This window comes from Kogia breviceps, chromosome 8 (assembly GCF_026419965.1).
Source record: "Kogia breviceps isolate mKogBre1 chromosome 8, mKogBre1 haplotype 1, whole genome shotgun sequence".
Taxonomy (NCBI): Eukaryota; Metazoa; Chordata; class Mammalia; order Artiodactyla; family Physeteridae; genus Kogia; species Kogia breviceps.
In genome coordinates this window covers 84,261,635-84,333,723 of record NC_081317.1, presented here as the reverse complement: position 1 = coordinate 84,333,723, position 72,089 = coordinate 84,261,635, and positions in this window count along the sequence as shown.

Below are 72,089 nucleotides of genomic sequence, written 5' to 3'. Positions count from 1 at the left end.
AAGACTGTAAAAAATACAAACACATGGAGGCTAAACAACATTACTAAATAACCAAGAGATCACTGAAGAAATCAAAAAACACCTAGAAACAAATGACAATGAAAACATGACCGCACAAAACCTATGGGATGCAGCAAAAGCAATTCTAAGAGGGAAGTTTATAGCAATACAATTCTATCTCAAGAAACAAGAAACATCTCAAATAAACAATCTAACCTTACATCTAAAGCAATTAGAGAAAGAAGAATAAAATACCCCTAAAGTTAGCAGAAGGAAAGAAATCATAAAGATCAGATCAGAAATAAATGAAAAAGAAATGAAGGAAACAATTGCAAAGATCAGTAAAACTAAAAGCTGGTTCTTTGAGAAGATAAACCAAATTGACAAACCATTAGTGAGACTCATTAAGAAAAAAAGGGAGAAGACTCAAATCAATAGAATTAAAAATGAAGAAGGAGAAGTAACAATGGACACTGTAGAAATACAAAGGATCATGAGAGATTACTACAAGCAACTATATGCCAATAAAATGGACAACCTGGAAGAAATGCACAAATTCTTAGAAAAGCACAACCTTCAGAGAATGAGCCAGGAAGAAATAGAAAATATAAACAGACCAATCACAAGCACTGAAATTGAGACTGTGATTAAAAATCTTCCAACAAACAAAATCCCAGGACCAGATGGCTTCATAGGTGAATTCTATCAAACATTTAGAGAAGCGCTAACACCTATCCTTCTCAAACTCTTCCAAAATACAGCAGAGGGAGGAATACTCCCAAACTCATTCTACGAGGCCACATTCACCCTGATGCCAAAACCAGACAAAGATGTCACAAAAAAAGAAAACTACAGGTCAATATCTCTGATGAACATAGATGCAAAAATCCTCAACAAAATACTAGCAACAGAATCCAACAGCACATTAAAAGGATAATACACCATGATCAAGTGGAGTTTATCCCAGGAATGCAAGGTTTCTTCAAAATATGCAAATCAATCAATGTGATACACCATATTAACAAATTGAAGGAAAAAAACCATATGATCTTCTCAATAGATGCAGAAAAAGCTTTTGACAAAATTCAACACCCATTTATGATAAAAACTCTCCAGAAAGTAGGCATAGAGGGAAACTATCTCAACATAATAAAGGCCATATGTGACAAACCTACAGTCAACATCATTCTCAATGGTGAAAAACTGAAACCATTTCCTCTAAGATCAGGAAAAACACAAGGTTGCCCACTCTCACCACTATTTTTCAACATAATTTTAGAAGTTTTAGCCACAGCAGTCAGAGGAGAAAAAGAAATAAAAGGAATCCAAATAGGAAAAGAAGTAAAACTGTCACTTTTTGCAGATGACATCAAAGTATACCTAGAGAGTTCTAAATTTGCTACCAGAGAACTACTAGAGCTATTCAATGAATTCGGTAGAGTAGCAGGATACAAAATTAATGCAAGGAAATCTCTTGCATTCCTATACACTAATGATGAAAAATCTGAAAGAGAAATTAAGGAAAACACTCCCATTTACTATGCAACAAAACAAATAAAATACCTAGGAATAAATCTACCTAAGGAAACAAAAGACCTGTATGCAGAAAACTATAAGACACTCCTGAAATAAATTAAAGATGATACAAACAGATGGAGAGATATACTATGTTCTTGGATTGGAAGAATCAACATTGTTAAGATGACTATATTACCCAAAGAAATCTACAGATTCAATGCAATCCCTATCAAACTACCAATGGCATTTTTCACAGAACTAAAACAAAAACTTTCACAATTTGTGTGGAAGCACAAAAGACCTCGAATAGCCAAAGCAATATTGAGAAAGAAAAACGGAGCTGGAGGAATCAGGCTCCCTGACTTCAGACTATACTACACAGCTATGGTAATCAAGACAGTATGGCAGTGGCACCAAAACAGAAATATAGATCAATGGAACAGGATAGAAAGCCCAGAGATAAACCCACGCATATATGGTCACCTTATCTTTGATAAAGGAGGCAAGAGTATACAATGGAGAAAAGAAAGCCTCTTTAATAAGTGGAGGTGGGAAAACTGGACAGCTACATGTGAAAGAATGAAATTAGAACACCCCCTAACACTATACACAAAAATAAACTCAAAATGGATTAAAGACCTGAATATAAGGCCAGACACTATAAAACTCTTAGAGGAAAACATAGGCAGAACACTCTGACATAAAGCACAGCAAGATCCTTTTTGACCCACCTCCTAAAGAAATGGAAATAAAAACAAAAATAAACCAATGGGACCGAATGAAACTTAAAAGTTTTTGCACAGCAAAGGAAACCATAAACAAGACGAAAAGACAACCCTCAGAATGGGAGAAAATAGTTGCTAATGAAGCAACTGACAAAGGATTAATCTCCAAAATATACAAGCAGCTCATGCAGCTCAATATCAAAAAACCAAACAACCCAATCCAAAAATGTGCAGAAGACCTAAATAGATATTTCTCCGAAGAAGATATACAGATTGCCAACAAACACATGAAAGGATGCTCAACATCACTAATCATTAGAGAAATGTAAATCAAAACTACAATGAGGTATCACGTCACACCGGTCAGAATAGCCATCATCAAAAAATCTACAAGCAATAAATGCTGGAGAGGGTGTGGAGAAAAGGGAACCCTCTTGCACTGTTGGTGGGAATGTAAATTGATACAGCCACTATGGAGAACAGTATGGAGGTTCCTTAAAAAACTAAAAATAGAACTACCATATGACCCAGCAATCCCACTACTGGGCATATACCCTGAGAAAACCATAATTCAAAAAGAGACACGTACCACAATGTTCATTGCTGCACTATTTACAATAGCCAGGACATGGAAGCAACCTAAGTGTCCATCATCAGATGAATGGATAAAGAAGATATGGCACATATATACAATGGAATATTACTCAGCCATAAAAAGAAACGAAATTGAGTTATTTGGAGTGAGGTGGATGGACCTGGAGTCTGTCATACAGAGTGAAGTAAGTCAGAAAGAGAAAAACAAATACCATATGCTAGCACATATATATGGAATCTAAAAAAAAAAAGGTTCTGAGGAACCTAGGGGCAGGACAGGAATAAAGACACAGACGTAGAGAATGGACTTGAGGACATGGGGAGGGGGAAGTGTAAGATGGGATGAAGTGAGAGAGTGGCAGGGACATATATACACTACCAAATGTAAAATGGATAGCTGGTGGGAAGCAGCTGCATGGCACAAGGAGATCAGCTTGGTGCTTTGCGACCACCTAGAGGGGTGGGATAAGGAGGATGGGAGGGAGATGCGAGAGGGAGGGGATATGGGGATATGTTATGTATATAGCTGACTCACTTTGTTATACAGCAGAAACTAACACAACACTGTAAAGCAATTATACTCCAATAAAGATGTTTAAAAAAAGTTCCCCTTAAAGTTCTGTAGTATAATTAAACTAAAAGCAAAATCATTTAGATTTTGTGTACTTTGTATTTTTTATTTTATTTTATTTTTATTTTTATTTTTTATTTTTTTGCGATTCGCGGGCCTCTCACTGTTTTGGCCTCTCCCATTGTGGAGCACAGGCTCTGGATGCGCAGGCTCAACGGCCATGGCTCACAGGCCCAGCTGCTCCACGGCATGTGGGATCTTCCTGGACCGGGGCACGAACCTGTGCCCCCTGCATTGGCAGGCGGACTCTCAACCACTGCACCACCAGGGAAGCCCGTATATTTTTTGAATTAATTTAATTTTATTTTATAAATTTTATTTATTTATTTATTTATTTTTGGCTGTGTTGGATCTTCACTATGGTGCATGGTGTTCTCATTATGGTGGCTTCTTTTGTTGCGGAGCACGGGCCCTAGGCATGCGGGCTTCAGTAGCTGTGGCATGTGGCCTCAGTAGTTGTGGCACACTGGCTTAGTTGCTCCGCAGCATGTGGGATCTTCCTGGACTGGGGCTTGAACCTGTGTCCCCTGCATTGGCAGGTAGATTTTTAACCACTGTGCCTCCAGGGAAGCCCTGAATTAATTTTATTTTAAATTATCCAATTGTTTTGAATAGTTTTTTGAACAGTTTTTGAAGAGACACCTATCCATTAAACACAGTTCAAAAGGCACTGAAAAGTAAATATACCTCTTACTCCTGTCTTCTGGCTACCTTTGTTCCCAGAAATAAATATCTTTATTTATTCTTAGTGTAGTCATTCAAAGACATTTTATGCACAAATATATACTCCTAAATTACAATATTAAATTGTATTTCACATCGTTTTTCACTTAAGACTTTAACTTGTAGACTATTTTAATGTATGTATAGAGTTACCTCATTCTTTTTAAAGCTGTATAGTGCATTGTAAAGAAATATCATAATTTATTTAACTAGTCCCCTATAGATACACCTCTAGTTATTTATAATCCTTTGACATTGCAAACAGTTCTCCAATAACCTTACAAATACATTATCTTGTCCACGTGACAGTATTTTAGTAAGAGAAATACCCAGATGTGTATTTGCTGGGATTAAAGATATTTGATTTTAAATTCTGATAGATCCTGACAAACTGCTCTTCAGAGAGATTGTATCAAGCTTTGATGTTTGGAGAATTCTGTTCCACATGCTCTTATCAGCACAGTTTTACCAAATTGTTTGATATTTGACCATACTGAAAAATTGCTTATTGGCATTTCTCTGTTTATGAGTGTGGTTAAGCATTGCTTTGTATCTTTGAGTAATTTGTATTTCTTTTTCTGGTGATCTGTCCTTTTATATCCTTTTCCCATGTTTCTATTGGATTGTTAGTCTTATTGATTTGCAGGTATTCTTTACATATTAAGGACATTAGACATTTGTGATATGAGTCAAAATATTTTTCTCACATTTTCATTTTTCACCTTTTGACTTTTTAATATTTGCTATTTTCTTTGAAGTCTTAAAAAACATTTTGCCATACAGAAACTTCTGAGTTTTATATAGTTAAATTTATCATTTTATTCTTTTACAGGTTGAGAATTTTGTGTATACTTAAAAATGTTGTTCACTTTAATAGTATTCAAAATAATTTTGCATGTTTATTTCTAGAAATTAAAAAATTTTTTCACTATAAATATTTAACACATATGAAATTTAAATTGGTATAGGCATAATAACAGCTTTTAGATAGTTCCATACCTGTAATTTTCTTTACAGTTTCCTTCATTTATTATTTATTTATTTATGACTGTGCCACGCAGCTTGCAGTTCGACCCCTGACCAGGGATCAAACCCAGGCCCCTGGCAGTGTACAGTTTCTTTTAATTCTTTGTTCATTTCTATATTATTTCATTTGCCTTTTTTCATATCTTTGACCCCACATTTCTTAGTGTGTTTTCAGAAATGTCTATTCTCATTTATATTCCTTCAAAGTTAGCTTTCTTTTATGTGATTATTTTGGTTTTCCTATTTCTTGGGCTCTGCCTGTCCATGTTTTATTTTTTTTCCTATCTAGCCATATGTTCCCTAATTTTTAGTATATATCATTTATGTTCTCATGTTGTATACAGCTTTTAAAAATTTCCTGTTGATCTGTTCCGTCAACATTGTCATATATTCACAGCAGTGTCTCTAGTGTGTTTTATTCATTTGCTATTTGTTTTTCCCTTTATTGTCTTCATTTTATCCTCACAGTGTATTTGTATAATTCTTATGCTTGCTCATTTTTGGTATTACTTATTTTTGAATCAGGTGTATTTACTGGAGGTTCATGTGGTGGGAAGAATAAAAGTACGTTCTAGGTCACAAGAAAACCATTTAAAGAAGTGGGGTATTGTGAGAATAAACAATTTCTTTTAGCCTTTACTTTTCCCAACCATGTTTGACACTGCAGAACTACTCACAACGCCAAATTTTCTTTCTCCTCTAGCCTCACAAACAGAATGTGTCCTGCAAATATAACTGGCCAGTGTGTTTCTTGAGACTTAGTGTTACTTTTGCTCCAGGAAAATTATTGTCATCTCATTGTTCCAGACAGGGGACCTTTGGTTTCACCTCTTTGTTTAGGCCAATAATTTTGGAGCTCTGTTTCTTGAGGTTGTCTCTGGGATCTGAAAACATAGGCATCCTCTTCCTGTAGTACCCTCTTGAACCTTCAGTTTATTCATTAGCCCTGTCTTGAATGTGTGATTTTGGGGTATAGATGCCCCCAAAATTTGGCAAGGATGAATTTGAGTTTTTGTTTCTCCAGTCTCTTGTTGCTGTTGGATAGTTTTGAAGAGAAGAAAGCTAAAATAACCATCTTTAATCAGCTATTTAAATATTGGATTCAAAGATTGTGTTCTTGGCTACAAGAAACTCTTTCAAAGATACATAGTTGTGAGTGTAATTGTGTTTAGCCTGTGGGTATTTTAAGGACATTATACATACACTGTATTCATCAAGGTTCTCTAGAGAAACAGAATCAAAAGATCTCACTCTCTCTCAATGGATGGATGGATGGAAAGACAGGTAGATAGATACATTTATTATAAGAAATTGGCTCATGTGATTATGGAAACTGAGAAGTCCCATGATCTGCTATCTATAAGCTGACAACCTAGGAGAACCAGTGGTTTAGTTCTAGTCCAAGACTGAAGGCCTGAGAACCAGGACAGCTGATGGTGTTAAGTTCCAGTCTGAGTGTAGGAGAATTCTAACGGCTCAGTTCAAAGTCAGTCAGAGAAAAAATTCTCCCTTTCTCTGCCTTTTTGTTTTATTCAACACTCACCAGGTGGGATGATGGCTACCCACATTGGGAATGGCAATCTGTTTCACTCAATCTACAAATTCAAATGATAAACTCATTCAGAAACACCCTCACAAACTCACCTAGAATAATGTTTAACCAAATATCTGGGCATCCTGTGGCCCTGTCAAGTTGACACATAAAATTAACCATTGCATGTGCCAACTTTTTTGTTATAACCCAAGGATTAGTATATAGGAAGCTTGCATCAAAGATGGTCTGAAAGTCATTGCCACTAAGTCCAGTTTTCTGACACTAGAGAGATTTCTCCTAATAATTTATTAGACTTATACCTGCCAATATTATCCTTATGGGCCAACACAGTATCTCTATTCTTGTTCATATGACATATATACCCACTCCTTATCTTCACCCTTATCTCCTCACCTTGCAAGGGAAGAGGAATCTACTATTTACAGATAACCTTTTATATTTTGTCTTAAGTTATTTTGGGGGTGAGTTAGTGTTTGGTCAACAAACCACTAATAATACCTTAAGGGTTTTGGTATTCCCCCCAAAATAGTGAAACCAGGTATACTGTTTTGACAAGACTGCCAAACCTTACTTTAAACAGTGATAAAAACCATATACATAAAGGAACCAAGAAAGATGCTTTCATAACTACAAGGCTGAAGGTATGACAGGAGTGGGTATAAGTAATTGAAGATAAATTCTTGATACTTGCATACAATGAAGCCAGTTTAGAAATAAGCTAACAACTCTTGTCTGTTCTTTCTGTCCTGGAAGATTCTTAAGATGCGATGGTGTGATGGCAGCTTTGTCAGAAGGAGGAAAAAATGGACGACTATAGATTCCTCACCAAGTGTCTAAAAAGAGTGCTCAGGTTTCCACCCATCAACCTGAGGAGATGAACAACTGAAATCACATTATCCCTGTATTTTCTGAAGTGAAAACTGTCAACATTACTGTCATTGACAATGTTCTGACTCAGCTGGAAGGAGAGTTTTGGCAGTTCACACTCTGTTAGCTTGTATGTCCACAGCTCTGGGGAAATGGCCTCTATACTTTAAGACCCAATATGTGGATCATCATGGAGAAATCAGGGTCAGAGGTAGAGCCACTGATCCAGTACTTTCAAAGTTCTAGAAGAAAGACACAGCACATGATGTCACCAGATCTGGTCAAGATAAAGGAACAGATCTGATTGAGATAAACTTGTAACTCACATTACATGCAGAGAGCATAGTTTTTACATGGACAACTGTTCAATGTTCATTTAATTGATGTCTCTTTATTAAACATGATTCCATGCACTATTCTAGATGTTGTAAATATAACAAGCACATACCCTATTCTTTATGAATGTACACTCATGTTTCGTGTAGTGTGGGGACAGGAATAGGAGAGATGACATGGACTCATAACACACAAGGGAAAGATAAACAAATTTCAGTTTGTAATAGGAGCTAAAAGCAATAAAATAGATTTAGCACAGAGAGTGATTAGTGAGATAATGGCTCTTTAGAAAGAAAATAGGAAAGTCCCCTCTGAAGAGCTGGCATCTGAACTCTGACATATGTCACTGGGCATGCACTTACACACGTATGTGTATAAGCCTTTAGGGATCTTATCATAATGACTCAACCAGTGATAAGCTCGATGTGCCAGGGAGCTGAAGCCTGATATTTTATTTGAGGAACTGAGGGCTGAAGCAATCATTTCTTTGATCTTACTTTTGGTTTTATGAATATGTTTTATATGTACCCAGGGAAGTATTTAATGACCGTCTTTTAAATATGAACACAGGGAATTTTGTGACATGTTTTTTTACATGTAGAGTTGATTTTTTTTTTACATGTAGGATTTAGAGACCAAGCTTTACACCTGTACATAAAGACCTATGCTTTTTACCTGTGTCTCTACATAATATAGAAAACATTCATAAAACTAAAAATATAGCTTTGAGTCGGCAAAGCAGACACATGCATTGTCTCAGAAAACACTTATAGCACGAGACCTCACAGTGCCCGTGGGTAGGCATTACTATCATCTTAGTTTCACAGAGAGAAAAGTAAAGCACATATGGATACGTTAAATCTGCTCCAGAGTTGGGAGAGGAGTCATCCAAAATGTTCGACTTTAAATTTTTCTTCCTTCCCACCAAACATGCTGCTTTGTGTGGGTACCACTTGAGCATATTAGGAGAAGAACCCTGCATTGAAACAGATTCAGGCTTATATATAAAGAGTTATACGATATAGATATGTAGTAGTAAGGTAACAAACAATATCTAAATTTCAGAAGTGCTTTGTTTCTCATTTGGCAATAAGTTTATTTCGTAGTGTGATGAGGCTTAAGCTCAGATAAACATTAGCAGAATATTGCTGAGATTTTCATTGTAAAGTTTGCAATCTAAATGAATAAATAATCTGCCTGAGTATTAATACTGAGCAAAAGATTAGTCACTAAATTGCCAACACATTAAAAATACAAACTATTTTTAATGGGAAAATCAATCAATCTATCTATCTATCACATTCTTTTCTTTCTCCAGGGACTCAAAATGCTTCAGGAACTTTCCCTCCGACATTCTCAAAATAATGCACGTTTAAACTGAGATTATGCATATCACATTTGTTAAAAAATACCAAAAGGATTTAATTTGCAAAATATACAAACAGCTCATGCAACTAAATAACAACAACAAAAACCCCAAACAACCCAGTCAAAAAATGGACAGAAGATGTAAATAGACATTACTCCAAAGAAAACACACAGATGGTCAATAGACAAGTGAAAATATGCTCAACATTGCTAACTATTAGAGAAATGTAAATCAAAACTACAATGAGGTATAACCTCACACCAGTCAGAATAGCCATCACTTAAAAGTCTACAAATAACAAATGCTGTAGAGGGTGTGGAGAAAAGGAAGCCCTCCTACTCTGTTGGTGGGAATGTAAATTGGTGCAGCCACTATGGAAAACAGTATGGAGTTTCCTTAAGAACCTAAAAATAAAGTTGTCATATGATCTAGCAATCCCACTCCTGGGAATATAACTAGAGAAAACTCTAATTTGAAAAGATACATACACCCCTATGTTCATAACAGCCCTATTTACAATAGCCAAGACACAGAAGCAACCTAAGTGTCCCTCAACAGAGGAATGGATAAAGAAGATGCAGTACACGTATATACAATGGAATATTACTCAGTCATGAAAAAGAATGAAATAATGCCATTTGTAGCAACATGGATGGACGTAGAGATTATCATACTAAGTGCACTAAGTCAGACAAAGACAATTATCCTATGATATCACTTATATGTGGAATCTAAAAATTGATACAAATGAAATTATATACAAAACAGAAACAGATCCACAGACATAGAAAACAAATTTGTGGTTACCAAAGATGGAAAGGGGTGGGGAAGGGATAAATTAGGAGTTTGGAATTAGCAGGTATAAACTACTATATATAAAGTAGATGAACAATAAGAACCGACAGTATAGCACAGGGAACTATATTCAATATCCTGTTTCCAAAACCATAATGGAAAAGAACATGAAAAAGAACACACACACACACGTGTATATATATGTGTGTATGCATATGCATAACTGAATCACTGTGCTGTACACCAGAAACTAACTCAACATTGTAAATCAGATATACTTCAATTTAAAAAAATACTCCATCTGTTGCCTCTAAGTAGGCCTGCTGCAAGGTATGGTGATGAAGTGCTCGAAGTAACCGTTTACTGCATTCAGATTCCTGGGTTAAAATTCCTTTTCCCTTGGGTAACTTTTTGTCCTCATAATTTCAGGAGTTTAGTGACCGGGTGCTTCCTCTTCTCTGCCTGACTTATCAAAACATATTCTCAGGACAGACTCTGACATTCACTAGTCCTAAGGTACAAATGACTGATAACAGCTTAAAGTATTTATTCCCTGATGGACATTTATATTTTAATAAGGACCATTTTTGGCCCTTGTTTTCACAAACTCAGTCAATAGAATTTCAGATACCGTGGGTAGGTTTATAATCTACTTTGTCCTGAGGTCAGCTGCTTCTGCACAACTGAAAACAAGACTCTGTAAAATGTCGGAGAAACTTAACTACCCTTATCTTTTAATGATGAACAAAATAAAATGTATATCTGCTAGATTTTCCACAGCATTAGCCTTCTTCTCTACCTCATGGGAATGCAAGTTCTGACATGCACAGAAGTAATTAAATGCCATGAAGCATCCTCAAATTTTCTTTATGCTCAGCCAAACTCATATCTTCTTCCACACCTCTTAGTAAGTGTGGAGCCAGAGCCTGAAGGAAGATTGCACACATTAGTATCTTCAGAAGCGATGAGCTAGCCACCATCGAAGTAATGTTCCTACCTGCATGGGGCAATCTCCACAGTCATAGCCTATGTGGGGACTTCTCCCTGTCCATTTTTTTTTTTTTTTTTTTTTTTTTTTTTTGGTGCTAGGTGGGCCTCTCACTGTTGTGGCCTCTCCCATTGCGGAGCACAGGCTCCGGACGAGCAGGCTCAGCGGCCATGGCTCACGGGCCCAGCCGCTCCGCGGCATGTGGGATCCTCCCGGACCGGGGCACGAACCCGTGTCCCCTGCATCGGCAGGCGGATTCTCAACCACTGCGCCACCAGGGAAGCCTTCCCTGTCCATTTTATCCTAGTGAGCTTTGGTTAAAACAAACGCCAAAGGAAACACAACAGGAGACACAGTGCTGAGCATTTCATTCTCCGTATCTCACAGAACCCTCACAGTGAACCTGTGAGGTAGGCGGTGTCATACAGGAAATGGAGACACAGGGCAGGGATGCCACTTGCCCCAGATCACGTAGGTAGACAGCAGACAAAGGGACTGTGGTCCAGGCGTGGCTGACTCCAAAGTCCTTTTCCTCAGCCTCTTCCTGGGTGCTGAAGAAGCGAGCATCGGCAGAGATAATATTTTTGCCAGGTGTTTCCAAATGGGTGCTTGCTCTCACAACCCCAGATATAGCTTTCTATTTTGATTGCTTCCTTAATTTCTTAATGAAGATCTTCTCAGCATCTTGCTCATATTTTTTGGTTAGCAGTTGTCATAATACATATTCCCTTATCATTAGACTATGAACTCACTGAGAGCAAGGACCAAAAATTTATTCCCTTTCTTCCTTCTTTCTTTCCTTTCTCTTGTTATTTCCATTTCCACTTACTTTTGTTCTTTCCTCTCATCCTTCCTTTCTTTCTTCTACTATGGAATATGAATATATGGTGGGAACAGAACTCCAGAGCCAATGGGTTTTTAGTGGTAATCTTGAACTGAAATTTTCCTATTTACACTGCACTCTTTTTGTTCTTGGAAAAGGTCGCTGAATTACTTCATGATGGTTAATATGCCACCCGCTGACCTCTCTTGCCTTTGGCCTTAAATATTTTATAGATTTATACTATGATTTGATAGAATTGGGATGCTTTGCTTTTCTTGTATTTGATATGTAAGATATATGTAATTTAATGAATATTAAGGGTTAATATTGTGGAAGAAGATGGCTCAGAATATTCCTGGGGCCAAGTTACTGGGATGGTTTTGACCCTGAAGGGAGCTTTCAGGTGTTGATTGGTTGGTGATGTACACCTATGCACAGGAAGGACCTATAGGAGAAGATGAGGTCACTAGACAAGTATTATGAGTTCGGACATCTCCAAGTTATCCCTCCAATTAATGGTCCCCATTGCTCATAATTGCTCATAATTGGAAAGATGTCATTATGCCGATGGGGGTAACAATATTGCAAAACAGAGGAGTTTGACCTATTAAAAACTTCTCTGAAAGCCTATTCTTATGAGATGTCTGAGAGCTGACTTGCTATCTAGTCCCATGACTCTAGTGGAAACCTTCACCACATTTTCCTGACAACCACAGGGAGGTCAAAAGCACTTGGGGTACAGATGTGATGAGAGAATGGTGTTATGGTTCCATCTGTACTTATACAGTCATTCACTTAAAGGAAGTAATCAGGAATTACAATACAGGATGATCTGTAAGGATAAGTAAAGGGTTCAACACACACACATAGGATGGACACATAATTCACTTGTGTTGAGTTAAGGAAGGCTTCTGGAAGAGATGACATTTAAGCTAAGTTCCGAGGATAATGTAGGAATTAAGCAGGTGAAGGAGGAGGAATAAGACTCAGAAAGGTGTACCAGGTTTTGAAAGGGAGTAACTGAGAGTTTAAAATAGTCCTGAGAGTCAACTGTAACAAAGAATGAAATGAGTCCTCTGAATTTGGCAACAAAGACTTTGCAATGATCTTGGGAAGGTATTTTCATTAGAAGTAAGGAGGTGGAAGACATAGGACAATGGTTAAAGACTAAATGGCAGATGAAAGAGTGGAGGCGAATTTCTGAAAGTTTACTTATGAAGTGAATGGTAGTGTTAAGAAGGTAATGCCTTCGAGGGAGTTAAAATTTTTTTTCAGCATACTTTCGTTTCATATGTATTTTGTTTCATGTGTATTGGGAGGACGTAAAGACTGGGGGATTTGGACTGTTTTGAAGGGTATCATGGAGGCAGTGGACCATGGGAGTTGGGCTGGAGAGAGATGGAAGTGCAGAGAGAGAGCAGAGATGGGAGAGAGTGAAGGGCTCCAAAGATGACAAATCTCAGTAAGGTCTAAATATCTGTGGTGAGTGAGTGAGAAGGCTGGAGAGATAGAAGGGGGTGGTAGCATGTTTGAAACAGTGATTTCTGTTGTCGAACAGTCTTGAAAAGGTCCAAGGTGTGGTCCTGGGTGTTGGGGACTAAAGCAGGGCTGAATGGGTGTGGTGAAGATGAAGCTCACTGGAATTGAGGAAGTCAAGGAAGAATTGCAATGTTAACTTGTTAAAAGGTGGGTTCTCCATCAGGAAACTGAAGACACACTGGGTATTGAGAGGAGTTTAGAATGGAGAGGAGGACTATGACGTCAAATCTTAACTAAATGTGGGAAGTGGCTATGAGTTTTGCAGATGACTTTGAAAGAAGAGAAGTGGGCGTTACAGCTGGATGACACAAAGTGCAAAGGAACAAGATTTTTAAATGAGGGTGGAAGAATAATGTTCGAGAAGTTGTCTTTCTATGTTTGAGCTTATCTAGCACAATTTCTGGCAATTTCTGGTTGCCAGCAAACGTTTGTAAAAGTGAATTAAGAAGGAGTAAAAAGGTAAAAGAAACCTCAAGTGATGTGAGGAGAAGAAAGTCATAATGTAGGAAAGACTGAAATCAGTGTCAGACTAAATTAGAGAACAGATAAAAGGACAATCCATTCGTTAATAATTTCCTCCTGATTCTGGTTTATTGCCTTTTACTGCTTTTAGAAGAGAGATTAGAGAGTGCAAAGGTATTCCTTTCACATAATGGCAAGTCTTGGAAAGAAACAGGTCTTATCAGTCTCTTATAAACCTGGGGCCTGATCTTATTAAGGACACAACTAACATACATAGCATCAGGCACTGATCTGAGTGCTTTACGCTTTTAACCCATTTAAAATCTCCTCAGGAATGATCTGAAGCCATTCAGTTCAGGAACTGATGTGGTAAAATCAAGGAAGATACGTTTTTCTGTGGATACGAGGGCTTCAGATCTTTTCAACCATGACACATGGGATGTTGTTAAGTGAAACACACTCTTATGCTAAAATTTTGAAAGAAAGTTCAGAGAAGGAAAAAACTCACACTACACTTCAAGTAGCTTCTCACAAAGGTTCTTACATGGATAGCAGAGGAGAGGTGGGGTGGGGAGCTGTTTTCAATGACTTCCTGGTTACCTGTGGGCCCACCTCTTTCACGCTTACTCCAGAAAGCTGAGATGTATATGAGGAAGACGGGTGTTACTTTAGGAATGCCTTTGAACTTTGTCAGACTCATAACAAACAAATGAACTATTTACAAATGTTGGTACATTAGCTCTTATTAGATACATAATTCATAGATTTACCATATGATCCAGCAATCCCACTCCTGGGCATATATCTGGAAAAGACAAAAACTCTAATTCGAAAAGATACATACACCCCTATGTTCGTAGCAGCACTATTTACAATAGCCAAGACATGGAAGCAACCTAAATGCCCATCAACAGAGGAATGGATAAAGAAAATGTGGTTATACATACATACATACATATATATATATATATATATATATATATATATAAAATGGAATATTTCTCAGCCATAGAAAGAATGAAATAATGCCATTTGCAGCAACATGGATAGACCCAGAGATTATCATATTAACTGAAGTAAGCCAGACAAAGACAAATATATGATATCACTTATATGTGGAATCTAAAAAAATGATACAAATGAACTTATACACAAAACAGAAATAGACTCACAGACATAGAAAAGAACCTTATGGTTCCCAAAGTGGAAGGGTGGGAAGGGATAAATTAGGAGTTTGTGATTAACATAGACACACACTACTATATATAAATTAGATAAACAACAAGGACCTACTGTATAGCACAGGGAACTACATTTAATATCTTGTAATAATCTAAAATGGAAAAGAATCTGAAAAAGAATATATATATATATATATATATATATATATATATATATATATATATATATATACACACACACACATATGTATATCTGAATCACGTGTTGTACACCTGAAACTAACACAACATTGTAAATCAACTATACTTCAATTAAAAAAATTTTAAAAAAAGAAGCATCACTCCCACATAGTCACCCCTTCTCCCCCAACCAACTGCATCTCATCCACGTGTCTGTCACATGTTGGGGTCATGTTAGGAACACCTGCCTTAGATCATCAATACACAATCCTTCTGTTTGTGCATACCTTTTCTGAACTTTTTTTTTCTTCCAAAGGATAGGAATAGAGCAGGCATATGAAAACACTCTTCTCATGTTCTTTGAGGCATTCAGCTACAGCACTCTCACTCTTGTTCTCTCTCCATAAAAATAAGTATATGGCAGTTGAAGATAATAGGTGGCAAACTCCATGCAAAATTAGACCTTCTTGTGCATTTTCCTATGAAAATAAACTACTTTTCCAACTGTACCCCTGTCAGATTCCAAAACCCACCCTGTTTTCTGTGTTCTGGCTGCTTTCTCAGACATCTTTGCACTGGTCAAGAAGGTTTATCAGTCTCTGTCTTAATATTGGGTTATAATGGTGAGGTTGTAGGGGGGCCACAGGAGCTGTGGCAGGGATCAGAGGGAGGAATGGGGACTTGGGGCATTATGCCCGTAAAACGCCTGCCTTACTCTTTGCCTCTGATGGGGACTGTGTGTACAACAACAAAATATCAGAAAGAGAAATTAAGGAAGCAACCCTGTTTACCATCACATCAAAAAGAATAAAATACCTAGGAATAAACCTACCTAAGGAGTCAAAAGACCTGTACTCTGAAAACTATAAGACACTGATGAAAGAAGTTGAAGATGACACAAACAGATGGAAAGATATACCGTGTTCTTGGATTGGAAGAATCAATATTGTCTAAATGATTACACTACCCCAGGCAATCTACAGATTCAATGAAATCCCTGTCAAATTATCAATGGCATGTTTTGCAGATCTAGAACAAAAATTTTTAAAATTTGAATGGAAACACAAAAGACCCCAAATAGCCAAAGCAATACTGAGAGAGAAAAACAGAGCTGGAGGAATCAGGCTTTCTGACTTCAGACTCTACTACAGAGCTACAGTCATCAAAACAGTATGGTACTAGCACAAAACAGAAATATAGATCAATGGAACAGGACAGAAAGCCCAGAAATAAACCCACACACCTATGGTCAATAAATCTATGACAAAGGAGGCAAGAATATACAATGGATAAAAGACAGTCTCTTCAATAAGTGGTGCTGAGAAAACTGGACATCTACATGTAAAAGAATGAAACTAGAATATTCTCTAACACCACACACAAAAATAAACTCAAAATGGACCTAAATATAAGACAGGATACTATAATACTCCTAGAGGAAAACAGAGGCAGAACACCCTTTGAGAGCAATATCTTTTTAGTCCTGTCTCCTAGAATAATGGAAATAAGAACAAAAATGTTAAAATGGGACCTAACTAAACCTAAAAGCTTTTGCACAGCAAAGGAAACCATAAACAGAATAAAAAGCCAACCCACAGAATGGGAGAAAATATGTGCACATGATGCAACCAACAAGGGATTAATACCCAAAATATACAAACAGCTCATACAGCTCAATATCAAAAAACAAACAACCCAATCAAAAAATGGGCAGAAGATCTAAACAGACATTTCTCCAAAGAAAACACACAGATGGCCAATAGACACATGAAAAGATGCTCAACATTGCCAATTATTAGAGAAATGCAAATCAAAACTACAGTGAGGTATCACCTCACATGGGTCAGAATGGCCATCATCAAAAAGTCTATGAATAATAAGCACTGGAGAGAGTGTGAGAAAAAGGAACCCTCCTATACTGTTGGTGGGAATGTAAGTTGTTACAGCCACTATGGAGAACAGTATGGAGTTTCCTTAAAAAACTAAAAATGGAGGTACCATATGATTCTGCAATCCCACTCCCGGGGATATATCCAGAGAAAACCATAATTCGAAAAGATACATGCACCCCAGTGTTCACTGCAGCACTATTTACAATAGCCAAGACATAGAAGCAACCTAAATATCCATCAACAGATGAATAGAGATGAATAGATAAATATACATACACAATGGAATATTACCCAGCCATAAAAAAGAAATAATGCCATTTGCAGCAACATGAATGGACCTAGAGATTATCATACTAAGTGAAGTAAGCCAGACAAAGACAAATACAATATGATATCACTTAGATGTGGAATCTAAACAAAATGAGACAAATGAACTTATACACGAAACAGAAATAGACCCACAAATGTAGAAAACAAATTTATGGTTACCAAAGGGGAAAGGTGGGGGAAGGGATAAATTAGGAGTTTGGGGTTAATATATATACACTACTATATATAAAATAGATAACCAAAAAGGATCTACTGTATAGTACAGGAAACTATAATCAATATTTTGTAATAACCTATAATGGAAAAGAATCTGAAATATATGTATGAATAACTGAATCACTTTGTTGTACACCTGAAATTAACACAACATTGTAAATCAACTATACTTCAATTAAAAAAATTTTTGATGAGAACATAAGACAATTCTATTGTCTTAGTAAATTTCAGTTATATAATACAGTGTTATTAGTTATAGTCATCATGTTATACATTAGATCTCAGACCTTATTCGTCTCATAACTGAAAGTTTATATTTTTTCCCAAGTTCTCCCTATTTACCCCACTCTCCAGCCCCTGGCAACTACTTTTTCACTCAGTTTTAATGATTTTGACTTTTTTTTGAAAGATTCCACATAAAAGTGATACCATGCAGTATTTATCTTTCTCTGTCTCCCTTATTTCATTTAGCATAGTGCCTTCTAGGTCCATCCATATTGGCACAAATGGCAGGATTTCTTTTCTACGGTTGGATCATATTCCATATATATATATATATATATATATATTCCATATATATATATATATATCACATATTCTTTATCTATTCACCTGTTGACAAACACTTAGGTGGTTTCCATATCTTAGCTGTTGTGAATAATGCTGCAATGAACATGGGAGTGCAGATATCTCTTCCATACCATTTTCTTTGCATACATACCCAGAAGTAGGATTGCCAGATCCTTTGGTCTAACTGCACTGATAATATTAATAAGAGCCTGGATTTTCCTCACTGAGTGAAAAGCTCTGGGGGTAGGAGTGGACTGCATATGTAATTGAATCTCTGCTCCAGCACGATTTGTAAGAGAGTTTTGCTGCAAGTTCACATTATATATCCAGTTCATAGAAATGTGGTGTGAATTTGTAATGTAGCTGCAGATGCCCATGAAGCAGAGGTAGATGAAGGTTGGTACTAAAATTTAGTTTTTCTCCATTTTCACAGTGGAACCCTTGATTAAAGGACACACATACCCACAATCAGTATAATTGCATTTGACAATTTATTTGGGCTTTATGCATAACCACTATTCTCTTTCCTGCTCTTCCTCCTTCTTTTGGAGGTGTGGGATTGTGGCAATCTATCTGCACACCTAGATTTGTGCCTGATATTGGCAAAAAGCATATCTAAATTGTGTCTTGGTCATTACACTAAAGATAGATGTCAGATTTCTTAGCAAGCCTTTTCTCCTATTCTCAAGAAGAAATAGAAGGTTGGCTGACAATTTCATTTCTGCACAACAGTGACTGTAAAGTTAACCCTTACTTCTGTTTCTTTTCACTGATCACCATAGATCACCATTTTGTCATCATTCTCTTTGTGGAATTTTGTCCCCTAACATTTGTCTATATAAAAGCATTCATTTCCTCCAATGTCTCTTTTCTTCATATTTTTAATAGCAAATTATCAAACTTCAGTCAACTATTGCCCTTTCATGTACATATGGAGACCCACATCTATGCAGCATGAAGGGTAATTTAGTTTTACAGACATGTCTTGCTTATAGAATCCATCGTAGACATTTTTCATCTCTGTATCTCTATTGCCAATATTAAACTTTATTCAACACTCTGGAAATAGATAAATAATAGAACAGTTTTTTAAAAAAATCTTCAAAATTCTTTAATGCAATATGGATTGGAAAAATTTGGAGAGGCAGAGATAAGAAGCAAGAAACCCCAATAGATAATATTTGTGACTTTTTCAGATAGACAGAACACATAATTTATATTTATAACACCACTCTCTTTGCCATAAAATACTAGATGCTATCATGAGATGAGCTCAAAAATGTACAAACAGAATGAAAGTTCACAAGGAAAATGCACATGTGAAAGCTCATTAATGTGATGAGAGATAGTTTAATTATGGTATATTATATTTTATTAAAGCCTCTGTCTGGGGATATGGATGTGGAATTTCCTTCCTGAGTTTTCTATTTACTTCAATCACCTGAATGGGAAGCATGGGATGTAATATTTTATGTCTTTATTCCATAGCTAGTGGATTTATTCTTCTGCTTTGCTAAGTACTAGCTCAAATAATATCATTAGAGTAATAATGTAGGGGCTGCAGTACTCAGTCTGGGATGTCCACAGTCTGGTTCAAGTGAGTCTCTTAAACATTTCTGGGTTGATGGTCAATTCTATCATCACGCATTGAGACCTGCTCTGAACAATAACTAGAACTGGAGAGGTACCAAAGTTAAATAAGATCAGATGCCTGTCATCAGGGATCCTACAATTAAACATGCAAAAGTAATACAAGTCAGGATGCAACTTAGGCTTAGTAACGGAAGTACAAAAACAGTACAGTAAAAAGACTGGAGGGGATGGGTGAAGATGGAGACAGCATTTTTTTTTTTTTTTTTTGGTTTACCTGAAAAATTTGTAATAATACTTGATTTTTCCCTAATATGAAGTAATTTCATTAGCTGCTGAGAGAAATTGGGTTTACCCTATAGCTTAAAATAATCATATAGATTTTTCCCTTAAAGGTGGGAAATGTTACTGATTTTGACTTGGGAGGGGAGAAGTTAGGGTCTGAAATAGGAATCTTTAGCTAAAGGTCTTTCTCTTGGCTCAAGCACATTTTTTTGTTCCTCTTCAGGCTTCAGGAAAAAATGATTTTAGATAGGATAACCAAAACTGGGCTGGCCTGTGTAAGGTAGGAAATTGGGCGAGTCCCTCCATCTGTGCCTCGCTGGCTACTTCTCCAACACCTGTCATGTCAGCAAGAAGCCAGGAGCTGCTTCAGAAGCACGACGAAACCCTCACATTTCCAGCAGACCAGCTTCTGTTTTTTTCACGGCACACCAATTTGGAAAATCTGACAATTATCCAAACTGCATTTTCAATATGGGTTGAGATGGAAACTGTGTATTTATCTTAACAAAACTGCAACTGCATTTCAAATTCTACCTTGTGTGGAGGCTCTTTCAATACACACCTAAACAAATAAAGGAATTGGTAGATTCGGGGTTTCCTTTTTTTCCCTTTTCTCTTGATGTCTTCTACCAAGTCCTTTTCTTGTTAATTTTGTCAGCTAGTTGCTACTTAAAGCTGACTTCCACAGAGATGTGTGTATTTGCAGGTCGGCTTCATCAAACATTTATTGTTCAATACTGTGACAGCTGGTAGCAGGCATACATACTCTTTCCTTGTTTGGTTTTCTGATAAAACCTGTCAAGTCCTGGTTGACTATAACTGAATTTGTCACCCTCTCAGCAAGGCTATACCTCTTCTGACAATGAAATAAAACAATAAAACAACATTTCTAACCCCTCTCTGCCACCCCCTCCCAATTCGACAAGCAAATAGGAGAAGAGTAGGTTTTCACCAGACTAACACCAACAAAGTTCATTGTGGATGAAAAATTCTCACGTATCTAAAAACCTAAGGATCACTTTTGTGAGAGCACTTGCTCAGGAGACGATGGAAGATGTAGGGAAGGTCACAGAACAAGAGTACTGGGCTTGTGCGCAGTTCAAACTGAGCATCTAAAATCCATCAATTCGGGAAACACATCATCTTAACCAGATGTTTGATGCCCTGCGGGGTCTTCTCTATGGAAGTTTTCAACCTTCCAAGCTCGTTTATTGGTATGGTAAGAGCAGGTGCCCAAAGGAAAAGTGATAAAACTAACTCCTGTAGGATGTGCAGCTTCTAAGATGAGAGTGTATAATGAAGTTGGAGTTTGAATTTCACTTTTAGAAGGAACAAGGAGATAAAATGTTTCAGTGGGCAAAGTCATCCTTAAGCAGCTACTAGGCAGACCTGTATGAGAATTTGTCTGCCTTACATGGAATCTGCATCATCTTCAGGCAGCCAGTTAGAGTTCTCTAAGCTTATGTTGTTTTCTTTCCCCCTCCTTTCCTCCCTTCTTTCCTCCCTCCCTTCTTCCCTTCTTCCCTCCCTCCTTTCTTTTCCTTTTCTTCTTCTTAATATTTTTTCATTCTACAAAATGGAGAAACTAACAACTGCCATGTTCATCTCAAGGGATTACTCTTAATATCAAATGAGTTGATATAGCAAAAGAAAGTTTTAAATCATAAAACCTATTCAAATGTTTTTTATTAACTATTATTATTTATGATTAGTCTAGGAAGAAAGTATTAGTAATAGAAGAATGGTTCAGAAGTGGATTTCATGTTTAACATAAAGACTGACTGGAAGAAGGCTGAAGACAAAGTATGAAATCATTATATGAAGATGACATTGAAGGTTATAACAGCAATTACTGATTTAGTATGGTAATAATATCTGCTGAAAAAAACCCAACCTAAATAACTCAGGACCATAACACCATAGACATTTATTTCTTGTTAATGTGTCTGGGTTGAAGAAGATGGCTGTGCCCTGCTCAGCACTCAGGAATGGAGGCTGTGCTATCTTCAGTGCATAGCTCCTGTGATCACCCCAAGTATTTGCCTTCCTCTGGTAGATTGCTGAAGAGAAGGTGTGGAGAAAGACATGGAATGTTTATATGTTCTATCACTGAGAGTGATGTATCTCACTTCCACCTATATTCCATCAGCCAGAACACAGACATATGCTTACACTCAACAGCAATGGGGTTCGGAAATATAGTTCAGTGTCAGGCACAGGGCAAAGGCAAATATGTGTGATGATTAGCTACCCAGTCTCTGCCCTAATTATTCATTCTTTCTCTTTTCAGATTGCATAATTTCCTTTGATACATTTTTAAGTTTACTGACTCATTTCTCTGTCATTCCAATTTTCTTTAAGCACGTTCAGTAAATATTTTATTTCAGATTTTTTTATTTTTTTCAGTTCTAGGGTTTACATTTGCTTTCTTTTTAATAGTTCCTATTTCTTTGCTTAGGATTCCTTTTTCATTTATTGTGAACATATTTTCCTTAACATCCTTGAATATAGTTACAACACTTTCTGGCTCTATTGTTTAAAACCATTGCTTGTTAATTCCAATATCTAGGACATACCTGGACTGATCTTTGTTGATTGTATTTTCTCTTGAGAAGGGGCCATATTTTCTTGTTTCTTTATATATTGAGTAATTTTGGATCATATTCTGTGCCTTGGGAATGTATGGATACTCTGGTTCCCATTATTTATCTGAAGAGTGTTGATATCTTTGTTTTAGCATACAATTAAGTTGTTTGAACTCAAACCACAGACTCTCTCTTGCAGAGAACTCAAAATGTCAGTTCAGTTCTTTGATCCTTACCTGGGCTATTTTGAGTCTGTCCTGCACATGCATGATTAAGGCTTAGCTAAAGATTTGGGCAGGGCTTATACACAAATATTTGGGGTTTCATCCCTCTGGCTTCTCCAGGATACCCCTTACTTTCCAATGATTATGGTTGCCCAGATCTCTATCTGGTTTTTTAGGCAGAAAAACCTGCAAGTTTTATATTGGAGTTTTGGCTTCCCCACATGATAACTGTACCCTTCTCCAAAGCTAAAAGCTGAAAAAATGGGAAACTCACCCTGTGCAGTTCCCTTCTTTCAAGTGTTGACTTTCTCTAGAAGCTGTATTCTTGTTCACTCTTCAGTACATTTAGATAGTTGAATTTTATAGTTTGACCAGAGTTTATAGTTTTTATCTGGGAGAGGGGGCAGTTCGGTGTCAACCTGGGAAGAATTTAGTTGTGCTCAAAGTGGAACTTGCCACTCTTATTACTCACTGACATATTTATTATACTGAGGACTTCATGGGTCAGCATTTTGTGTACTGGAAAGTATTTTACCTGATATTGACCTAAATTGTCAAAATGTGTTTACTTAGTCATTTTCTTTTGGTTGCTTTCAAATGGCTCCTTTTATTCTGGCTCCTCAGTGTTTTATTTGAACAATGTAATAGAAATGATTGAAAATATAAATAATACTGTATAAACTGTTTCACAGGGGTCTTTCTCACAAACTGTAATTTTCCCCACATAAAATATAAGTTTAGAGATTAGGTGAGAAAAAATGTTGAAAACATCTGCCTTCTCTTGTAGCAAATTCTCTGTGGTTGTTGATTCAACAACCATTCTACGAATTGAAAAGAGAGTGTTTAGTGGTCCCTTAAAAGAACAGATTAAGGACATATCATTTTTCAATTTAAAAAGTTTTCTTAGCTTTATACAGAGTTTTAGAAGGCAGAGCATCTTCAGGATTTGCTTTTTAATTGTGCTTTTGCACAAATAAATGTTAGAAACATTTATGATTAAAATTAAGTTTGGGCAGACATTACTTTGTGAGCCCCAAAGAATAATACTCATTTGTAAACCACTTTACTGAGTCCGCTAATGTTGCAGCTGGAGCAAGAGGCTCAGAATTTACAAAACAAATAAATAAATAAATGAGTCAAACACTATTGTGTTCTTTTATACCTGTCTTATCAGGCACCAGTAGAATCATCCTTCCTGGGCTGCTTGCCCGACATGGAGACTGAATTATTTTAACAAAAGTTGATTGCAAACATTGCATATAGAGTGGTCAGAAAGGTACACTCCTTAATCCTTAGAATGCCTACCTTCTGGGTGCTTTCCCAAATTAGGTAGAAAATACATATATCAGAATCGGCTTGATCTCTGTACCAGTGATCTGGTTGGGAAAAAGGTACGCATTCCTTTTGGCCTTAGGATGCCTTTAGTTTTCTAGTCCCTTCCCTTCAAACTTTCTAGAGTTACTCCTTAAAATGTCTATTCACTTCACTTCACTGCACACTTGCTCCTCAATCCACTACAAGCTATCTTCTTCCCTTTACATGCTCTAAGAACTGATAAACTCACCATGGCTTCTTAAATTATTTCTAACTACCATTTTGATATTCATTACTGGCAGATCCCATACTTGCAAATTTGCCTACTTGCTAAAATTGATCTGTAATCTCAGATCATACTCGTGGCACTTTCATGGTCATAAGGAGAGTGGTGAAAAATTTGAGGCCCTCAACATGTATGTTCCTAGCTGAGGTCTTACAAGACAATGCTCTGCTTTCTTGTTTCAGTTTTCATACTGTAAACAAGTATCCTTTCCACAGTCAATTTAGTGCCATATTTTTTGCATTTCTGTGCTTCTTGTTGGTGATTTCAATGTTCAAAATGACCCCAAAGCATAGTACTGAAGTGCTATCTAATGTTCTAAGAGCAAGAAGACTCTGATGTGCCTTTTGCAGAAAATGTGTTCTTTCAGGCATGAGATATAGTGCTGTTGATCATGAATTCAATGCTAATGCATCAACAATATATATATATATATTAAATAAGGTATCTTCAAATAGAAACACACATAAAACAAAGTTATGTATTTATCGGCTGATGAAAATGTTGTGACCAGAGCAATGGTTCAGGATTCTCTAACTCAATGTTAGTGGTGACTTGCTAGACTATAACTACAGTGAATAACCAGAACCAACTGTACTTCATTTTTGTCTCCTTTGCAGGTATCTCTTCCTTAATCTACCCTTCAAACTTTCATGCCTCTTGGTTGGTTTTACAAACTTATAGTTTTAAGAACAGCCCTCATCCCCAAATCTCTCAATTCTTCATTTTCAGCTTCCCAAACTTCAAGTACCTACAGCCAAGGATCTACTAGATTCTTATAATCAGGTGTCCCACAGACAACTCAAACTCAAATTATCCCACAAATTCATCATTGTTCTCCATCACCAACTTTTTCTTCTTCTATGTTCTCTATTGTTATTTGTGCCACTCAGGTGTCTAAACTAGAAATGGGAACTTATTCACATTTCCTGTCTCTCTTTCACCCTAACATTGAACCAAGTCTTAACACTATTACAGTCTAAGTTTTTCTCAAATTTATCATATTTTTTTCCATTTCTACAACCACTGCTGACCATTATCATTACTTATTAGGTCAAAACTGGTGAAATATTTAAAATTATACTTAAAATATTCATTTTAATAGAACCATAAAAATTCATATTAATTATAAATATGAAATTCATATTAATCAGTCCTTTAGCATTAGACTATAGGGTCCAGGCTTTTCTTATTGTTGTTATCATTTTTAATTTAAAGCTGAGGAATCGAATCCCTTGTCATCTTTCTTGTATAAACTATATCCATAATGCATTTCAATGATTTCAATTTTCTTCAAAGGTAAGTCATTATTTAACTATATTTACAAAGCATGGTCCCTGAAGGCATTTTGTTTAGATCCTTGATTTAGTTTAGTTCTGAGGATATGTTAATATTCCCTTTCCTGATCTGGATGCTGGTTATACAAGGTGTGTTCACCTTAAATTAACTTAGCTGCAAAATTTCAACTTGTACATTTTTGTGTATATATGTTTTACTTTAAGATTAAAGAAAAATACAGTTCAAAGCAATTACAGTAAGCTTAGAGGATTGATAGAACACTGTGGGTCAAAGCAGAAATATGATAATATAGGATTTGAGGTATGAACTGAGGAAGGGGAAGGATTGGAAAGGCAGAGAAGGAGGAAGAGGAGGCATGGTGTGAGAAAGGAGATAGAGGTGGGAGTGTATACAAGGTACAAGGGGAAGAAAATAAGGAGGCCAGTGGGCCTGGCAAAAAGAGTGCATGAGGAGGATCACTAGGAAATAAGCTTACAGAGGAAGGAAGAGCTCATATTAATGAATAACATTGAAGGATAGTTTAAACTAAGAAATAAAATCCCAAGAAAATAGAAAAAATTTGCTCTCCAGGGAACGTTTCTTATTCCCTGGACCTCACAAAACATATGTAATGGAAAAGCATTGTAATGAATGAGACTATATCAAATTTGTTGCAAATTTTAATTTCCCAAGTACAATTTTAATTGTCCAAGGAACTGGGCATCGATGAAATCTGATGTTTAAGCTTGTGCATTTATTATTTGCTCAAGTTTTAAACATTCTCTTGAAATAATTTTTATAACTGACATGTGTCAAGATAATTTTAAATCATACAACTGGGAAGCAAAAAATAAAAACGAAACAAAGGCAACAAACACCACTTATTAGCTGAAAATTCATCTGGGAAGTTTTGTGTTTGTGAAAATGGGGGAGGGTTACACTGGAAGTGTTTTTGCCAGCTGACTACAGCAGCACTTACTTCCATAAATACCATATAATATAATCTGTACAGTCTCGAAAGAATTTCGAGCACTCAGAAATGGCTTGCACATTCCAAGCTTTTGTCACATGAGACAGGTGTTGTGCTATGAATGCAGCACCATTTTGGTATGAAAACTGTCACTTACTGGGAGTATATTTGTAATAAAAAGGGCTTTTCCCACATGAAAGCACATCTTTAAAGTTCCATTTCTCCCCAAATGTAGATGCACTGGGGGTCTCATATGTGCTCTTTACAGTTGAATTACTCTATATTGTATTTACTCAAGAAAATCCTAGTTGCCCTCCTTCCCCTTCCTTCTCCAATTCCTGATGTAATATTGCCATTGGGCAAATGGTTCTGAAACTCTGAACTGCTGCCTGACTTACATGCCATAATTATCAAAATAGATGTATCTTCAGAGGGAAAATTCAGGGACTGATCCTAAGACTAAGATTAATGAAGACTAATAAGGTGGCTAATTTTCCCCTGGGAAATACTTTTTTAAATTAAAAGATATTTTCGGAGTCTGAATTATCTGGATAATTTCATACTTCAAATGACTTCCAAATAGCCATATGTGACTTCATAACTCCTTTCCCACTTCTAGGTCTGTGTCTCCAATTGCTTGCTGAACATCTCTACAAATGTTGGTTGAACACCTACCGTTTGCAGAGTGCTATGCTAGAATTTCCAGAAAAGAACACAATAAATTATGATTCATGTCTGAAAGCATCTTACAACCTGTTTTGTAGTGCTAAAACAAATGCACAGCAGAATGTAAGTGCAATATTGGAGCAGCAACCGATTATTGTTGGAGTCCAGATGATGAACCAATAAATAAATATATGATATTTCATGTGTTGAACATGCAATGGAGAAAAATGTAAGCAGAGTGGGTGGGGGAGGAAAAGTGGCAAGATTGGTGAGATTTTGATAAGGTAGTCACGGATGTTTCCTCCGATAAGATTGTATCTGAGCAAGATTTGTGAGAAGTGGGAGTACACAATGTGGGAAGAGCATTTCAGACAGAGAGAGCAGCTAGGTCAGAAACCCTGGATGAGGAGTATATATTATATATATATGCTGTATACACATATAATGTGTATATATATATTTAAAAATTAATTTTTCTTGGAGTATAGTTGATTTACAATGTTGCGTTAGTTTCAGGTGTACAGCAAAGTGAATCAGTTATACAAGTATAGATTTTAAAAATTAACTGATACTTATATAGCACTTACTATATGTTATACATCGTCCTAAATGATTTACAAATATTAAGTCATTTAATCATTACAAAATAACCCAAGTTTTCTCAACCACAGAACTATTGATATTTTGAGCAAGACAATTCTTTTTTTGTGGGGGCTATTCTATGCATTATAGGATGTTCAGTAGCATCCGTGGACTCTACCCACCAGATACTAGTAGCATCTGGTGTTGTGGCAATCAAAAATGTCTCTAGACGTGGCCAGATGTCTTCTAGGGGCAAAATCGTCCCCCACTGAGAACAACTGATGTAACCCTATGGATAGGTTCTGTTATTTCTGATCACAGATAAAGAAACACATAGAGAAAGCAACCTGGCCAAGAGCATGCATCTAGGAAGTGGAGCTGGAATTCAAACCCAAGATAATAGTCCTGGCGATCATACCGTTAACTGCCATAGGTGGTTATTTTCTGGGAACAAAAATAAATTTTGAAGTAGTTAGAGAAAGATTATCAATGGGGGTAGGTGTGGTAGTACGAAGATGAGGCCAGAGAGGAGCAAGGGGTGAGCTTATGTTTTAAGGACTTTGCTTTTGAAAGTTTGAGCAGAGAACTGATAAGATCTGATTTATGTCTTAAAATGACCTCTTTGCAGTCTTATGGAGAGTAGGCTATGGGTGAGCAACAACAGGACACTAGTGGGAGATTCCTGCACCAGTCCAGAGGAGAGAGGACAGTGGTATGGAGTAGTGTGGTAGAGATGGAGATGGTTGGAAATATCATTCTAGTCTGATTCTAGAAATATTTTGAAGGTAGATCTGACAGGATTTGCTGATGGAGTTATGGTCTATGACTGAAAGAGAGGAGTGAAGAAAGCTACCGAGGATTTTAGCCTGAGCTACAGAAAGAATGGACTTGCCAATTACTGAGCAGGGAAGACAGGTGGAGGCTCAGTTTCAGGTCAAGGGGGCATTGGAATCATGAGTTCTTTTCAGTACAGAGTAAGTTTAAGATGGTTATCAGACATTCAGATGGAAAGGTTGAGTAGATAGCTGTATATATGGGGCTGCTGTTAGAAGATAAAGCCCTTGGAGTTATCAGCATATAGATGACCTTTAGATCCATAATACAGGATGATATCATCAAGGGAATTACCAAAGATTTGTATGAGAAGAAGTTCATGGACTGAGCCGGGAGACATTTCAGTGTTAACAGATCAGGAAGATGAGGAAAGGAGGAGATAAAGAAGACTATAATGGATTTCCCAGTGCAGAAGGAGGAGAACCAGGGAAAAGTGAAACAAAACAAGCCAAGTGAAGAAAGCGCTTCAAGGAAAAGAAGGTGATCAATTGCTTCAAATGCCGTTGCTACATCTTATTAAGATGAGGTAAAAAGAGTGTTCATTAGATCTGACAATGTAGGTCTCTGTGACTGAGGAATTGTTGGATTTGAGGTATAAGATGGAGAGAGCTGGGAAGTTAGGAGGTAGAAGCCAGAGGTCATGGACAAGTGCAGTGTAGGGAGTAATCACTGAAGAGAACCCATGATTGGAATGATTGTCTATGTGCATACTGAAGTAACAAGGAGCTATGACAAGAACATTGGAGATAGTGGTAGCCAGCCATGTCTTAGAATGTCCAGAGGCATAAATCAAGAGGATGAAAATGTGTTGGAAATCTGTAAGATTTTAACCTTACAGTGCTATTGGTGGGTGTATGTAGGTACAGATTAACTATTAAAATATACAGAAAGTGACAGAAGACAAGCAAAGCAGAAAATATCAAAATGATTTGCTTAAGAACAAAATCCAAAAAATGTTAACATTTTGCTTCAGACTTTTTTCTTTTTGTAATGAAATACAACATTATAGGTATAGTTGAATCCCTTTGTCCTTTCCAATTCCCTTTCCTTTCCCAAGCCTCTTTCTCCCCTCCCTTCCCTGAAGGTGGCTTGCATCCAAATCTTCAGAAGTTGTCAACACATATGTAACAATAGACAGTGCTGATTAAAATAAATAAAATGTGTCATACTGCAAGGGTACTCAACATTTTCCTATATGAATAGAATTAATTTCATTAATATCAATTGCTGTGTAATAAATTTTTAATTGAAAATTATGTGAGTATAGTAGTTTGTTTTTCCATCTCAATGAACATTTAGGTAGTTCCACCATCCTGTAATTACCTACAATGCTGCTATGCACTCAGTGCCCATGATTCCTTGTGCATGTATGTAAGTGTCTATCTGGTATATACTTAGAAGTGGAATTGCTGCATTGTAAGGGATAAAATTTTCGCCATTATTAGATAATGTCAAATTGCTCTCTGAAGCAGTTTGCCCATTTATACTCTCTCTTGAAGTGTATAGATTTCCCATCTCCATATTCCATGCCAACACGTGGTATTACCAAACCTTTAAATTTTTGTCAATCTGATGTACACAATGGGGGAAGAGGCAATACCCAATGAGATATCTGAGAGTTTTTGATAATGGAGAAAGATACGTAAATCCTTAGATTTAGTATTCACAGTAAAGCCTAAGTGGAATTCAGGAAACAAAATCTATATATGTTAAATTTTTAGGGATAACCACTAAAAGACTAAAAAAAGTTTGTATAACTTACAACTAGTCTAGGGGAAAAACATTGTAAATGTAAACTTACTTACCTTTTCAAGGTATTCAATAACAGAACTAAAATAAATTTTTAGCAAAGCAAGATCTGAGAGGATTTACCACCAACCAACCCACATTAACAGACATTCTAAAAGATTCATTTAAAAAGAAGGAAAGTGATCTTGGAAAAAAGGTCTGAGATTCAAGGAAGAAAGGACAGTAAAGGAACTGGTAAAAATATAGGTAAATATTAACTAAGTAAAACAATAATTATATTAGCTAATTTGAGGATTATAAATATGAAATGTAATTAAATATTGGACAACAGTAATGGGAAGAAAGAATGTGGGAGATTGGCATTCAGGTATTCTAAAAGTTCTGTTTTACTCAGGAAGAGAGGTATTGATGAATAACTTTAGATATTAGGAGAATAGAAATAGGTTGAATATATCCAGAACCATACAAGGAAGACAGTGGAATAGAAATAATATTAATCCGAAAGAAAAAAAGAAACAAAAGGAGCTTAGAAAAAAATAGGACAAATAGAAAGCAAAGATACAATAGTAGAGTGGATTTAAAATAGTTTATTGATCACATTAAATATAAATATAATAAATTATCATTTATAAATTCTTAGCTTGGCTTAAAACTAGCAAAATCCAACTTTATGTTATTTATAAGAGGTACCTAAAATACAAGGACCATAAAAATTAAAAGTAGAAGGATGGAAAAAGATATACCAGACAAATACCCCCACCAAAAAAAGGCATTATTATAATTAAAGAGAGGTAAGTCAATTGAAATAAGGGTTGAGAGTGGAGGGCAGTTGTAACATATTCAGCCATAATTTCCCCCCAAATCCTATGAATCCATCTTTCTTTTTAAACCCCAAAATGATTTATTATGTTTCTCCATTGCTGTCATTATTATTATTATTAATGCTTATTTATATTTGCCAAAATACTTATCAATTCCTTTGCTTGTCGGGGCTTATGTATCCTGCTTTTTTCTTCTATGATTATTATCACTACTATATTATTAATATTTTTACTTTACAGAAGTACATTCTTTAATAATTTTTTGGTGAGGGTCTGTGTGTAGTAAACTGTAAATCTTTGTCTTTATCACCATTATCAAATGATGGTTTAGATGGTATAAAAGTTCAAGTTGATTTTTTTTTTCTCAGTATTTTGTAGACATTTCACTGCTTTCTTCTGACTTGACAACTCTAATCTCTATTAACTTAGATATAACTCAAGTTTGAGTTTTGTTGTTTTTGAGTTTGTCCTAATCCACTGCCTTTAAAGGATGAAAGTTTCACTGCCATTTGCCTGGGACAATGGGCACAAATTTTCTTGATTCCTTTTTACGGAAAGCTAGGCTCTTTGAGTTTCCAGGTTTTAAGCATAGTTATTAGTATCAGTTCCTTGCCTTGCAGGCTGCGAGCCATGATGTCTGCTTCCCATGAGTATTTATAATCCCAGCCCTCAGCCTCTTGGGCTTGTATCCAAGTCCATTTCCCATATGGGTCATGCTGGCATCAATTTCTGCTTACTTTTTTGGCTTTTGGTTTTCTATTTCTGATATCTAGAGATTTAATTTATTCCTTTTGAACATATAAATTTACAACAATAGTTTTTTATGTGTGCTCCATTTTGTCTCTTTCCCTCACCCCCAGCCAGTGATTACATGAGGTAGTCACTGCTTTCCATGTTCCTTGATACTTGGTATTTTCTTCTTTGTGGGGTACAATTATTCATAACAGAATTATGTTAATTATCTCCCCGTATACTTTGAGCTATGATATGGTGCCATGTTCATCCCTATTCTCTAGCACATTGTTTAACCCATAGCAAGCACTCAATAAATGTCTGTTGATCGAATAAATGAAACTCTTGACATTTTTTATTTAAACAGGAGGATGTATTTGGGCTACTGTGAGCATACACTCAGACTAAAGAAAATTTGGATCCATCCTGTCTTTATATTCTCAAAGAGCAACAATGGTATAGAATTTAGAGAAAGGCCTTTTCTCATATTGGTATAATCTGCTTTCCTTTTATTCTTTACTATATAGTGAGTTGTGTCATTTTTCTATCAGTCTACAGGTTGTAGGTTCTCTCAAAAATCTTGGCTATTTTAATTCTGTGGAGCGTTAACACTGAAGAGTTAAAAAAATTCCAGTTGCCAAATGTAGATATAATTTCATAAATCAATGAATTTCCCTGGAAAATTTGGCTCATCTCTGATTTAGGTGCTATAAAACATAATAAATCTGAAAATACATGCTATATTCAGACTAATAAAAACTGAGCATTAAAATCAAAGCATTTTTGTCACCTTTAAGTTCTCCCATTTAAGAGACAGTGAAAGAGTTTTGGGTACCTCGTATCTATCACAGGTGAACACTAAAATCAGTTCGGATTTGAACACTGTCACTTGGTTTATGTTTATCTATTACATTGTAGTGCCAAGTTATCAGGCCAGAGAGGTGAATCACAGCACTGATGGTCAACTTGACAACACTGAAGATGAGTAGCATTATTTTACCCTTTTCTTCCCAGCAACATGTGTCAGGGTTTTTGAGCTGCTACATGCTTCAAAATTTCCCATCCCTTGAGTAAGTGATAAAGTCCAGCATTTGACACTTTGCAGATACCCAAATGGCCCTTATGATTCTCCATTAGCTTTACAGTGAGCTTGTGATTAGCCAAAATATGGATTTTTTTTTTCCCATCACAACCACTGCTTCAAGCTATAAGAAAAAGAAATAAATATGTTGCATGATACTATATAATGATATACAGAATTTTTCTATAAGATGTTTTATTGCATGTAGTAAAAGAAACAGCACTTGGACTAGGAAGTAGGAAACCCAGTTCATAGCCCTTAGCTAGATGTGTGATTGAACTTGGACAAGTCATCCAGACACTTTGGGCCTGAATGTTCTCATGTCTAAAATTTAAAATTTGGACCAAATAATTTTTATGATCCATTGATATCAAACATTCAGTTTTAAATCAATGCAATAAATTCAACACCTATTACAATAAATTAGATCATATAAAATAGTACCTGAGAATCTCTCTGTTTTGAGATAGTTAAATTGTAGCATTTATGTCTTCATATCATGCTAGACATGGTCTTACTATAACTCTTGGGGCCTTGGGTAAATCTGTGTCTTCCTATGTTTCTAATCATCCTGTCCATAGTGACATGTGGCTCAAGGAATGTAAACATGGCATTAGTTCTCTATTTGTAACAGTGGTAGCTACCCAGAATTATAGTTTTAGTGATTAAGCTGATCTCTTGAGAAACTGTTGTGAAGAAAAAAGGGGGAAGGGAAATTTAACAAGGTCACACAGGAAGTATCTGGACCCTGGGCTATTTATGTTACACAGGAAGTGTCCCTGAACTGTGCAATTGGGAATTCACCTTCCATTGGGACTTTACAGAGGAACTAAGCTTACTCACTATGGTGTTTAAAAACTACTTCCAAGTGAAACCCATAAATTTATGTTAGATAATCTGAGGTGTACTACTTATTTCCAGGTTTAACAAGACGAGAACAAAAATTCTGAGATTAGTATATTGACTGGTCCCAGAACTTCATTGTAAATCCATAGCCAAGCTCAAAAGAAAGAAAACCCCACATATCAGAATAGAGAGCCAAAAGGCAAAGGTGTAAGCAGAAAGTGATATCAGTACTATCCATCTGAGACATAAACTTCACTATGCATTCAAAAGCTTGGGGACTAAGATTTAAATACTCACAATAAACAATGTTTTAATTAAATGCAGTAAATACTGCAGAAAACAATCAGGGATTTACAGCACAATCCAGATATTCTCCAAAGCATACAGAGGGAAAGAAAAATGAGATTTAAAAGATGAGGCAAAAGTGTCAATTAGAGCTAGGATACTCTGTCTAGTGGGAATCCCAGAACGAGAGGAAATACTGAAGAGAAGAAATATCTTCAGATAGAACAGAAGAAAACTTTCTTAAGCTAAAGAACACATGAGTTTAAAATAAAAGGCTACACTGAGTGATAGGCAAAATTAATAACTAAGACACAGAACTAGGTGAATCTTCATGAATTTTTTTGACTGCCAATATTAAAGAAAAAATCCTATGAGTATCCAAGCAAAAGAAAGAGGTTATCAACAAGGAAAAAATATGAGATTGGCAATAGACTTCTGTGTAACCCATAATGTCAGAAAACAACATAAAAATATTTATGGAGTTTCACCATAAAAAATATCTTTATAGGAGAATTCTATACCCAGTATATTTATCATTCATGTGTAAGGGCAACACAAAAGTTCTCAGATTCTGCAAAAACAAAAAAAGTAAGAATAAAACCAAGTAACATTCCTCCCCAAAAGTTGAGAAGTTATAAGCAACTAAAAAATGAAAGACTTATGAAAACCTAAATAATGAAGAAAACATAGTCCCCTTGGGAGAGGAGGTCTGAGGCAGACATACAGCAGCCCTTCTGAACTAAGGGGGAAGACTTGATGTTCCTTCCCACCTCAAGGCTAATATCATCTTATTCTGCTATGAAGGACTATAATAGTGAGCATTAATAAGCAAGTACTCAATTATCACACCCACTGAAAGTTAGTGAGTTCTAGCTCTTTGTGGTACCTTAATCATGATTAATCTGAACTCATTAATCTGAATATTAGCTGGATAAATTGGATAGTAAAGTGTCACTGGAGTTTTTTTTGCTAGTGATTTGGGGTTATTTGTGACCCTATGGCCCACATTATCTTTATTAATCTTGAGGTAGTTATATATCTTCATAAGGGCTCAAACTAAAGTGTATTAGTTTCCCAGGTTTTTGTACTATAGCCATACAAGCTAGATGACTTAAACAAGAGAAATGTATTGTCTCACGGTTATGGAGGCAAGAAGTTCAAAATCAAGGTGTGAGCATGGTTGGTTCCTTCTTAGGGTGTGAGAAAGAATGTTCCATGTCTCTTGCCTAGCTTCTGATGGTTTGCTGGAAATCTTTGATATTCCTTGGCTTGCAGCAACCTCACCTTAATCTCTGCCTTCATCTCCAAATGGCATTCTTTCTGTGTGCCAGTCTACGTTCAAATTCCCCTTTTCATAAGAATACTAGTCATAATCGATAAGGGAGCCATCCTGCTCCATTATAACCTCATCCTAACTGTCTACATCTGCAACAATCCTATTTCTAAATAAGGTCACATTCTGAGATACTAGAAAAAATAACCTCAGATAAACAGGTAGTTAAAAATTAGAATACCATGTAATATTTATGCTAATTAAGTAGAAAATATTTTATAAGTAGATTACATCTTCAGGATACTAACACCAGATAGTATTAAGAAAAATATTTCCAGATTTTGCAAATAAATATATATAACAAAATAAAACAAAGTTCTTATTTGTTAAAAATACTCTGAACATAATTTATAAGTGAAAGATAAACTAGAAAAATGTTGGCAAGTCTTACATAAATTTCTCTCATTAAGAAGGAAAAGATTTATGAAATATGACAGACTACCAACAAAAATATGAATAGACACGAAAAATCCAACTTTATTCTAAATAAAGAAATCATGTGACTATCAAACTGGACAAGAACTTTTTTTTAAAGTTATAATACCCTATGTTGGAGACCACTAAAAATGTATATACACCTATTGTTGTGTTGGAAGAGTAAATTGGTAAAATTTTCTGGAGAACTATTTGGCTAATCTTAATTATGCTGTGAACGAACCATTTTTTTTCAAGTAACATATCCTAACAAAAATGTTTACGGATAGGTACAAATACAAAATCAAGAGACTGTTGCGATACAGTTTATAATACTAGAGAACTGGAGACAGACTAACTTTCCCCAGATTGGAAATTGGCTAAATAAATTGTAAGAGAATCACAAAAGGAAGGATCCACAGAAGACAGTAAAAATAACATGAGTTTGAGAATCTGTCATTAATGCACAAAGCAGATTCCAAAAGAACACATACATTATTATCCATGTATTTCTGGAAGAATACAATGTAAAATAGTAAAGTAGTATAGATGTGCACATATCTTTCAATTTTGTATGGGATAAATGTATTACTTTTAGAATAAAAATTAAAGAAGTCATGGGTTACATGAAAATAATAACCGAGAGAAAATTGTGTCAATGAGAGAAATGTACTAGCCTAAAATGTTTGGGCATTGCTGAAAGAGTGTAGGATCTCACTTCAGAAGGCTCCATGTTCAAGTTTCAGCTCCATCCCTTTGGCAGTAGGTGACCTAGGGCAAATCATTTAAGATCTCTTTACTTCATTTTCCTACTGTGAATTGGAGACTGAAAAAATATTTACCTCATACAGTGACTGAAAATTAAAGGGGATGAACACAAAGCACTGCTCGAATAATATTCTTAACATGAGATGATTTCAGAAGGCACCAGGTAAGGAGAAACAAAGGGTTCCAAGAAAAGAGAACTTTAGAAATATTGGAATGTGGGATATTTATCTTACTTATTTTTAATTCCAGAAGAAAATGAAAAAAACATGAATGATGTCTAAAAGGCTATAGCTAAAAATGTAAATTGAAGATTTTAGAGGGAAAATCTGCCTGTGAGCAAGAAAATGCAGCACAGTTCTGGGAAAAGGAGATTCCTTTCCCATTAAGACTCACTGCTCGGGTGGATGGAGTGTTTACTCCCTGTGTAAGTTAATCTTTGGCAGAGATATGCAGTGAGATATGGGAAAAAATGGAAACAAAGTTCACGATACAGAGATTATTGCCTGTTGTTTAAAGAAGACAAGAGGAAGGTATCAGGGAATGAAAGGATCTGATGCTATGGAATCCAGATACTATATCAGGAATCTTATTTCTCAGTTGTATGGATAACATCAGAAAGATACAAATGAATGGGACAGAGGACTTAGGCACTCTTCCCTAGAACTTGGAAAATCATGCTAAAAAAGGCATGGGGCAGCTGCTTAGTGAAGCAGTCCATTAGTGAGGATTAACTTTGCATCCACTATACCATCTACAATTTTAGCAGAAATTGAAATCTAGCAGGCTTCCTATCCAGCATTGGCATTGGAAAAAAAAAAATTCCAGGAAAAGAATTTACTTTAAAAAAGGTTTAGAGGCAAGAGGAAAAAATGAATATCAAAGTTGAAAAAGCATATGTGTATGTACCTGTGTTTTTGGTGACATTTCTGTTATCTGTGCAGTCTAACAGAATCTGATTTTCTGATTTGGCACTGTCGTTGATTATTTTGAAAACTGGTTGGCAATACAAGATCCAAAGTCTGAAAATCTTCCAAGACACAAAAGGTACCACTATTCATTATGAAATATTGTACACTGTTGAGTAATAGCCACTTAAATGATCTCATATAGACATTTTCTTAAAGGCTTGACCAAATGTTATGGCCTTTTTATGTTATCTGTCAACTCATAGCCTATATCAGATATCGGTATAGTTATGTCAAAAGACAACAATAATCAACCCTCAAAAGGTCATTTTACTGGTTAATCAGGCAATGCTTAGAATAAATCTGATAACTTTTACAACAGTTTGATTGATGGCCTGTTTCAGCAGCTGAAAGTTCTTGTTTGACTATACACTGGTCAACTTGGTCTCATAGTTTCATCTTTTTAGCATATTTTACACTAATGTGTTTGTCTAAATGCCTTCACTATTACTCTTGTCATCTTCTACACCACTGGGTCTAGAGTAGCCAGTCTCTTATTTTTAAGATAATTCGTGTGTGTGTGTTCTCTTTTGCGTATAGAGTTTGTACTAACAATTATTCACTTCCCCAGGTATCCACTTTTGATTACCAACACTAAGAGCCACACCTCAAATTTCTCATTCATTCAATAAATCTTTATAGAGTGCTTTCTCATTCATTCATTCAACAAATACTTATTGAGTACAACAAATATATTACTGAACAATAGTAGGTTCTGTGCTAGGTTCTGGACATTTAGCTGTGAATAGAATATCCAAGACAGTTATATATTTTTTCTCTTCCTTGAGTACACTTCCTTAACAGGGACATTGACCTTTTCTAGATCCTCCCCATCTTTCTCCCTCACTTACCTCAGTCTCTGTTCAAAAGTCACCACTTCAAATACACCTTCCCTATCTATACACTATCTTCACACCCTCCATGTCTATCCTCTTACATTGCTTTAATTTTTATTCACCTTTCCTATTATTGAAATTTTATGACATATTTTCTGTCCTCTTCTAGTATAACTTAAGCTCAAGAGTACATGTTTTATCTGGTTCAACATTAGATCTAGAAAAATGCTTGAAAAATATAGGAGATTGAAACACTTGTGGAATGAATAAATGAATGAATAAGTTACTTTTATTTATAGAACTCACGTTTTAGAGAACAGAGAAAGTCAAGTAAACAATTATTAATGGAGGATATGCTAGGGAGTACTCCAAAAGATTATTGGTGATAGTAGTTAAGGACAGATTCTCTGGAGAGATGGAGTTTGAGCTTATTATTGATGAGAAGGAGATAGTGTGTGAGTCTTCCAGAGAGAGAGAACATTAAATGCAAAAATCCCTTAGGATTTGGAAGGAGATCACTAACTGATGGAGAGAACAAGAGAAGAGGATGGGTATGGATTGCAACTGAAATGGTAGGAAGGGGCCAGATTGTGTGGAATCCTATGGGCAAAGTTTAGGAGTTTAAATTATATATATATATATATACACACACACAAACACACACACGCACACACTTTGGAGGTATCAATTACAAGAGTTAACCACTCTGTTTAGATAATGAATTGTGGAGGAGGGGAGTCAGGAAGACCAGTAATTGCCATAGATGAGGTGAGAAATGATGGTGGCCTGCATTAGAGTGATTGCTATGGAAACGGAGAGAAGTAGACCAAGGAGGAATGTGATTTTGAAGTGGAGTCATCAAGAGTTGCTGGTAGACTGGAGATGAAGATTTGATAATTGAGGGCAATAGAGGCCACCAAAATGATGGGTTTTTGGCTTGAATCTCTTTTAGAAGACAATGTCATTTACTGATTTGTAACTTATTTGGGGTCTACATTGGGTGGTAATTATATTGGCTTATAATGCTTTCCATTTCACGTCAGGATTATTTTGCCTTTTGACAATTTAGAACTTAGATCAGTGTCAATTGTCATTGCTAATCCTCAAGAATTTGAGTCAGTTGTTGATTCAAGAATGCTGCTTTTTACATTTGGTAGTGTATATATGTCCATGCCACTTTCTCACTTCATCCCAGCTTACCCTTTCCCCTCCCCCTGTCCTAAAGTCCATTCTCTATGTCAGTGTCTATTCCTGTCCTGCCTCTACGTTCTTCAGAACCTTATTTTTTAAATTTATTTATTTTTTAGATTCATATATATGTGTTAGCATATGGGGACAGATATATACATATAGCTGATTCACTTTGTTATAAAGCAGAAACTAACACATCATTGTTAAGCAATTATACTCCAATAAAGATGTTAAAAAAATGCTGCTTTTCTTCCTCCTGAGGCTTAATTTTAGATCAAGGTACATGCAATGTATGGAAGTGAAAATGAAAAGTATATTTTGTTAATTTTTCTTGTCTTTGGCATGTCATAATGCTCAATAGAGAATGTTGAAGCTACTGACCAAACCAATATTGGAGTGAAAGATTTGCTTTAATTTTTCACTTTCTTCCAGCCAAACATAACTATTAGTGATCTAGTTTTAGTTTACATGTCTTCCAAAAATTGGCCAATTATAGAGGGAATTGTATGATTATAATCAATAACAGAGATACAAATTTTAATTAAAATAATTATTTAAACAGGGCCTTGAAATCCTATGGATACTAGTTTTGTAGTTGTTAAAATTAAGAAATAGTTTTTCACAAACAGTTGAGTTTTAAGGCTCTCTTTTGTTTTAGAATAAACAGGATTGTCTGGAACCGTTTGTGGCTTTTCAACAGTTTCTCTAGTAGCTGTTATAGTAGAAGAGTGTGCTTTTCGTTGCCCTCTTCATCTAAAAATAATATTTTAATAAACCTCTCTTGAGACTGTGTCTTGAGATTTACAAAGGATAATTCTATTTCTCCATGTGATTGGCAATATTTATTTTCTTCATAAAAGCGTTGCTCAATAGCAAGAGGCTGTTCTAATGACAATTTAATGATAGACCCTCCAATGACAGTTTATATTGTCAAATTATTCATTTTAACACTACCCACATCCCTTAGCTCATTTGCCATGAGTACTTAGTTATTCTTTTGGGTGGTATGTATAAATTTTTCATCCCTTCCCTAATCTCTCTGTAAGGAAATCTTGGAGGCTAATTAGTTCATCGATCATAATTTCATTTTGGGGAGCAGTAATTCAATTCTACTCTTTCTGGTAAAGGAAGTATTTAATCATTTCTTTCTTTTGAAGTGAATTCACATATGATGCCTCCATGGCTAGATCAAATGTCATGGTATTTCCTACTTAAAAGGGCATTGTCATTGAGGCTATTGTGTTGAAGCTAAAGATAAACTGATTGTTTCAGAAACCAACTTTGATAAGTTATCTTCCTGATAAGACATCACCTGAATGATTCTGTCATTTTTGAAAATGTGCATGACATTTACTAGCCAAGTGTAAATAGGTGATCTTAGGCTATGTCTGTAAACCTGGTTATAGAACTGCTAGAACTAAAATGACTATACCTGAAACTTTTAGTTGAACCAGCCAGTGGTGGGTAGACATGAAGTGAGCAACTGACTCTGCTGCAACAGACTGCAGCTGAATTTTTAAAATCAGAAGTTAACAGTCAGAATACGTCCTCCATTTTGAATATGTGTCTTCTAATATTTTGATCAGGCTTATAAGTTTCATAACTCATAGTTTTAAAGTATAAAAATAGCAACAAGTTTATATAGTATATCTATATTTTTATTGAAATTAATAAAAAGCCTAAGGATAACTAAATTCAATCTGTGTCCTTGCATTTGCAGAAAGCATTGCCAATATAGCTACCAGCTCAGATGACCATACTGACGACATAATGGGTAAGTTGTTTAAGATGAAGATAGACAAAATGCCTTGAGAAGATACAGGAAAAGAAGAAATAGAACAGTGATGAAGATATTAATGAAGATAAGAAATGGAAAAAATGGTACTGTTTAATTGCCTCACTTCCTTCTCCTTCCTCCCTCTCAACTTCGGGGTTAAAAGATTTGTGCAAATTAGAATCCACTTTTCATAAAGGAAAGCTGAGTAGCCCTGGTTCAAACGAACCCCCTGGCAGTGTAGGAAAGTAAAGCAAGAAGAACTGAAGGTGTCTTCCTCTTGAAAGGTTAAGTCACTCCCAGATATTTCAGGCTGAGTTGGTGGGAAGGTTGAAAATTGGAGCCAGTGTCCCTGTATTTAAGCTCTCAAGTACCCTACCCCAGTAAATGCATTCATATTAAATCCTCTCAAGGAATATTGGAGAAAAGTTTTTAAACCGATTAATGGATGTAAGAAGTGGTATAGTAAAATAGAAGTGTATAGGCACAATGGGCATACTTTTTGTCTCCATAGGGAATGTATTCTTAAGCTTTAGTTTTATAATTCTGCACCGCTGGGCACTAAGATTTTTTGTGGGACAGAAAATTTTTTTTTCTCTCAAAGGCTGGTTCTTGCTAGAGTTGGCTGATGGGTAGAGTGAGAATTAATTTTACTGTCTCCATTCAGAGTTAATTTAGTGTGCTGCCATCAAACTGAAACAGCTGAATTAAAACCACTGGTAGCGGCAGCAGCATCATTTAAAGCTGTCTCTTAAAGGGTGTGGGACATATCTGAATGTAAGGGAAGAAATTAAGATGAGGGTTCAGGGCTGTTTAATCCAGGTTGAATACCTGATAGACTAATATCCTCAAAGGATAATATGATGTTCTCTTTATAAAATGTCCTTCAAACACAATATCACAAAGCCAGAGAAAGGAAGATTTCTATTTAGGAGAGGAGAATGGATTTGGATAAAATTGGAAACATATCTTTGTGCAAATTAGAGAATTTAATTCATTTTTTGGATTTTGTTAAGGAAGTTACATTTGTTACAGGCAACACTTGTGAGGAACATTTACCAAAATTAATGCTAACCAACTATTCTTATTGTTTAAGGACAAAAATAATTCTTAATTAAGATTTTTAAGACTTAAGCAAGATTTACAAGTCCAATTGAGGACTTTTCATTAAATTTGCAAAGGCACCATTATTTTGAGTCAGTAGCTTAATAGAGTCAATAATGTGTAAATTGAATCTGTGAAGATGATTTCAGATTGTAGACACTCCCTGTTTACACCAAGACACAACATTTGAGTATGCTACACAAATGATAATAATTCTCAATTTATATGAAGTTAGAGCAAATTTTTTTAAACAAATAAGAAAAATTTATTTTGAAATATGTACTTTACTCAGTCCTTTCAATCAGTTTACAATTTCTTGTGAACTCGAGTTAGTCATGATGTATATATCAATTGTTTTTTCCTGGCAGAATTCTTGCAACTTTTACATATTGGTTGTATTTACTAATATCAATCAATTTTTTTTTCAGTAAAAGTTTCATTTAGTTAGATCAGAGCTGTTGTCTCTGGTCCAAATCCAACATTTTAGTACTTCTCATAAGTCAAACTGCCATAAATGTTTCCCTACATCCTGTCTATACGTCCTCTCAGAGGATAATATATTTTTATTTTCAACTAGAAATTCTGTTTACAGACCTGGTGAAATGTCATTCTGAGTTCCTGCTTTAGGTGCTCACCCACCGCCAATTTAAAAATAAACATAAATGATAAAACAGAAATTAAAATATGTGCTAGAAATCTTGTGGAAGAGAAATGTGGCATAAGCACATGGGGGCTAAAGTCACAGATTGTTGGGTTGTGGGATCCTACACAGACAGCGATAGCCACAGATGAAACTACCACAGGGTAGGTCGATAAACAGTGTCCTGCACATAGGGCTGGAGTCGAAAATTGAGTCCTCAGTGCAAAACCAATAAAGAAGAATGATAAAAGCTGTGACTGCTACCCTGGGATGTAGCTTTTATTCAAGGTCAGAGGGCACAAAGTGATGACGTAATGAGGTACTGTGCCAAGGTGCCTGTTGGCCCAATGGCTGGATTTTCCATATTCCCATACAGGACAGAAATCCTAGAATGGTAGGGTAAGACTCAGCTATATACTGGGGGCTCCAGGGACTAGGTAAGAGGCATCTTTAAAACTACCAGACAAGGAGGGATAAAAGAGAAGTCTTCAAAATTACTCATAAAGATAAAATTTCAAAATTACTCATGAAATAAAAAAGATCCTGTAAAAATGATGCCAATAAATGCAACATTAGAAGAATTCATGCCATAAAAAATCTAAATAATAAAGCAATCTGATAGTGATTTTAAAATCTGTAAGTTTAAGATTCTCAAAAAGATCAAATTAACAATAACAACCCATAAAATAGGACAAAATACATTATTCTTAACTCAGAATAGGGAAATGTATATTGGAAATCACAGATATTAAAAAATACAGTCATTGAAATACATCAATACATGAAAAAAAAATAGACTTGAAATCAAAGAAATAATTAATATATTGCTATATAACAGTGGAGAAATCATCCAGAAAAAATTTCAGAGAGATGAAAGGATAAAAAATATAAAAGAGAATTTAAGTGAAAAGGAGGATGAAGCAAGAGGCTCCAACATATCTGTAATGGGAGTTCCAGGAAAAAAGAGAATAGGGAGTGGAAGTAAAACAGTATTCTGAAAGAAAGGATGAGAGTTTTCAATTATTGAAGAAAGATAAGTCTCCAGATTAAAAGTTTATACTAAATGCTGAACTAGATTAAAAAACAATAAATCTACATGTAGATATATTATAGTAAAAATACAGACATCTAGAATACAGGTTTGATAAAAGAACTACAAAGAACAACTGTAGGTCTTCATGTTAACTAGAAATCAGTGGTCAATGATTTATGTTTCTAAAAATATTGAACACTCAACTTAGAATTCTATACCCAGATAAACTATTATCAAGGGTTAAAATGGTTGAACTGTATTGTAATAATTGCTTTGTTAGATGTATTTTTCACATAACTATATGCCTTGGAGATGATTTCATATCAGTACACAATGATCAAATCATTCTTTTTAATTCTTGCATAGTAGCCTATAGAATATATGTAGCATAAATTAACACTTCATTAATGTTTAGATTACATCCTCTTCTTTTTTGCTGTCATTAGTAATGCTGTAAATAACAGCTTTTACATGTTTTTTCCCCCATGTATGTGAAAATTAGGGAATATCAAGGAATTATAGGGAAGAGGGCATGCAATATTTAAATAGATATTTGTCAAATTGGCTTTGAAGGAACGGAACCAATATATACTCTCATCAGTGGTAGAGGGAATACTTCTGTCCCTATACCCTAATCAACATTTGATATCACTAACCATTTTACTTTTTACCAAACTATTATTTTAGTTGCTGTATAGTTATTACAATTAGTATAATAAAATGCTTTTTAACTTTTAAACGGTAGTTAAGTATCATGATTTAAAAAATGATGTTTAACTGTTTTATTTGCAACTTATTGACTCCTGATGAGGTTAAACATATTTTCATGTATTTCTAAGCTATGTGTACTTTTGTTCTGTGAATTGTATGCACATGTTATTGTTCAAATTTATACTAATTTTTCTGTTGATTATTGATTTTTAGGTTTTAAAAATGTGTATTCTTCAACTTCTTTGTCTGTTAAATGTGTGTATTACAAATGTTTTTTCCAGTCTGCCACTGGATTTTAATTTTGATAATTTTCTTTTTTTTTTTTTTTTGTAGTCTCATTGCCCCAGGAATCCCAACTGATCTCAACTTTTAGTTAGTGACAATATTTATAATACTGAAAGAGTATCTGATATAAAACAATCTTTTGAAATGATGATAGCTATATATAACACCAATGCTAGAAGAATATAGACTATTTGAAAAGCACATACTAGAAACAATATTACAAAAAAAACTGTTTTATATGACTGGCATCAAATGTTTCTTGGAAATAAATGCTCAGTGTAATTGACTTCATTTTATCATACACATTTTTGAAAATAAAATATTCTTTTTTTTTAACATCTTTATTGGAGTATAATTGCTTCACAATGGTATGTTAGTTTCTGCTATATCACAAAGTGAATCAGCTATATGTATACATAGGGAGGGTAGGAGGGAGATGAAAATAAAATATTCTATTTTTCAAATATAAATGTCACTGCATTTATCAATTTAGACTTGGTCTTTCATTGCAGGAACAACCTTTCTTCATTCACATTATAAGGTATATATTTTTAAATGAAATTAGCCATAGGATGAACTGCGCAAATTGATTTAAAATTCAAATTAGCTATTGTTTGAAACTTTTGGATTTCAAAAAAGAAACTTAATTGAGAACAGTTTAGACCAAAATGGGACTATACTGGCTCACATAGTAAATTTGCAAGAAGGGCAAGGTTGTTTAAGCCTGGGTATAGGGACTTAAATTCTCTCAAAAGTATTTATCTCTTTTCTCATCTCTGTTTCTGCACAGGTCCAAACTTTATTTTGCCAGTCTAGACTTTTTCACATCAGTGGAAACATAGCTACCAATAAATTTGAGGCTTACATCTTCTAGCCTACCTATAACCACAGAAGGACTGAAACTCATTATCTTCAACATGAGGTTCCCAGTTCTAATCTCTGTGGCAAGTGAAGTTGAGGTTGTTAAAATAATGTCAGCCCAGAATGTCTGCAATAGGGGAATTAGCGTGTCCCAGAAGACAAGGTACATTTCTGAAAGGAATTGTGACACAGATAAAACAATTGGTGTCCACTACCATGATCATTAGAAAGCTGGAGATATAAATTCATGGGGAAAAAGAAACCCTCAAAAGATTCTATTTTAAAAATTATAGGGGAATGAATTAAGAAAGTGACTATTCCTATTCAAGATGTGAATTATGAGTTGAACAGAAATAAATTACCTCCTAGTTATTGTCCTTCTAGCTGTTCACAGTTCTTTGTGTTTTTTTTTTTTTGCATTATCTATATTTCCCACCCCCCTTCAGCAATTCTTATTTCTTTCAAGATCTCATTCTATTATTGATTTAAATCACGTTTAACCTTACCCATTTACATTTCCACAAACAGTATTGAGTTGCTACTGCCCCACATCCTCACCTCACCAAAATCTGATACCGTAAGTCTTTTAAATCTTTGCCAAACTGCAGTGCCTATAAAGTGACATCTCATCAATTTTCATTTCCATGACTACTTCTGAGGTTGTACATCTTTCCATAGACTGATAGCCATTCCTGCTTCTTAGTCCATGAATTGTCTATTCATGCCCTTTTAGCCATTTTTCTAATAGGGGTTCTTTTACTTTTTACATTTTAGGAGTTCTCTATAGGTTCTAGAAATTAATTATTTGCCAGCTGCTTGTGCGGCAAACATCTATTCCCAGGTGGTGGATTTTTAAAAAAAACTTTAAAAAATGGTGTCTTTTGAGGAATAACAGTTTTTACATTTAATGTAGTTGAATGTATCAATATTTTCCTACTATGGCTTGTATTTTTATATGTCTTATTCAAGGACTCTTTTCCTGGCTTGATACATAAAAATTTTCGTGTATTGTTTTTCTAAAAGGTTTAAAGTTTTGCTATTCACATTTTTCTGTTATCCATTTCCCATTAATTTTAATATAAGGGATGAGGTATAGATTCAATTCCATGTTATGATATTAGATACCCAACTACCCCAGGACCGATTATCACGAGTCTTTCCTTTCCCAAGAATCTTCCGTGGTACGTGTTTTTCTACTTCAAGAATGTCTTTGTTGTTCTTCTCCATTTGTTTTTACATATAAACTTTTAAGTAGGTTTGTCAAATTCTTGTTGGAATTTTAATGCAAATTTCACTGAATTCATAACTCATTGTGGGGAATGCTGACATATCTACAGTAGTGAATCTTACTATTTACAGACAAGGTATATCACTACCGTCATTTAGGTTCTCTTTAATGTATTCATTATAATTTTATTATTTTCACCTCAAAGTCCTTAAACATATATATAAGATTTATTTCTCTCTTTAGTATTTTTATTGCTATTGCAAATGGTATCTCTTTAAAGATTACCTTTCTTACATATTTATTACTTGAAAATGAAATGCTTTTGCTATTTGTATATTGATTTCATATTCAAGAATCTTGCTAAACTCCCTTATTAACTAATAAACATAAACATAATTGTCTTAGATTATTTTCTATTTTCAATGTAACTGAACAGGAGTAACACTTTATTTTTCTTGACTTAGTTTTCTGACTAAAATATCCATTTATTTGTCTTTTTCCTCTAAAATATTGTATTTTGAGCCCCTCTAAAATGTACCTTTTCATTTTATTTTTAAAAATTTAATTAATTAATTAATTATTTTGGCTGCGTTGGGTTTTTGTTGCTGTGCATGGGCTTTCTCTAGTTGCGGCGAGTGGGGGCTACTCTTCCTTGTAGTGTGCCAGCTTCTCACTCTGGTGGCTTCTCTTGTGGAGCAGGGGCTCTAGGTGTGTGGGCTTTAGTAGCTGCAGCATGTGGGCTCAGTAGTTGCAGCATGTGTGCCCTAGAGCACAGGGGCTGCAGTCGTTGTGGCACGTGGGCTCAGTAGTTGTGGCTCACGGGCTCTAGAGCACAGGCTCAGTAGTTGTGGTTCATGGGCTTAGTTGCTCTGCGGCATGTGGGATCTTCCTGGACCAGAGCTCCAACTCGTGTCCCCTGCATTGGCAGGTGGAGTCTTAACCAATGCACCACCAGGGAAACCCTAAAATTTACCTTTTTAAAACAGTATTTTCAAAGGGTATTTTGTAACTCAGCATAAGAGTATACCAGAATATATTGATCTATTTTCCTGTTGTGAATATCTGTTATTATCATTTTTATTTATATTTTTACTAGTATAAAAAAGTTGGGATTTTTTGTACACAAATCATTGTCCAAATCTCTCAACAATTTCTCATGATACAACTTAAGAGTAAAATTTTAGTACCAAAGAATAGTGTCATTTTAAGAGTCTCAATATGTATTGCCAAACAGCTCTTCAGAAAGGTCATCACAGTTTACTGACAACCGGCAATGCATGAAAACTTCTGTCTCACCACATCCTTGTCAGTATATGGGATTATCCTTTATTTTCTTTGGCTTATTTGATAGACAAAAATGGTACCTCATTTTAATTTGCATTTATTTGATTAGTAGTGAAGTTGATTATTTTCATATAGAATTTTTCAAACTTCTGGTGTTTTCTGGCTTTTTACTTTAGCAGGGTCTCATCAATATGTAAGTGTCTCATCAATATGGAAAGTTGATAGTAGATATTAACTCTTTAAAATCTAGTATTCATATTTGTATTGTATTAGATTTTTACTTATGATCTCTTTTTATGACTCAGTGAAGGTTGTTATTCTTGTGTTATTAAATATATCAGTATTTTCTTGATCAATATCTTTCATTATCTATGAATTATTAGAAAGTTTGCTCATTTTTTTCTTTGGGTATTTATAAAATGTAGTGCAACTTGGTTGCATTATAAATGGACATATCAGCTTGTACTAATTCAATGCTATACATTTCTCTTTCAAAAATGAAAATTCTAGATATTGGATTATGTCATTTTTAGTTTGTATCCATAGTGCTTGGCATGGTTCCTGGTGCATAATAGCTATTAAAGAAATACTTGTTGAATTGAATTTCAAGTTGAAGTGTTTCAACTTGAAATTTCCCTATGATCTTATTTTTATTTTTGAAAATAAATTTATTTATCTATTTATTTATTTATTTTTGGCTGCGTTGGGTCTGTTGTTGCATGCCGGCTTTCTCTAGTTGCGCGAGCAGGGGCTACTCTTCATTGTGGTGTGCAGGCTTCTCATTGCGGTGGCTTCTCTTGTTGCAGAGCATGGGCTCTAGCTGCACGGGCTTTGGTAGTTGTGGCTCGTGGGATGTAGAGTGAAGGCTCAGTAGTTGGGGCTCACGGGCTTAGCTGCTCCGCAGCATGTGGGATCTTCCCGGACCAGGGCTTGAACCCATGTCCCCTGCATTGGCAGGCAGATTCTTAACCACTGTGCCACCAAGGAAGTCCCTGATCTTAGTTTTAAATAAAAATAGAATAAAGCATGTTCGATTTATTAATTTAGTAACTTCCAAGTATTGTAGAAAGATAATACTTGTGATCTCTAGCTATTTTTTTTGGATCATTCTAAACTCTTCATGGGTTTAACCTACCCTATTAACCCTCAAACAGCCCACTGATCATCAGTGCCCATTAAGTAGGGCTTGAGGGCATGGCCTGTGCTCATAGAATAGTAATTTTCTCTTTGTGTGAAGTGACATTTCTACATTAGGCACAGAAGCTCTAATTTTCACTCTGATTTTGACCTCTGATTTCCATGCTCTAACAAAGAGAGAACTACTTGACAGAGTGAGTTAACTGATATAGTCAGACTCTTAAGATCATCACTTCTGGCAGGCAAATTTTATTCATATTTTAAAACTTAGCTCAAATATTATACCTCCTTACTCCAGCTCTCCTTCTCCCACCGAATTAGATGCTTTCTCATCTGTGCTCCCATAACTCTTTTCACATTAATAATAGCCAATAAAAGTGAACATTTGTTGAATGTATACCATACACTTCCTCATACTTACTGTATAAGTCAGATACCTTTATCACCTGCAGTGTTTCAGAAGAGAATACAGGCTTAACAAAGATAACTTGCTCACATTTACACTGCTGATAAGTATCTACAAGGATCTGAAACAGGTTATTTGACCCCCCAAACTAAGGCTCTTAACTACCTCTTAAATCACTGCTCCAGTAAATTCCCCTTAGGGACTAGAATAACAGCCTATGGAATTTTGTATTTCTAGTACCATATTCAGTTCCTGGAACTTAATAAGCATTCATCAACAACTTAGTAAACTGGAAAATGGAATACAATTCTTGGAAGGCCCCCTAATAGGGCCTGTTTGGCCGTGTATTTGCTCAATTTCTGTGATCCATCGCCCTGAAGTGGTTTGGATGTTTGAACCCTGTCCAAAGTAACCACATGTGTACATAGAACCTGTACTTAATCAGAGACCATTTCACCCAATGTGACCAGAGGTTAATATTAATTTCTTAAAAGATATTCTCCTGACAGACGCTGCTGGCAAGAGCAGATTAATGGATTCACTCTAAGTCATTAAAGACATACCAACAAATTGTGAGTCATATGATCCAGATAACGTGTGTGTCAGGGTGTCTTCAGTTTCAGTGTACCTTACATTTCTTGTTCTCCATTTTTACTGCTGCGTAAGAGTCTCTGACAGTCAAACCGAATTAATGTATCATCTTCTCACCGATGAACAGGTATAACCAAAAGGCAGCATTTTCTACCCTTGCTCTTCTTTCAGGGGCAAGATTAACACACGTATACAATAAAACTATTGAGCTATTTTAATACTTTTCCTATCATGCATTCAGGACTCTCTAAAGTTGTCATCAGCTACTGTTTCATTTAATTCTCTGGCCTTCAGGGTAATGCAAGAAAATTGAAGAGATTGGGAGCTATCTCTTTCCTGTTCAATGCATTTGTGTTGCCGTAAATTGGCACCAACCTTCAATCTCACGGTCAGGGCTCTCCAGGGTCCTCCCACTGATGCGACAACATGATAAATGGTGCACAGCCTCCGGCAGGACAGGCAATTCTTCCCTTCTTGACTCCTGCACTAGGAAAGAGGCCATATCTTGCCATCTTCTTGCACTGGGTGGCTGCCCCCTTACGCTGATGTTCCTCAAGTTAATTAACGGATCCACTTTCTCCGATTAATTATTTTATGTCCACTGACAAAAATGACTTCGACACATAGCAAATGAGGATAAAGGAAACCTCCCATCCAGAAAACAGCATTTTAACATTATATTTTTTCATTTTCACTTGTTCTACTAGTGGAAAATAATCTCATTTGAGGGGAGAGGCAATTCCACACAGTGAAAATTCAAAGATCCCAACAAGTCCTTTGACCCTAGTTGAAGAATTTGCAGTTTACAACCTTTTTGTTTGTGTATATATGACAGAAAAAAAAAACCCCCAAAAAAACCACCACAGCGACACTCATACTTACATAAGCAGAGAGGGAAGAGAGAAATAATTACACACAGAGAAATAGTCCTTTTAAAATAAAAGCATATCATTTGTACAAGGTCAGCTCGTGAATTCATATTTATATACATATGTGCTTAATTACAAAGAAAACTTTCTAAATGATTGACCATGGATACAAGGAGTAAATGATTTGACCTTGTTCAGAGTCATTTATTATTTTTCTGTAAGAGCTGAAGTTCTGGGGTTTTGAAGAAACATGGCAGGCATGTCCTCAAAAAGGTTTTGATTTTTTTTTTTTAGGAACATCTATCGTAGAGACAGCAGTACTAATAAAAAGCTGAGTGCTGCAATTTCCTCTGACACCATATATTTTAACCGTTTAAATGAAAAAGGCCAGGATCTTTCAGTAAATGAACTGCTTTATTTCAGTAAATGAATGGAAAACCAGGTTTCTGTCCTTCAACTATTTCTAATCCCCATGGACTAAGCCTGGAGCATCTCTGTGATGCTCTGACCATTCCTCACCTGCCCTTCTGCCCCAGTGCCCCCCACAGTAACCCACTGAGGAGTATGTGAACAGCACATGCCATCACTCCCACTCTCCACCCACCCAGCATGCTGTATCAGAAAGTTCTGGCTGCCAAAGCGAAGAAAGCTGTAGAAACCACTCATCAGGATACCTTGGGTGGCAACAGCCCAAGGTGACGGCCAGTACATGTGTGTATCCTGTTTAAACGTGGTCTGATCATGTTATCTTTTATCAAAAAATTCTTCCATGATTCTCTCCAATAACCAAAGAATAATAACTAATTCTCCAACAGTGAAAGAAAACGCTTTAATACAGCATCTGAAACTCTCTATAATGTCTCCTTTCCTGATCTTACAAACCTGTTCTGTGCTCTTCCCTCTCTCCTGGAACCATATGCTTTAGCTACATAGGAACCTAACTTGACCTTTTTGGTTTATCCACCCCAACGCCCCCCACCCCACCAAGATCTTCCTTCCGTTTTCACTGATGCTTCTTTATTTACAAATCCGACATTTTCTTTGTCCTGGATTTTTGGCATTAATTTTGATTTTTAAAAATATTGCACTAGGGCTTCCTGGTGGCGCAGTGGTTAAGAATCCACCTGCCAATGCAGGGGACACGGGTTTGAGCCCTGGTCCGGGAAGATCCCACATGCCACGGAGCAGCTAAGCCCGTGCGCCACAGCTACTGAGCCTGCGCTCTAGAGCCCGCGAGTCACCACTACTGAAGGCCACGTGCCACAACTACTGAAGCCTGTGGGCCTAGAGCCTGTGCTCTAAAACAAGAGAAGCCACCGCAATGAGAGGCCTGTGCACCGCAACGAAGAATAGCCCCCGCTCGCCGCAACTAGAGAAAGCCCGCGTGCAGCAATAAAGACCCAAAACAGCCAAAAAAAAGAAAGCAGTAAAATATTACTTATCTTGATCGCTGAACTTTTTGGCAGCCCCTTACATGTTAGGCCTGAGGCACGGGCCTCCCTCCCCTCACCCTAGCCTGGGCTCTGCCCCTAACATGAAGCTCCAAATTACCTTTCCAGGTTTGAATATAATTTCTCACTCTTTCATCTTTCCAGTTAATTTTAATAACGATTTCCTGGCATTTGTAACAGGATGCAGTTTCTTTCTCAATGGGATTGATTTTCAGGACATGTGCTAGGTACCCAATTGACAAGTTAGTGAATCAGTAGAGCCCCTAATGATTCTAGAACAAAGACAGAGAGTCAGGAGAGAGAGGGCAGAGCCGTGAGAGGGGTACCAGCTGGGCAGCCTGCATTGCCATGTGCCTGTCTTGTGGATCAGGCCTGCAGTGCCGACGCTGTCTGGGCTGAAGCATCTGGTTGGTATGAATTCTACCCCTCATCCCTACCCCAGAGGGCTGCCAGCTGGGCAAAGAAATACCAGCCGCAAAAGGGTGCAGGATGGGCCATTGGTGGAGTCATGAGAGACACAAGGAAGAGGTCCCTCTGAAGCTGCAAACCCACTTCGGTGGGCTGTGCAGTGGGCGGTCTGGGTGGGCCCTTCCAAGTATGAGTAAGTGAGCCTTGGAGTTGATCCAGACATTGGACACCTGGTACAGAGTGACAGGCTCAGGAAGAGGCAGGAGTGAGAGAGCTTCCCCTTGTCTGCTGGGGCCTGGGAGACACCTGTGCAGCCTGCCCTCGATGGAGGAGGAGGGCAGGACATGAAATCGAGTGTGAGATTTAGATTTTAAGAAGAAGACTGAATCCTGAAGAACCAGCATAAGATTATTCTAATACCCCAAAGAGATGAAAAATCTATGAAACTGAACTGAGTCTTCATTGAGAGAATTGATGACCCAGCAGGGGAGGGGGGGGTTTGAGGGAGCAGAACTGGATATTAGTTATTGGGAAAAATAAGACCATTTCAGAGTAGAGGTGCTCAACGATTGAGTCACACGCATCCTCATTAGAAGGTGAAAATGGAGATTTGCTCATCTCTCTATTGGAAATTGCACTAGAGCTGTGCACTGTGATGAAAGGCAGGTACGGTGGATTAGAACAAGCCCTGCACACAGAGCAGACAGAGCCCGGCTGAAGCTCGCTCTCTTCCTCATGGGAGTTAAATGACCTATAACATATTTATCTTTCTCTTCCCTCACTGCTGGCCTTGATCTTCTATTTTAATTTTCATTTTCAGTAGTCCTGTCGTCTAATTATTTACCCATTTCTTTTTTATTGTAAGGTTAAAAAAAAGGAAGAATACTGTAAAGGTATTGTAAGATGTCAAAAGATAATTTTCTCTAAATTATTGCAAATCCTTTATAAAATGGAGCAGGTCATGTACACCACAAGCCAAGAACAATAGCAACAACAAAGACAAAATTCGGTCCTTGTGCCTTTGTACAAGTCTCCTAATTCTTTGCACTCCAGTTTTCTCTGCTGTTCAAGACAGGTGATAATTGTATATGAAGTTCACAGGCTGTGAAGAGGGCTAAGTAAGATGAAGGGAAAAGTTTAAAAAACTGTCAAATACTATTCAAACATAACATATTATTATTCTTATAGTAAGTATTTGTTGAGTCATATTGCACAGGGATCAAGGGATGGAGTTAATAAGAACAGAAATCATGTGATATCGCCATGGTATAGGCACAGTGTAAACATTAACACTGGAGAGATTATTTGCACTTAACGTTCTGAAATGCAAATCACAGCCAATACTACCCAAAACACTTGGAGTGGGCGGAGACCTTTGAGGTTATCTAGCCAATTTTCAAACTGCGTCTTGCAGAGCCTGGTTTCAAGAAGTGTTACCTTAGGGGCCGGTAAAGTGGGAAGGGTGAGGCCAAGTGCTCTGGATCCTGATGCCAGTGCTACTGCCTACTGCAGCCTTAATTAGTGTTACTTACTGGGGAGAAGTCCTGGTAAGATTTCATTTGAAATAATGTTCAGCCACTGTTCTTTATACTAAGGTTCAGAGGGTGCTGAGATTTGCCCATGACCATGAGCTTAACCACGGGAAGATCAGACCTTGAGCCAGCTCTCCTGCCCGCGGACCACTCTTCACATCATACACCACCTTCCAAAGGCTCAGATCTGGAGCTCCTGGCTTCAAAGCAACCTTTGGCCAGGCAAGCTAGGTGCTGGACTGTTCCCCCATGCACTTTGGCAAAAACAGTACACTTTTACAGGAAGCAGATTATCTTTTTTAAGTTAAATAGGACATGGTACAAAAGACAAGTATTTGGAGCAGCACCTGGTGGGAGCGCTGCCTTAGAAACATGGGTTCACAAGTGAAATTACATCAATTTCTTACACACAAGCGATTTTCCCGGGACTCCAGTTCTAGATGGCTGCCACTCACAACCAAAACAAATTAGATTTGCCAAAATTAATAGAATGTAACATGAATTATTTGATTCAGTCACATTAGCTGCCAAATATTTCTTTAGGGTCTTGGGTTAACACAGAAGTAGAGAGGCTTGTAGAGAGAGGGCCATGCATAGTAAAAAAATGACCAAGAAGTGTCCCTTGTTCATGAGAGGAGTAAAAGGCCTTCAAGAGTTATGTCCAGGATGTACTCTTACTTATTGTTAAAGATAAACCCACTCAACTTGCCATATGAGTCAGATCCCTTTTCTGATCTGCATTCCTAATGATCTTCCAGTTAAGGCAAGTCTGATACTGTGATTATCAAACCTACAACTTCAATGGGTTCTTCCCCTTCCCTTTTAGAGATAACATCAAAATATAGCAGTCAGGTTACAAAGCTCCAAGATTGGGCACCAGGTTACCATCACGGGATCATCTGGTTGCTCAACCTCTGCTCTGATCTTTTGGTACCAAATGAACTCCATTTTTAGAGCTCAAAGCATGCCATGCTCTCAAGCATCAGGCTTCCTCACACACTGTTTCTTTGGCCTGTAAATTTTCGCTTGTGATTGTGCAATTCCTACTCTTTTTTCACATCTCAGACAGTCATCACTTTCTTGAAGAAGCCTTCTCTGACCTCTAGTTCAGGTTATGACTTTTTTTTTTTTTTTTTCCGGTACACGGGCCTCTCACTGCTGTGGCCTCTCCCGTTGCAGAGCACAGGCTCCGCGGCCATGGCTCATGGGCCCAGCCGCTCCGCGGCATCTGGGATCCTCCCGGACCGGGGCACGAACCCGTGTCCCCTGCATCAGCAGACGGACTCTCAACCACTGCGCCACCAGGGAAGCCCAGGTTATGACTTTTGAATTGTCTCCATCACTCTTTGCACATTTGTTCTCATGACAGGAATATTGTATTGTGGAAACTTATGCGACTGGGAAATGAATTGATATTTACAATCATGGACACATTTCTAAGTGGCTGGGTCTTATTCAAATGTGGAGTGGCTTGATGGGTTTGGATAATCAAAATCGGGGCTGGAGCTGAGCTAGATTTAGGGCCTAGGATGATTTGATATGTTCTGCATTTATTAAAAAAAAAAAAAAAAAAAAGAAAGAGAGGTTTTTGTTTTGCTCTTTTCCTCTGACAAATACTGAGCCCTTACTATGTGCCAGGCCTGGTCTAAGTGTCTTGCATGTATTCACTCACTATTTTCACAGTAGCACTCATGAAGATATCATTTTTATCCCTATTTTATAATGTGGAAAAAATATCTTTCCTAAGATTTCACATGTAATACATGATGTAGCTGCAATATGTTCTTGAGAGAGAAGGGGCACAGGAGAGACAGAAGTAGCCACGGAGACAGGCAAAGAGAAAGCGATACTTGAAAACCATACTACATGGGGGAGGGGGGCGACAAGAAGAAGATGTTGAGATGCCAAGGGACTATATTTTAAGCAGTATGATTTCTAACTTTTTAACTTTAAGTTTATTTATCCTTCAACAATTTTTATTGAGCTTCTACTACGTGCTAGGCACTGTTCTTGAACCTGTTTTCAAAGGTAGGGGCAGGGAGCCTTGCTTATACACTGATAATTAGACAGAAACCTGGAGAAAGCAAGGGAACAAGTCACACATATATCTGGGGAAGAGTGAGCCAGTCAGAGTGAAAGGAAGATGCAAAGATCCTGAGGGGGGAGTGTGCTTGTTGTTTCTGGGGAACCTTCTAGAAGCCATTGTGTCTGGAGCAGAGTGGCAAGTGTAAGAATGCTGGAGATGAGGTCAGAAGGAAGTGAGAGTTGTGAACAGGTTAAGTCTCTGTAGGCTTTTATGCTGAGTGAGAGGAGAAAGTGTTTGGAGGGTTTTGAGAAGACTGGGACTTGATGTAATTCATATTCTAAAAGAATCACTCTGGGTGCTGTGTGAAGAATACTCTGGAGGTGAGCGGGAGGTCAATTAGAGAGGCTGTTGCAATAATCCAAACGAGAGACACAGAGGTGGTGAGAAGTGGTCAGATTCCAAATATATATTTGGAAGATGCACTTGTCAGGTTTACTGTGATGTACTTCTCTATCTCTCAAAACTTCCATTAAGTCTCGCTCACTCACTAAAGCAGTGCTATAAATGGTGTGTGTGTGTGTGTGTGTGTGTGTGTGTGTGTGTAAACTAAAGAAGAGGTCTGAGTCTCTGGTCTAGGGAAAATGTGATACCAACAGTGAAAACTTTCCTAAACTCAACTACTTGAGCAGAAGGAAATGCTCAGAGCCAGACATAGAATAAAAACATCAATTCCTTGGGAATTCCCACACTCCTGGGGAGGATATTGGAGTTTCCAAAATATAGGAATGAGATACAATAAATTCTTAAATGACCTCAGCCGAAATCTACTTTTATTTCCACCTAGCCCACTGGACTGAGATTCACGAGGGCTGGGACTGGGTTGTGCTTCTATTATTTGTCATCGTGTAGACAGGAGTGGCTCGCCCATAGTAGATGCTCAATAAATATTCCCTGAAGAAAGAAAATGAATAGCTTCCATTTCCAAGGGAGACTAATGTTCCACAGTCCCCATGCTAGAAGTCCAGAGTTTTAGCTGGAACTAAAACTTAAAAACCTTGCTTCTTCCTTAACAAGTATTCAGGTGAGTTATTTTTCAATCAACATCAGCAGCAGCAAATACTTCCTTTGTCTACATTTTGTGAGAGGCATCTATGGGGAAAAGGGATGCCAACAGAGGGACAGAAAGTTAATGGTAGTGAGGAGAACTATAGACCATGGCGCAGCAAGACGGGGTGGGGGGAGTGCCTAGTTCTTCCACAAATACACTGGGTGTATTTGAGCAAGTATTTTATTCTCCAAGTCGAAGCACTAAAGGTTAGTTGGGTATAAAAATCAGGGCTATGCGAACACGAAGACCCTATGAATTAAGTGAGATCATGTTTACGAATAGGCCTTTTAAAAACTTTAAAGCATAGTGCATGTGTGTATTATAATTGAGCTTACAACATCTTTGGTGAAGATCTAGTGACTAACAGAATGCATTTGATGGTGCTAGATGCTGGCATAAAGAATAAATGCCTTGAGAGAGGCATAAAAGCGCTCTTTTTTTTCTGTCCTGGGCAGCCTGATTGTACTGGTCCTCGTCGTCATGTTCATTTGTTCTTCGGTATGTGAGAGCTACAGGTAGGTGCCCGGCAGAACAAGAGAATCCACCGTACACTCTGAGCTTTCCATTTGCTCCCTTCTGGACTTAAGTCATACTATGGAATTACTGTAAGCCAATGAGTCGCCATCTGCAAATGAGGGACAAAATTTGCCAACTGTCTCCTAACCTCCCTGGGAGTAAGTGGGGTTTAATAAGATAATGAACATTATTCTCTCCATATGCACTCCACACCCTTGGCTCCCTTGGTCTTCCAAAGGCTCTACATAGGCAGAAATGCAGATTCTCTAAAATCAAATTCAGGCAGTCAGAAGGCAAGCCGCAGAGACTCATGCCAATGACTATTCATCACAAATTAACATTAATATCCATTAGTTAATGTTTTCTATTAGCGGTTGTATAGTTAATCAGGAACAGTATGTCACTAGGCAGTGCCAGCTGTAGGTGGATAATTGGGAGGTAGGTGGCTTGCTTTCAGTGGCCACCACATCACCTCTGCTTGTTCTTTCAAAACTCCCCATCTGTTCTGTTGCTTCTTTCTCTGGTCATCAAATCTAATAAAGGAATCCACATAAATGTATTGGGAAGGCACAGCAATATTTTCAGAGCATAAAGAGGAGCTGCAGTTTGAAAGAAGACTGCAGGAAGAGAATAATGTTTAGAATAACTAAAATCAAGGCGCAGTGAATAACGATAATGAAAGGAATAACTGTAACAATATCAACTCTCGCTCATTTAGTGCCAAATGTATAAAGTGTTGTGAAGGATAAAGACTCTCAGAAAGGGTCCATGATTTCAAAAGCTGACATTTTCCTTGGGTTGACCAGCAATAAGTCTACAAAAGTAAAATGACAACGCTACAAATAGCAACACAAACTTCAAACCATAGCAGGAGTTTTCACAAGGGTAAGTACAGACTCCCAGCTTAGATTAGCTGAGTTTGAATAATGGTTCTGCTAGATCTATCAGCCTTACTATCTTAGCCAAGTTATTTAGCCTCTGTGTGCCATAATTTCCTCATCTGTAAAGTGAAGGGAACAATAATTTCTATCACATAGGGCTGCTGTGAGGATCTTATGAAACACTACATTATTATGAAATAATACTGCCTCTGGCACCTAATAATAATAAATTATGATGCATTATTAATTGCAAAGCCTACTGTGGAGTATGAAGTCACTTCAGAAGAGGGAGGGAGACAAAACCAAGGAGAAGGGGGAATCTAAGCTGGGTGTAACCCAGGAAAGACCCTTAGAAAGGTGTAGAACATTCTAGATGGGACCTTGGGGTATGATGTGAGTAGGGGGATAGAGGTGCAGATATATCACCCAGAAACCAAACCAAAAGGGACTTGAACCCTCGGTGCTTTCGGAAGATGAAGTTGGCAGTGCTCTGTGGAGGACCAGAATGAGGACAGATTGGTGGCAGCAAGTGAAGTTAGGAGAGAAATTTTAGGCATCAATGAGAAAGAAATTTTAGGTCCCAAGGAACCCTTTAAATCTGCGTATGCATAAAGAGGGTTCTTTCCCTAGGTTTCCTTCCCATTCTAAGAGCTAAATGTGAAGGGAAATGCTAATGTCCTCTCCAGAATGCAGAGCTAATGGGGTTACCGGGAGAGTTACTTAGTGGAACTGCTGGAAGAATTTCTAAGGGAGAAGTTGCATAGCTGGTGCACATGCCAATGACAAGTAAAAATGGGACGTGCGTGACTTAAAATCAGAAACGTCCTTTGTGAGCCACAGAGCATCTTCCTTCATGATAAGTTGTACATTTGCAGCTTGTCAGGACTTGCCCGCTCTCTTCTGAATATTCAGCCATCAACCTTTAGGGTGGAATTAGTAGCACTTTAATTTCCTGATAACACCTAAATTAAGGTAAGAGTTCTAAACACTTTATTAATAATGCACATGCTAATTAATAGAAAACACTTTTCCAGCATGTATTATTAAAGGATGTGTTCCAGCATGCCTTGTTATGTTTTCCAATTTCCTTGCTCAGAAAACTGGTTGCTGTTTCCACCTCTTATCTGACCGTCCTCTTGGTCAACTCTGTGCGACATATGGGAGGCGAATTCTTTCCACTCTGGATTGGAGAAGAAAGCCTCTCTCAGCTCTCTGTCTTGCTCTCTTTTGCCATGATTTCTCATTAAAATAAGTTCTATCAGAGATATGCTTGAAGTTGGATACTTTGGGCCTAAAATTTTATTCTCTCAATGACTTGTTCTTTATACTTTTAGCTCGTGGCTCTAGTCCTCAAATATAAGGAGGAAAATTGGAACTCTCAGTCTCAGATTTGAATTTTTTTCCTTTCGTCAATAGGATGCCTACTGCTTCTGTTTTCCCAAATGAAAAGTCTTAGAGTTCAACCTTCCTGATGTAGCTTTTTTTTTAAAAAATGTGGAATTAGCTCCAGTTCTAACTAGTGGGGAGAAAACTGAGGAAGTAGGTGACCTTGAGAGAGCCACTGGAATGGCTTAAAAGCATGGGCTATGCGGCCAGATCTTGACACTTCCTCAGTGTGGGGCAGGGACCACAGTACTCAGCCTGTCTCTTCATTTTCTCATCAGGAAAATGGGCACGGCCGGCCGTGCCTGTTCACAGGATTATCTTGAGGATTGAAAGAGTCGCTATGTGTGCAGAAAATACATCAAAGCTTAGGGCAAAGTAAATACTCCACAGATCCTATCAACAATTACTTCTCAGGCACACCTTTTCCTACCTCCATCCCCAGCTCAGAGGACTCATGTCCCGATGCTCACATTGAGACCAGGTAGGAGCTCCTGACCATTTTTCCAAATAACTTTCCACTTAATACATGTCAAATGTCTGGGTGGACCTGCCAGGCTATCTGAACCGGTGGTAAAGGGCTCAGCTTTTTCAGAGAGTTGGGCAAGAACTGAGCAAAGAGAAGCCCCGCCCCCCAGTGCTTTCTGTCCGCAAGGTCGAGAGATGAGAGACCACACTGTACCACCTTCTGTCATATTAATAGGCAACTTAGCTTTCAAAATTAATGACCCCAATATATGGAAAGTCTGTACCATCACAGACTCCAGAGATCTGGATTGGTCCACTAAGGTGTGACTCCCTGATGCCTTCCCCTTCCCTATCCCATATCCAGATACTCAGCAGATTCCAACCCTAGTAAACAGCTAGTTCCCCTTGTCCAGTGAAGTGTGGGGTGCTTAAGAGAGATTAGATTTGCTACGTATCATTATTTTTTCTTTAATAATTAGCAGAGGCCTTCTTCTCTTTCTTTTTCTTTTCCAGAAGAATGTTTTGAATTCCAAAGCCAAGGCTTGGCAGTAGCTCCCTGGTATCGTGGGACTGAAGATGGATTTCTCTCAGGGGACCTGAGAAGGCCATCAGTGCAATTTATTTCCGTCTCGGTGCTCAGTAATGGACGTGACCTTGTGGCTCACAGGGTTATCCTAGCCCCGGGGCCCTGGATGTGAAGAGTTAAACATTCCGCTCCTCTGTGAAGAGATGTAGATACCTTGACATTCAGAGGCACAGTTCCCAACCTAATCCTTTCTAAATCAGATTAGCCCAGCCCATCGCTGACAGTTCACTGACGAGCGCATTCCTCAAAGAGAGTCTTATCTGAGATGCAGAGCACTCGCTGCAGTTTTAGAGTATCAGAGTAGTAATTCATGCCCTGAGTAATAAAGAAACTCATTAAATGTAGAAGCTTGCCTCTTGCTTTGCACTTAGACCTCCCAGCAGTTTAACTTATGCATAATGAGTCTAAATACTTTAAGGGATAATATAAAAATTATCCACTATTCTTTCATATCTAAAATTGTGCATTTGTTTCCCTTCACTACATGGCTAACATAACTAGGAAACAATATATTACCCTAATTACATGTTATTTATTAGAAAGGAAGCAAATAACTCATTTGGAGACAAATCCCTGTACTTATTCATGGAACTGCTTTAGATGACAAAGATAGAGTAAAGCCAGCAGTCTTTCATTATATTTATTACACACTCTTTGTACTAATGAACAATACAGGCTTCAATGAAATAATGGTCTCAGCTCCAAGCTGTACGGAATGTTATATGGGCCATATTTATCAAGAGCAAGTCAGGGCTTTGCTTGTCCTTTGTGTCTTTGCTTTCCATTGAAGAAAGATGGTGGAAGACAAACAAAAGTAGCTCGGGGAATTTTAATAAACACAATGGAAACTAGTTAGCAGATTTTTTTTTTTTTTTAAAGTCTTCCTGCAACCTTCAGCAGCAGTTCACTCATGAAAGAAAACAATCACTTATTACCCCATACAAGTCCTGAATAGGGTCGTTCCTTACCTCTTGGAAACAGGAATATACACACACAAATACATATACCTAACACTTTGAAACTTTGACGAAAAAGTTTCTAAGGTTTCTCTAAGACACTTTAAACACTTATTTGATAATCCCATAAACTGGGGCAAAACAAGCTAATACAATTCTTTGTTTTAGAGTGGAAAACAAAAATGTCTTTTAGAAAATCCAACCTGAAAGACGATGGGGATATTCTTTTATCTCAAGTTTCAAAAACAATACAGGGCTTCCCTGGTGGCGCAGTGGTTGAGAGTCCGCCTGCCGATGCAGGGGACGCGGGTTCGTGCCCCGGTCCGGGAAAATCCCACATACCGCGGAGCGGCTGGACCCGTGAGCCATGGCCGCTGGGCCTGCGCGTCCGGAGCCTGTGCTCCGCAACGGAAGAGGCCACAGCAGTGAGAGGCCCGCGTACCACAAAAAAAAACAAAAACAAAAACAAACAAACAAAAAAAAACACAATACAAACAAGTGAAACAGATTTTTTCTCTACACATCCTATATTTTTATCATGGCCCCTGCCACCTCCTGGGAAGAAGAAAGTCTTCAGCATGAAGGCGAGGGGCAAACAATTTTGTACACATGTGGTTTTAAGCAAGCCGTCCAAAATTGGACGTGTGTTAGCTGCAATAGGTGAAACATTTTTAGTTCCCTTTTTTTGGAATAATTGAGCCAATATGTTAGCATTTAGAAATGTTGCCTCATGGATAGCACCAGAGCTGTATTTGAGGATTAAACCACAGATAACAAAGGAGCGCAGGAAAATCTAGGAGGGAAGGAAGCCAAGAAAGTCAGCTGGGACCATGACTTCTTTTGAATTAGCAGTTATCCTTCCGTTGCTTTTTATTCAAACATTTGTCTAGTTCCTCTTCAGGGCTGTTTAGTGCATTCTCTCCTGCACAGGAATATACAGTAGGATTTCCCATCCCAGATCAGACCGTTGGTGCATGTAGCTGGTATGCTATCATTGGCAACCTTCCAGTAATGAGGCATCAGCAAGGCAAACCAACAACAAAGCATGTTGCCAATTATGTTAGGCCGTGAACAAGGTTCCGCTTGAGGGTGGTGTAGACAGAGTGGGGAGGGAAGGAGGCAAGGGGAGGGTGGGTGGAATGAGCTAAGGCAGAAAATTCTGCTGCTGAAGAACTGGTTTACCCGTTCCTCCTCTAAATCCCCTCTAAGCTTTTCACAGAGATCAAATAAAGTTAGTTTGTTAAATGTATATTTTGGAAAACCTGTCTCTGAGCTGTGAGCAGTGAGAGGGAGCAAACCCAGGTTAGCTCCGTAAATCCTGTTAGAAGGGTAAATCCTGCTAAATCTTTTCCATGTCTTTCCTCTCTGGTCTCTGGGTGACATGTTTTGGAGTCTTGTGAAATGAGCTACGTGGAATTCAGGTGAACATACCACCTAGCCTGCTTGGAAGTCCTGTTCACACCTGTTGTCCTGGAGCAATTTTTAATAGCAACACCCCTTTATTCTCAAAAGTGTCCTAGTTTGGACAACAAATCATATGGTCATCCTAGCTATATAATCTAGAACTCAGCTTCAGGAAACTGAGCACACAAGGGAACTTCCTAATTATGTTTCAGCCTCCTAGAAATACCCATTTCTACTCTGTAACTGTTACGAAGTGTTTAAAATAAATCTCGCAAATCTGATCTGTTCTGATGAACTGCTTTTGTGGAGGTGGTGGGGGAGGAATTCTAAGAATTCAACTGTCTAAGACATTAGGAACCTGCTACCTTTCAGAGTAACTAGGCCAGAACCAGAAGACCCCTGTGTGATGTACTTGCAGAAATAATTTGATCTTGGATGCTTTCCCTTTGTTTTATTATCTTTTTAACTTTTGAGTGATGTCAAGGATACACTCAACACTACAGGTCCAGGGACTTCCCTGGGTGGCTCAGTGGTTAAGAGTCCGCCTGCCAATGCAGGGGACATGGGTTGAATTCCCTGGTCCAGGAAGATCCCACACGCCGCGGAGCAACTAAGCTCGTGCGCTACAACTACTGATCCCACATGACACAACTACTGAAGCCCTCACACTGCAACTACTGAGCTCATGTGCCGCAACTACTGAAGCCCGTGTGCCTACAGCCTGTGCTCTGCAACAAAAGAAGTCACCACAATGAGAAGCCCCCGCACCTCAATGAAGAGTAGCCCCTGCTCACCACAACGAGAGAAAGCCCACGCGCAGTAACAATGACCCAACGCAGCAAAAAAATAATAATAATAAATAAAAATTTAAAAAATATATTACAGGTCCATGACAGAGCAAATGGATGCCACTTCTACTGTGTCCTCTGGGTGTCCTAGAGGTACATCCAAAGTGTGTTGGTCTTGACAGCTAGTGTAGAGCACGGGATCCATCAGGGCAGAAAATCCCAGAGTTCTGGGCTTGCTCAAGAGCTCTATTTACTTTAAGATTGGTGTGAAGGTGAGAAGTTAGAGGGAAATGCACACGGGGCTATATCTACTCTTCCTAACACCCATATTCTAGGCGAATTCTTTCTTCTTGAACTAAAATTAGGTTACCTGATTATTTCTGAGTTTCACTGCATGTTCTGCCATCAAGCCTAGTTGAGATTTCAAAGCTATAAAATTATCACATAAGAGAAACTCAAATTTTTGGTCTATGGAAAATAATTTCTGGTAGATTTTAATTGTGATAAATTCATCAGTCAGAGTTCGGGCAGGAGTCTCATGACCAAATGCCTATGAGGGTCAAACAGATAATATAAAAAAAGAGAAGAAGCCCAAGTTATATACATGGCCCTCTTGGTCTGACTTATTTTCTGATTTCAATTATCTATTTAACAAAGATATGAATATAGTAAGACATTTATTTATAGGTTAGGTCTATTTTTAGAAAAGACAACTCATAGTAAGTGGAAGTTAAATGGGATCCCTCTTTCAGGATGAAGAGAGGATATGGTATGGATTGTGGAGAAATGGAGACTCGATGACCCATCTAAAGGGGAGAGCCACACTCAACTTCAGCCACCTGTTAACCTGTGGAGAAGGGGTCCCTTGTGATGAAACTTCTAAATTTTTCCAAGAGAAACAGAAGTCTGTATTTCCATGTGAATAACCTGCATACCACTGGGACTGGAGTTGTTTTCTCCACTTCTCAGGGTCTGTTCAGGGCAACCATCCACTCTCACTCCCCTCCAAACGTATTCCTTTGAAGCATAAGCCAGAGGGACTATCTTATTCATGCCTCTGTTATCCCCCTGGTCACTGCTTTCATTCACTGAAGAAAGACATTGGCTCACGGCCATCATACTCACGTAGCATTCTAGAAAGTCAAATATTGATGTAGATGGCCCATCCAACATCCTTGTCCTCAGTTCCTTGGACTACTCAAGTTACATGTTTCTTCCACTCCACCACAGTCACCTACTTCCCCAGCCATTCTCTATTACCTTGTCAGTGCCACTCCCTTCAATTTCAAACAACTCATTCTCTGGCTACCACTTTCTCTTTTCCAGTTGATTCCCTCTAATAATCAGATTGCAGGTTATCAGGGCTACCAATCCATTGACATAGGTCCTTACTAAGCTTGGATATAATGATCCATTATCATAATCACTCTGTTGCATACAATCTCATCTCCCTAACCTATTCACTACATCATACTCCCCTGATTAAAAAAAAAATCAACCCTGGAAAAATCTAATTTTATACCTATTCTGCACCTGAACCAAGCAGCTGAATGTAGCTGAAGGAAAACACACAATCATGAAGAATGGACTCACTTGAAATTCATGACTTTAAACCTTAAGTGTTCTTAGTGTTTTAATTACTCTGTCAGTTCAGCCCCCACTATCCCAGAAAACCAGTTTGCTTCTTCTCCTTTATCCTCAAACCTTCATCTCCTCCATCTCCTTCTTCAGTCTCAGATATTGATCTTGGTTTTTATTTTACTGGGTAAATATAATCAATAAGAAGGAGCTTCCACATTCTCCACCAAAAATCTATCAACTCCTTTGCATCTGTACCTCTGCACTATTTGTTTTCCTCTTACAAGAGACAAGCTGTAATTGCTCCAACCTAATATTCTGGATTCTGTCCCCTCTCACCCATTTGAGGACTGCCTCATACAATCTGACCCTTTCATTCTGCTATCTCATTCTTTACTGGATTACTCCTCTGAACATATAAATGTGCTGTAATATCCCTCACCTTACTTACCTCTCTCTTCTTTGTCCCAGTATACCCTTACAGTGACTGACCTATTTCTCTGCTCCTTCCACAAGACAAGCTTCTAAAAATGTTGTCCATGCTGCCTAATTCCATTTTCTTACCTCCCATTCCATTTGAACACAATTCAAACAGATTTTTTTCAAGATATATTTATGAGATAAATCTAGTGCTATGACCTACAGTTGGAGGGCATGAGATATCACACCTTTGTAGTACTTTGTAAATCCTATATTGCTAATCCCATTTGAGTTTATCATTACCCCATGAGTTGAACAGGGGAAGAGTTCATCTTTCCTTTATGCAAATAAGCAGAATGAGATTTGGGAAATGGAGTCATTTCTTCAGGTTAACATACATGGTAAGTGGTGGCTGCAGTGCCAGGAATCAGAACTCTCTAATGCCTTCAGAAAGATGAAAGAAAGAAAGCATAGATGGGTCATTGTAACTGAAATTCATAATGTCTAAATATTTTAAGCTGCAAAGGCCTCTGAAAACTATTTATTTCAGTGAAATACTAGTGAGGCTAAATAACATAGTTATTTAGCAGTAGAACCTGGGCTCAGGCTTCCTGACTGCTGGCTGATGCTCTGTCCAGACACCATGCCTCAGACTTGAAAATTCACCTTCACAAGCAGCAAACAGTGAGTGAGCAGCTGCTCAGTACATATGAAGAGAACAACTGTTGAGAATACCAGCGGCAGCTCCAGCAGCCATACAGCAACAATGGCAATCGGCAAAAGCTAATGTTCTCACAGTGAGGTCAAAGGACCTCTTGATCAGACTCTTACCTACCTGTGTTTAATAAAAATGCTGATTCCTGGGCCACACCCCATTTGTGCAGTATCAGGTTCTCAGGACATGAGGCCCAGGAATTCACATTTTAAACAACTATATCATATATGATTCCTATACACTGTTAATCTTTTTTTTTTTTTTTTTTTTTTTTCGGTACGCGGGCCTCTCACTGCTGTGGCCTCTCGTGTTGTGGAACACAGGCTCCGGATGCGCAGGCTCAGCGGCCATGGCTCACGGGCCCAGCCGCTCCATGGCATGTGGAATCTTCCCGGACCGGGGCACAAACCCATGTCCCCTGCATCAGCAGGCGGATTCTCAACCACTGCGCCACCAGGGAAGCCCTATACTGTTAATCTTGAGGACCGTTGTATGAACAAGAGTGGACAAACCCATTCTGAACAAATTTCAATATGTAATTTCATCTTTAAAAGAAAATGGTCATGTGCTTTGACTTTTCATTAATGAAACAAACAAAAAAGGTAAAAAAATCAAGCTCTCTCTCCCCAATAAGTTCTTAGAGTCCCATTCACTTTTGTTTGTTTGTTTGTTTGTTTGTTTTGCAGTTGAACATGGCCTTGGTGTTAGGTACTGTAGGGGTACACGATTCAAAGCAAGCCTATGCAGCTAGGGGATGAGGAACACAACTCATTGGTCAGGGAAAGGACTCACATTATGGAAATACTAGGGATTAAGGCGATTCATTCGCCCTTGCCTTTCAGCAAAGGTCATGCCTTTAGGTCAGGGCGAGAACCTCAGTGGAGCAATCATCAGGCTTGCCTGGTGATGAATGCGCTGGAGCCAAGGCCATGCAGGGATTCATCACTGCAAGTGATTTATATTTGTGGACACATATAGAGGCTGTGGGCTCTAGAAATACTATGAGGGCTGGATGCCTTAACATGCCAGCAAACCTAGTGATGCAAGGATACTGCTGAGATGATAGTGCCGGAATATTCAACCCTCTTGTTCCTAGCTGCATCTCCTTCTGGCTAAACTTTAAACTTAGAAAGTACCCTTGCCCAGGTCCACATCATAGACTGGTTTCATAGCTTTGATGTAGAAAAAATATTCAGGGCCATGAAATTTTTCTTATATACCAAAACACTGGTGAAATGAGAGCTATATCTTTTGTAAGGTAAAAGGAAAAACATTTACCAATAACTAGCAGAATATTCTAACAAATGTCATTCTCATATTTCTTGCCAGTTGGGGAAAATAAATACCTAAGGGCTGAATTATCCTATTGTTTCCTGAGCATGAGTAAAAGTTCCCTAGCTAGGTTGTTAAAATCTTGAGGGTATTAGTTCTTTTAAGACTTTTATATTGCTTAGTTCAGAATCGAGTATATCAAGGAACCAAATAACTTACTTGATGAATAATTAGTTGGCAAAACTAATTGGTTGTTTAAGTTATTACTTTATTTTCATTATTTAGATGATGTGATCATAACATAAAATAAAAGAAAACCATGTCTAGACAAGGTCAAGTTAAAGAGATGCAATTCAACCCAAATCCATTCCAGCAAGCACTACTTGGATGCCTAGGTTATTAGGGGCTGTTTCTTTCCTTCTGCCTACATATGCTTTCACCCCCCACCTCCCCACAGGTCATGGAGAAGCAGCCCAGCAACTCAGGAAATATAGATGCCTGTACTTTTCTACAGCATTTTCCAAATAGGCTGATGTGTCTCTTTGCAACTCACGCATGGCTTTTTCCAGGGTCGTTGTGAACAGATGGTGGTATAGACTGCACCCTGCACAAGGGTGCTTGAACGAGTGGTGGGTGGGACTAAGCTCCTCTCACCTGGACATGCTTCCTGCTGTGGGCCTGCATCTCCCTGAAGCACAAGATGTCCATTTCTAATTAGCACAAAGGCACCAGAGGGTCTAATTGTAGTCCTAATATTAGTGGCTTTACATTTAACCTTGACTAAATATCTATGCTCTTTTGGGTATGCTGTTTACCTCATGTATCCATCGTTTATATATCAGGCTTACTGGACTTTCTGTTTCACTTTTACCAAGGGATAAGCTTGCGGATTTCCATTAGTGCACATAACCTCTGCAGGAGGTAGGCCTAGAAGTCTGAACAGATTGCTCTAGAATCTCATGTCTATGGGTCTGATGAGGTGGAGATAATGTTCTGCCTATACAAATTGAAACATCCCTTTTTTCATGGGATGGGATAAATTGGATTAGTTTTAACTTGTATATCAGCCTTGTAAGACTTTAGAAATATTCACATATGGAAAGGACATAGCTCTTAATTGTATACCACCTATCTCTGAAAAAGAGGCACAATGTCTGGTGAGCTTCTTTGGATTCTGGAAGAAACACATTTAATGTTGTTTTTTTTTTAAAGAGGTTTTGTTTTTTTTAAGATTTAATTTTATTTATTTTGGGCTGCATTGGGTCTTCGTTGCTGCACACGGACTTTTCTCTACTTGCGGCGAGCAGGGGCTACTCTTCATTGTGGTGCACATGCTTCTCATTGCGGTGGCTTCTCTTGTTGCGGAGCACGGGCTCTAGGCACGTGGGCTTCAGTAGCTGTGGCACGCAGGCTCAGTAGTTGTGGTGCATGGGCTTAGTTGCTCCATGGCATGTGGGAATCTTCCCAGACCAGGGATCAAACCTGCGTCCCCTATATTGGCAGGTGGGTTCTTAACCACTGCGCCACCAGGGAAGCCCCCCCCCACCCCGTTTAATGTTTGGACATGCTGTTCTGACTTAGCTTCACATGAAGCCACCAGTTTTGCATGTGATCCAGAACAGGAGATGGGATGATGTATGGAGCCTCTGTCAGTCCCTGATAGGAGAATCACAGCATAGGAGCCATACTGTTCACAGATAACTATTTTCCTTTTGAAAAATAGCTTCTGTCTTGCTCCTGGGCCCTGATACAAACTTAACACTTGCCTAGGTGATACCTAGGAGTTTCTATGGATCCTAAATTGCCTATCATGAATGGGGTACTGTTTGACCCCCCAGCCATCAAACTGGGAGTGTGCAGTAGCCTTCCATCAATCAGTAGAAGATCAATTTCAAGTAGGTCCAGAAGGTTTCAAATAAACTTCATAAGCAAGTGACTCAGACTATGATGGTACCTCGGTATGGGCTGAATTGTGTCCCCCCAAATTCATATGTTGAAACCCTAAACCCCAATACCTCAAAATGTGAATGTATTTGGAGGTAGGGCCTTCAAAGAGGTGAACCTAATCTTATAAGGACTGGTGTCCTTATAAGAAGAGAAAATTTGGACACAGACACCAAGGATGTGTAGGCACAGAGGAAAGGCTGTCTAAGAACACAGCGAGAAGGCAGCCCTCTGCAAGCCAAGGAGAGAGGCCTCACCAGGAACCAAACAAGGTGCCAACACTTTGATCTTGGACGTCAAGCCTCTGAAACTGTGAGACTATAAGTTTCTGTTGTTAAAGCCACACAGTCTGTGATATTGTTTTATTGTAGCCCTAGCAAACTAATACCTACCTCGTCCTGCTTCATTGCCTCCTCTCCCTCAACCCATACCTCTTGTCCTGTGGGAGTTCCCTGTAATCAACTGACTGCGGAATTAAAAAAATAAAATCATGATATTCTGGTACCACACAGAAGAGGATGGCTGTAGAATTTTATCCCTATTCTGGAACGGTATTAGTTTTCTATTGCAATCTAAGAAATTATCACAAACTTAGCAGCTTAAGACAATACCTATTTATTATCTCACAGTTCTGTACATCAGAATCCATGTGGACTTGACTGGGTTATGTGCTTTGGATCTCACAAGATGAAAATTAATTTGCCACCTGGGCTGGGGTCTTATCTGGAGCTTCTAAGAAAGAATCTGCTTGAAAGCTCATTTAGTTGGATGGCAGAAT